Consider the following 51737-nt stretch of genomic DNA (forward strand, 5'->3'; position numbering starts at 1 on the left):
CGCCTAGTTTCAGGAAGGGGAATCATTTACTTCCCATCCCGGGGCGTTTTCCCACCTCTGTGGAGGGCCAGGCCAGGGACGAGCAGTAATGCAGGCCCCGGGAGGCCTGGGGGACGAGCACGGTCCAACCCCATTCATGAGGAATTAAAAGATCAGACAAATCAAAGCCTTAATTCCAAGGTTAACTAAGACAGCTCCGCTTTAACGCCTCCAACTTAACGGTGCTGCAGCAGGGGAGATGCAGAAACCGTGGCCCAGGGATGGACGCTGGGTTTTGCCTGGGACGTTGCCAGTGTTCCCGGGTTTGGAGCTTTTTACTTTTGCTTTCCGCCATCGTTTTGACCTGGACGGAAGGCAATAAGCCGAGCTTTGCTCGCTGAGCTAAGTGGGACGTAGCACCCCAGCCAATGAATGAGGTACCTTCCAGGGCTTCCCAAACCAGTCCTGGGACCCCACAGCCAGTCTGGTTTGGGATTTCTTTAATGAATATGCAGGCAATAGATCTGAGTGCATATCTCCCTCCTGCAGACTAAGGACATCTTAAACCCAGCCCTCCAGGACTGGAAGGGAATACCACGGAGCTATAGCAGAGCGGAGACAGGGGAGGTGCATTGACACAGCTGTGGGTATGGGGGAGGGGCAGGAGTGAGGGGCATTGGCAGAGCTGTGGGTATCATGGGGGAGGGGCAGGGCTGGAGTGAGGTGCATTGGTAGAGCTGTGAGTATCGTGGGGGAGGGGCAGGAGTGAGGGGCATTGGCAGAGCTGTGGGTATCATGGGGGAGGTGCAGGGCAAGAGTGAGGTGCATTGGCAGAGCTGTGGGTATGGGGGAGGGGCAGGAGTGAGGTGCATTGGCAGAGCTGTGGGTATGGGGGAGGGGGCAGGAGTGAGGTGCATTGGCAGAGCTGTGGGTATGGGGGAGGGGCAGGAGTGAGGTGCATTGGCAGAGCTGTGGGTATCATGGGGGAGGGGCAGGGCAGGAGTGAGGTGCATTGGCAGAGCTGTGGGTATCATGGGGGAGGGGCAGGGCAGGAGTGAGGTGCATTGGCAGAGCTGTGGGTATCGTGGGGGAGGGGCAGGGCAGGAGTGAGGTGCATTGGCAGAGCTGTGAGTATCGTGGGGGAGGTGCAGGGCAGGAGTGAGGTGCATTGGCAGAGCTGTGGGTATCATGGGGGAGGGGCAGGGCAGGAGTGAGGTGCATTGGCAGAGCTGTGGGTATCATGGGGGAGGGGCAGGGCAGGAGTGAGGTGCATTGGCAGAGCTGTGGGTATCATGGGGGAGGGGCAGGGCAGGAGTGAGGTGCATTGGCAGAGCTGTGGGTATCATGGGGGAGGGGCAGGGCAGGAGTGAGGTGCATTGGCAGAGCTGTGAGTATCGTGGGGGAGGTGCAGGGCAGGAGTGAGGTGCATTGGCAGAGCTGTGGGTATCATGGGGGAGGTGCAGGGCAGGAGTGAGGTGCATTGGCAGAGCTGTGGGTATCATGGGGGGCAGGAGTGAGGTGCATTGGCAGAGCTGTGGGTATGGGGGAGGTGCAGGGCAGGAGTGAGGTGCATTGGCAGAGCTGTGGGTATCATGGGGGAGGTGCAGGGCAGGAGTGAGGTGCATTGGCAGAGCTGTGGGTATCATGGGGGAGGTGCAGGGCAGGAGTGAGGTGCATTGGCAGAGCTGTGGGTATCATGGGGGAGGTGCAGGGCAGGAGTGAGGTGCATGGGGGGGGTCAGTATATGTGAGTGGGGGCATCGTGGTACTCTAATAAGAGGTGTAAGCAGTCACACAGGCAGATGTGGGGTATTAATGTATAAATGTGCTGTTTCCTGTGCGTGGTCTGAAGTGGCTTTCGTTGATAAACGTCAGGAAGTTCTGTGTCTCGGGCACGCTCCGTCCTTAGATTTCCTTGCAAATGTTGTATTGGACATAAAAATGAGAACTAAGCATTTTATGAGCCAGCACAGCTTCTGGCGTTTGCGGACTTGTGTCTGACTCCTCGGAGAGAGTCGTTAACGTTGCTGCTTCTAATTGAGATCTGACTTGAGTGCTAGATGCTGACGTTTTCCTCCTGTCTGAGTGGTTTTCTCTACATTTTTGTCCTTCATTCTGAAGGCTGATATCCCCCGTCTCCTCTGGGTTACTGCCACACAGACGCCTGGGTGGGACCCGAGGGTGGGGGGCTGCTGTCGCTTGGAGATCTTATTTTTGGATCACATGAGGTTGTTTCTGTTTTCAGGGCTTTTTGACTGTCTCGTTTTTCTAAATGCAAATAACTTTCAGCTTTTTTTAGCTTAAAAATGTGCACAATCTTGGAGCCCAGGACTCCCTGTTCATTCCAGGGGAGTGTCTGCAGACTCTGCTCTCCTCTGAGAGGATGCATGCAGGCCTGCCCAGCACCGCCACCCTCTGTCGCTGGGTGCTTGGATCAGATTAACTTCCAGCATGTAGCGGGGTGATGGGTGGATGAACACCCAGGGAGGACGAGAGCGAGCTAGGATTGCTTAGGGGAGCTGCAAATCATGCGAGTCTTGGCGTCCTTGACTGCATTTGAGAGGGTACGGATCAGCTGCTGTGAACCAAAAGCTGCTATGAATGGCCCCGTTTTCAGTTGCTTCCTGCAGGCGAGGTCGCCCTGTTCTCCTGATGTAGGGCTGAGCTACCACAGCTTTCTCCTGGTGCTGGAGAGCTGCAGGCCCGGCATGAGGGTGTGCGAGCCGTGCATTTGCCTGGAGTGGCACACCCGGGGAGGCGGCAGGCCGTTTCTCATGTGCTTGCGGGGCTCCCAACCCTGCGAGCAGGACGAAAACAGCAGCTCTGACCCCTATGTTTGATCCACCTGCAGGGATCCCCACCCCCGCGGGTAGGGAGAAGAATTCCTGTTATACTCGCTGGGCTCCCAGCCCCGCAAGCCAAGAAGACTGCGGCATCGGCAACACGGGTTTATGACTTAATTATGGGGGGGGGGAGCCAAGCCTTGGCCCCCGTGGGAAGAAAATAGTGGCAGCAGCTGAAATGAAGAGGTGCTGGCGGGGATTGCACATCCTGCAGGCAGAAAGACAGCGGTAAGACGGGCCCACGGGGTTCCTACACCCAGCGGACACGACAGAAAGAAAGAAAGAAGAGACCCGGCAGCTGCAGGGAGAGAATGACATGAGGGGAGAGAAGGAATACAAAGGGGCTGAGAAGGAAGGAAGGAAGGAAAGAGAATTGAGTGAGTGGAAAGGGGAACGAGGGATTGTGTGAGTGAGAATGAACGTGTGTGAAAAACTGTGAGAGAGAGTGGACAAAGTGTGTGTAGCCCCCATTCTCCCACTTCTCCAGGCCAATTTCAGAGTAACTGGAAATCAAAAATTCCCTGGTATGAAAAGCTGGGGCCTTTTTTTTTTTTTTTATTTAATCCTTTAGTTTTAATTATTGATGTGTCATGTGTCTGCTATTTTTACATCTTTTATTGTTTTTTGGAAACTTTGAACATTTTAATATGAATTTAATTTTAGAATGACATTCTGTTTGGTCAGCTGTCTTGAAATGTTTATTTTTGTATTTGTATGGTTTTACTGTTATGATTTTATATTTCCCGATTTTATTGTTTGTATGAGGAATGGTGATGTTTGTTTGTTTTTTCCATTGTTGCACTGCATACAGAGTCTGGCTATTAGCAATTTTCCGCTCAGCATTTGCCTGCACATTTCTATTTATACTTCATGGTCTGCCTGTGTCCTGCTGTTGTATACTTTCTGTGCGGGGATCGATCTCAGCCTGTCCTGTAATGGTATTTCAGAGCCTGGTGTGATATTTGCAATGTTGCATTTTGATGGGGAGGATTTTCACGGTTTGAGTGCTGGCAGTTCGTGCAGTTCTGGTGTTGGAGGTTTATGATGCTGTGATTGTAGTTCAGTTTATTCATGGCTTTTTGAGGGCTAAGCCCAAACCAGTGCACTTTACAGTAGATCTGATTCCCTATGGGCTCCAAACTCTTTTTTTTTTTTTTTTGCAGGGTTTTCTCACTGGCATCACAGCATTGCAAGCAAATATTATCGTTGTAAGAGATTTTTACATCTGAAGCCTGTACTTGGAATGTCCTTTTTATGTGAGATCTGTTCATGCATAATTTTAACTGTGCATGGTGAGAGCTGGGGGAAGGTTCGCCAGGTACCTAATCCCCTTGCACTGACCCTGAGAGAGCGCCGTGCACAGACCCTCGCCGTGCACCATCTCCCACTTCCCCAGGGTGCGAATACTGGGGCAGGGAGGGAAGCAGATGGCAGGGTCTGAGGAGTGGGGCAGGATTGCAGGCTTCTTAGAAATATCACGCACACTCTTATCTGCCAGACCTCTGGGAAGTCTGTCCGCGTCCCCAGACTCCTTACCTTCTCAGGGATTTGCCCTGTGCCGTGCCTCAGGGGCGGGAGGCCACCCCTGTGTCTGGGTGGGTGGGTGTTTGCATGCCTGTGAGAGCCCGTGTGTGTCACACACAGGACGGAGCTGGGCTTTATTTGATGAATGAATCGGGGGCGGGAGGCCACCCCTGTGTCTGGGTGGGTGGGTGTTTGCATGCCTGTGAGAGCCCGTGTGTGTCACACACAGGACGGAGCTGGGCTTTATTTGAATGAATAGGGTGCGGGTGCAGCACGGTCGTGTTTGCACAGGGCAGCTGGCACTGACCCTGTTGCTTGGGGGCTGGCGCTGCTAGGCAGGCTTGTGGTGGTGAGGGCAAGGGCAGGAGGGGGGAGTCAGTTGCTGAGGTAGGGTAGTGATTAGGGCTGGATTTTGAACATAATGCAGCAGGGCACTTGGAGCCAGGGTAGGGTTGTTAGCAGCGGTGGCTGAAGGCAATCTGCTGCCTGAGGCGAAGGATGAGATGGCGTGCCCCCCCTCTCTCTGGCACCCTCACACGTGGTCTCTCACACCCCTGCCAGGCTTGCTGTCTCTCACACACAAGCTGTCTCTCACGTGGTCTCTCACACCCCTGCCAGGCTTGCAGTCTCTCTCACACACACAAGCTGTCTCTCACGTGGTCTCTCACACCCCTGCCAGGCTTGCAGTCTCTCTCACACACACACAAGCTGCCTCTCACGTGGTCTCTCACACCCCTGCCAGGCTTGCAATCTCTCACACACACACAAGCTGTGTCTCATGTGGTCTCTCACACCCCTGCCAGGCTTGCAATCTCTCACACACACACAAGCTGCCTCACACATGGTCTCTCACACCCCTGCCAGGCTTGCAATCTCTCACACGCACACAAGCTGCCTCACACATGGTCTCTCACACCCCTGCCAGGCTTGCAATCTCTCACACACACACAAGCTGCCTCACACATGGTCTCTCACACCCCTGCCAGGCTTGCAATCTCTCACACGCACACAAGCTGCCTCACACATGGTCTCTCACACCCCCTGCCAGGCTTGCAATCTCTCACACGCACACAAGCTGCCTCACACATGGTCTCTCACACCCCCTGCCAGGCTTGCAATCTCTCACACGCACACAAGCTGCCTCACACATGGTCTCTCACACCCCCTGCCAGGCTTGCAATCTCTCACACACACACAAGCTGTCTCTCATGTGGTCTCTCACACCCCCTGCCAGGCTTGCAATCTCTCACACACACACAAGCTGTCTCTCATGTGGTCTCTCACACCCCTGCCAGGCTTGCAATCTCTCACACACACACAAGCTGCCTCTCATGTGGTCTCTCACACCCCTGCCAGGCTTGCAGTCTCTCTCACACACACACAAGCTGCCTCTCACGTAGGGCCTCTGTGTTCTTCAGCTGCCGCTGGCCCGAGCTGAGGCAGCCATGGCAGGGGCAGGTAGGGTGAGGCAGATGCCCCTGTCAGAACGCTGTTGGGGCATTTTTGTGCCGCCTGAAGCAGCCGCCTCACCCTGCCTCATTACAGAACCGCCCCTGGTTCTTAGGGTAACCCCTGGGTGGGATAAATCTCAGATACTGGACGCAAAGGCACAAATCAAAGTTTTGACCCCCCACAGATAGCTTACGCTTCTAGTGATCTAGGGCTGCCCGGGGGGGGCGTTTGTGCTGCATTGTGAGACCTGCAGATCTCTAGAGTGACCACAGTAATCCCCGGAAGCCGAGAGGTTTCCTACCTCTTACTGATGGTTGATCCGTTGGGTGATTACAGCCCTTTCATGTAAAATTCAATTGCATGCATTTTGGAAACATTTAAAAATAAACTTGTGGGGAAAAGAATAAAATAAAATAAATGTTGTGAGCTTGCTCCTTAGTAGCAGTGCCCAGACTTCCACCTCCTTCCCGTCCAGTCAGACTGGAGAAAGTGTGACACCTCTCCCACGCTTCTCAGTCCCGAATCCCCGGTGATCTCCTGCCTCTTCCATGCTCCTCGGGGCTCTCGTCCCAGGCAGGGACGCATCTCGCTCCTCTTTCCCGACGTTTCACCTGGGATCACGCTGGAAAGTCTTGGAGAGAGGATCTTCACTCACTGCCTGATTGTGTCTTTACATCCTAAACGTGGCGCTGGAGGACGCGGCCTGGCCACTCGTGGGCTGCACGTATTGACCGGGCTTGGCTTGTTCTGGGCTGCCTGCCTTCTGCAAGGCCTGGGAATGATGGAGGAGTGGTGTTGGGAGTAATCCCGGCGCCTCCCCATTTATATCATTGGTGGGTAATCCGGACTTTCTCTCGGGGTCACTACCTGGCAGAAGAAGGGTTTGCATTGCTTGGTACATTAGCTCATTCAGACTTAGGCTGCGAGAGCCATGCTCGATCCCAGCAAACAAACTCGTGCACATCTTAAAGCTCAACACTACTGACCGTGCTCTGTGCGGACGAGGAGACCTTTCCTGAATTTAACAGAATTAGACTACGGATCTTGCTAATCAGAAGACGGCTTGCGTCCACTCGTTTGTCAAAATGACTCTCCCATTAGGGAGCAGCGCTGGCTCTCGCACTGGAAGACTCTGCCGTGTATGGATCTCTTACCGGCACGTTTGAGAGAAATCCACTTTAAACTTTGACATGGTGTCTGTCTCGCTGGTGTAATGGGTGTTTAAAAGGGGACGGTGGGTTTCTGATCCCAGCTGTTCATGGAGTGTCGTAAGTTACAATTGGAGACATGTTTATCTATTTTTGGAAAGATTGATAGCTAGAACCATTAAGTGCTGTGGTAAGATGCTGTATTTACACCTCTCTTTGTTATATTTGTTTCCCAGTGGTGGTAAAAAGCTTGTGTGTGCGTGTGGTGTGTGTGTAGTTATTTTGTCTTTCTGGCACAGTGATCTGCCTACCTTTCAATCATGCCCAGCAGAAATGGCTGAACGCTTCTCACCCACACATCAAGAAGAGATGCAGAAAATGTACGCACAGTCCATATATTGAAAACAATTATAATATGAATTTTATTCAGTAAGGCAACCTCGCTGCTTCTTAATCACAAGAAAGTTTTCAAACGGGTCCCTGACACGGACCCCGTGTTTCGCCAAAAGGCTGCGTCAGGACGGATGGTTGCAATGTATATTCCAAAGATAACAAGGACTAGCTCCATTTTTGTTTGTGGATTTAAACTTTTTTTCATCTCCAACTTTTTTGTGACAGAGCTACCTGTCTTATTAACTTGTGACTATGGAAACAGTAGCTGGAGTACTACTTTTAGCACAGGATACCATTTGGTTCTGATAGCTTTGAATGCTGGTTGCTTTCAAACATATATTCTTCCTTTTTCACCTGCTAAACCAGTCCATTACAGTAACGAAATGTCCCACTTCTCAGCTGTGCAAGATGGGAGGGTGCACTCCCCTTGATGACTTTATTTATAGTCATAAAAGGGGAGTGGATGTGGCCCCTTGCCGGTAGTCTCTGTCTCCTGCACCTGCAGACAAATGCAGACAGACTTCACTTCCCTCCCAGTCAATGTGTTGCCCTGGCCTGGTAGAGCCATCATCAGGCCCTAGGAACGGATTTCACCAGTGGAGTTACCTCCTGGGATGGAGCCTGGTGGAAGGCCTCCTAGGTGAGGATCCCTCCCTCCCTGGAATTGCAAAGGAGACAAAGTTAAGAAAAGCAGAAACTCACAGCTCTCCTCATTGAAACAAGCCGGATGAGTTTCCCCCCAGCGGTGGAGACTACTGGGAGAACAGTGCTTGTAGCTGTGCACAGAGGCTATAGCAGTGCCAGAGGTGGTTATCATGGGGTGCGGTTTTTTGTTTGTTTTTAATTAAAACAAAACAAAAAAAGCTGATCCATGGCTGCAGATGTTTGATCTGTGGTTCAGTACATGAAGAGGTTCGGCCAAGCCTTCCCTGCTGTCTAGGGCGGGGGCGAAGGAAGGGATCCAGCCTGGGAGAGGGAGGGTGAGTGCTCCCAGCAGTACCCTGCGTGTTCACCGGCCTGTGCAAGAATGATTGTTGCACCGGTGCTTGGAAACGTCACTGGCTGCCAGTTTAAATCATGGGTGCAGTTTGTCTATTAGTGTTAGTCCATTCCAGTTCTTCTTACACTCAAAAATCCAAGCTGACGCTACGACCCTTCTGCTTATTATGCTCGGTTGGACAGAGCCGGCTTTAAGCCTGTGAACTGCAGAGGAGCAGGTGCGGGGCCTCTTCATGCTCTGCCAGCCCATGAATCCTCTGCTGAAGAAGTGCTGCTTTTTAGAAAGCCGTTGCAGGCTGTCTGTATTTTAGCAAAGCGTTTGAGTGATGTGCCAGTCTTATTGATTATGTCTCCATGTTTTAGTAATGGTGAGCTTGCATGTATATTTGCTTGTTGAGTTCATGTAATGTGCATTGAATTCAGTGTTGGTAGTAGTGGAATAGAAGCTTTCTAAATAAATGGGGTATGCCAGTAAAAGTTTGCAAAGCAGCGTTGACGACGTCCCTGCTCCGAGCTTCAGGCAGTACTGGGCAGGGGGCGCTAAGTGGCTGGGGTCATCCAGTGTTTCCGGGCTTTCTGCGTCCTATAGAAGCCTGGATCTAGTTCCCCGGTCGGGGGGGCTAAATCCTCACTGGTGTCTTCTGTCACTGATTGGCTGGCGAGTCGGTGCTCCGGGCACCCCCAGGCTCTTCCGAGGAGGAGGAGGAGGGTCCCCCACTGAGTCATAAGGCAGGAGGAACCGACACCCCTCACTCAGTGTTAAGGGGGCCGGGTTCCAAAGCAGATGACCCCCCTGCAGGGTGAGCCTGTCTTAGGGGATCAGAAACCCTTGCACCTGATCTTGGCTGGAGGGGATGCCCCATTAGGGGTGCATAGAGGGGGTGGTGTAGTTTAGAAAACCATAGCGGCCTCATTTTATTTCCTCCTGTTGCCTTTTTTATTTTCTCTCACGAGAAAAAGGTTAAGTTACCCTTACGATATCTCCTTTTTAGTTTTGCTCGCTGCCCTTCTTTGCTTAGCTTATCCCATCCAGTTAATGACTCCTCAAACTATTCCTGCTCTTCCCCTAGTTTTTCTGAAATCCAGGACTCTCGCCTTTTGATCAACCTGTGCTCTAATACTGAATCGCACCATCTGGGGATTGCAGGAGCTTCCCCTACTGGAAATCAGAAACCATCACCGTTTGTAAGCACTAAGACCATTATCGCCCCCTTGCGTGTCAGTTTTGTTAGACAGAACATTTGACCTGAAATCCAGAATCTCTCTGCTTCTAGATGACGCTGCAACATCCTTTCCTAGCAGTTTCGTGGATACCTTCCATTAAATCTCTATCCATTTCTTATCTCTGCATCTGAGATTCACACCAACATAAATGGATTTTCATTCCCTCTTTCCAGAGTAAACCATGGTGCAACACCTTCCCTTGTAAGCCCTGTACTTTTGTTTTAATATTTTTTTTATATAGCACCTGTACTGCCTCCAGCTCTTAATCTGTTAGCTTGAGGGCCTACACAGTCAGTAAAACCTTATTCCTAGCTTCAAGCACCAGAGAAAACTCACTCCTTGAATACCAAGCATTTATTTGAATGATGACCAGTTCAGTACTTACGGAATGAGAAGGCATCGAGAACAGCCACACGAACAGAGACTGTCATGCCTGTGATAAGCTCAGTAGTTCAAAGGAAGCTGAGATATAAAAGTTGTGTAGCATGAATGGTGAGAAGCAGTGCCTCTTCAGAGCTTGAGGCAGGGTTCAGGAGGAGCTGCTAGTCTGCAGGGAACCCAGTTCCAACTGAAGGAAATTTAAAGGAAGCAAACTGTCCCAGGCATGCCTGAAGGTAAGGGAGCAATAACAGCAGGCAAGAGAACTAGAAAGAGAAAGCAAAACAGGAATGATGTAATAAGGAGCTCAGAATCATTCAAAAGATAACCAGTTAGGAGGGAGACCTCTACAACATGAGGAGAATGTCAGTAAGATAGCAGAAAGCATTTGACAAAAGTCCCTCATGAGAGACTTCTTAGGAAATAAAAAAGTCACGGGATAAGGGGCAGTGTCCTGTTATTGATTGGGAGCTGGTTAAAAATAGAAAACAGAGTAGGGCTGAATGATATTATTTTCAATAGAGAAAGGTGGAGTGCCCCAGGGATCTGTTCTGGATCACTGCTTTTTAACACATTTATAAATGACTTGGAAATGGGAACAGTGAGTGAGGTGATCAAACTTTGCCCTTGACATGCAGTTTCACAACTTTGAATAATTTTAAGAGGACCTTGTAAGAGTGACAGAATGGGCAGGCAAATGGCAGCCGACATTTAATGTGGACAAGTGCAAAGTGATGCACTTAGGGAAGAGTAACCCAAATTATAGCTACACAATGCAAGGATTCACATTAGGAGTCACCACTCAGGAAAAGGATCTGGGTGTCATCTTGGATAATACATTGAAATCTTCTGCTCAGTGTGCAGCAGCAGCAGCCAAGAAAGCAAACAGCATGCTGGGGATTATTAGGAAAGGAATGGAGAATAAAACAGAGAATATCATAATGTCTCTGTATCACTCCATGGTGCATCCTCATCTTGTGTTCATATATCATACACACACAGAATGCTGGGGATTATTAGGAAGGGAATGGAGAATAAAACAGAGAATATCATTATGTCTCTGTATCACTCCATGGTGCATCCTCATCTTGTGTTCATATATCATACACAAACAGAATGCTGGGGATTATTAGGAAAGGAATGGAGAATAAAACAGAGAATATCATAATGTCTCTGTATCACTCCATGGTGCATCCTCATCTTGTGTTCATATATCATACACAAACAGAATGCTGGGGATTATTAGGAAAGGAATGGAGAATAAAACAGAGAATATCATAATGTCTCTGTATCACTCCATGGTGCATCCTCATCTTGTGTTCATATATCATACACAAACAGAATGCTGGGGATTATTAGGAAAGGAATGGAGAATAAAACAGAGAATATCCTAATGCTTCTGTATCACTCCATGGTGCATCCTCATCTTGTGTTCATATATCATACACAAACAGAATGCTGGGGATTATTAGGAAGGGAATGGCGAATAAAATGGAGAATGTCATAATGTCTCTGTATCACTCCATGGTGCGACCTCATCTTGTGTTCATATATCATACACAAACAGAATGCTGGGGATTATTAGGAAAGGAATGGAGAATAAAACAGAGAATATCATCATGTCTTTGTATCACTCCATGGTGCATCCTCATCTTGTGTTCATATATCATACACAAACAGAATGCTGGGGATTATTAGGAAAGGAATGGAGAATAAAACAGAGAATATCATAATGTCTCTGTATCACTCCATGGTGCATCCTCATCTTGTGTTCATATATCATACACAAACAGAATGCTGGGGATTATTAGGAAAGGAATGGAGAATAAAACAGAGAATATCATAATGTCTCTGTATCACTCCATGCTGCATCCTCATCTTGTGTTCATATATGATACACAAACAGAATGCTGGGGATTATTAGGAAAGGAATGGAGAATAAAACAGAGAATATCATAATGTCTCTGTATCACTCCATGGTGCGACCTCATCTTGTGTTCATATATCGTACACAAACAGAATGCTGGGGATTATTAGGAAAGGAATGGAGAATAAAACAGAGAATATCATAATGCCTCTGTATCACTCCATGGTGCATCCTCATCTTGTGTTCATATATCATACACAAACAGAATGCTGGGGATTATTAGGAAAGGAATGGAGAATAAAACAGAGAATATCATCATGTCTTTGTATCACTCCATGGTGCATCCTCATCTTGTGTTCATATATCATACACAAACAGAATGCTGGGGATTATTAGGAAAGGAATGGAGAATAAAACAGAGAATATCATAATGTCTCTGTGTCACTCCATGGTGCATCCTCATCTTGTGTTCATATATCATACACAAACAGAATGCTGGGGATTATTAGGAAAGGAATGGAGAATAAAACAGAGAATATCATAATGCCTCTGTATCACTCCATGGTGCATCCTCATCTTGTGTTCATATATCATACACAAACAGAATGCTGGGGATTATTAGGAAAGGAATGGAGAATAAAACAGAGAATATCATAATGCCTCTGTATCACTCCATGGTGCAAGCTCATCTTGTGTTCATATATCATACACAAACAGAATGCTGGGGATTATTAGGAAAGGAATGGAGAATAAAACAGAGAATATCATAATGTCTCTGTATCACTCCATGGTGCATCCTCATCTTGTGTTCATATATCATACACAAACAGAATGCTGGGGATTATTAGGAAAGGAATGGAGAATAAAACAGAGAATATCATAATGCCTCTGTATCACTCCATGGTGCATCCTCATCTTGTGTTCATATATCATACACAAACAGAATGCTGGGGATTATTAGGAAAGGAATGGAGAATAAAACAGAGAATATCATAATGCCTCTGTATCACTCCATGGTGCAAGCTCATCTTGTGTTCATATATCATACACAAACAGAATGCTGGGGATTATTAGGAAAGGAATGGAGAATAAAACAGAGAATATCATAATGTCTCTGTATCACTCCATGGTGCATCCTCATCTTGTGTTCATATATCATACACAAACAGAATGCTGGGGATTATTAGGAAAGGAATGGAGAATAAAACAGAGAATATCATAATGCCTCTGTATCACTCCATGGTGCATCCTCATCTTGTGTTCATATATCATACACAAACAGAATGCACGGGATTATTAGGAAAGGAATGGAGAATATTATTTTATTATTATTTAGTGTTTTTTTATACCGGCATTCACGATAGGCATCGCATCATGCCGGTTTACATTTAACAGGGGGTGAAAAAAACAGTACAATATAAGAATGTTAACATGTGTGGAGGTTAAATCTTACAGTTACAATAAAACAGGGAAGTACACAACTGGGAGCAGGAATGAGATAGGAGATTAACAGAGAGCAATTATTTACAATGTAATAGAAAATTGATTATAGTGTTATGGTACAGTCAGAGGGTAGATTGGCGGTAAGTAAGGTTCAGCTGTGGTCTGGGAAGGCTTTCTTAAATAACCATGTTTTGAGCCTTTTCCTGAAAGTTAGTAGGCAGGGTTCCTGTCGCAGGTCCGATGGGACGGAGTTCCATAAAGGTGGTCCGGCTGTGGAGAAGGCCCGGTCTCTGAGGGATTTATGTTAAGTTTTTGAGTGTGGTACATGAAGTGATTCTTTATATGACTCTCTGATGGGTCTGGAGGAGGTGTGTTTTCTGAAAGGGATTTGTAGGTTCAGCGGAGCGAGGTGATGGATGGCTTTGTAAATGGTAGTAATGGACTTGTAAATGATTCTGTAGTGAATTGGCAGCCAATGTAAGTCTTTGAGGATTGGGGAGATGTGGTCTCTTCTCCTTGAGTTGGTCAGAATTCTGGCTGCTGTGTTCTGCACCATCTGCAGAGGTTTGGTGTGAGATGCGGGGAGACCTAATAAGATCGTTACAATAATCTAATTTAGAGAAGATTATTGCTTGCAGAACTGTTCTGTAGTCATGAAAGTGGAAAAGTGGTTTTATTCTTTTTAGTACATGTAATTTGTGGAAGCAATCCCTAGTTGTTTGGTTGATGAAAGATTTTAGGTTTAGACTATTATCAATGATAGCTCCTAAATCCCTTAGATGAGAAATTTGCAGGTGGGCTGGTGGATTTGTGGAGATGTTAGTGTTTTCCGGGGATATGAGAAGGAGTTTGCTTTTTGAAGAATTTAGTATTAAGTTTAGACTGGAGAGGAGGCCGTTGATTTCTAGACGGCAATTGTCCCAAAATTCTAGAGTTTTTGTGATGGACTCTTTAAGGGGGATCACGATCTGGACATCGTCAGCATATAAGAAGTGTTTCAGGTTCAGTTTGGTCAGCAGTTGGCAGAGAGGGAGAAGGTAGATGTTAAAAAGCGTGGGTGAGAGTGAAGATCCCTGAGGAACCCCTAGTGAGGAAGGATAGGAGAGAGATTCTTTGTTGTGAATTTTGACCTTGTAGCCTCTGTTCCCAAGGAATGTTTTGAACCAGGCCAGTGCTGTACCTGTGATGCCGATGTTGGCCAGCTGATTTAGGAGGGTGGCGTGATTTACAGTATCGAATGCTGACGAGAGGTCCAGGAGGATTAATAAGAAGGTGTGGCCTTTGTCTAGGCCGGAGAGGAGGTAGTCTGTTAGGGAGATGAGTAGTGATTCGGTACGTAATGCTTTACAGAATCCAAATTGATTAGGGAACAGAATTTGGTGGTCTTCAATGTAGTCTGATAATTGAGCGTTAACTAATTTTTCCATGACTTTGGTTATGAATGGGAGGTTGGAGATAGGCCGGAAACTGTTGAGATCTTTAGGGTTCAGGTTCGGTTTCTTTATAAGAGGTTTAATGGAGGCCATATTAAGGTCGTCTGGGTATGTTTCCTGGGATAGGGAACAATTTATGATGTCAGCCAGAGCTTTAGAAATCGAATCAGGGATTAGCAGAAACAGTTTGGACGGGATTTGGTCAAATGGGTGTGAGGATGGTTTCATTTTCTTAAGAACTGTTTGGATCTCTGAAGTAGTGAAAAGGCAATATAACAGAGAATATCCTAATGCCTCTGTATCCCTCCATGGTGCAACCTCATCTTGAGTATTGTGTGCAGTTCTGGTCACCGCATCTCAAGAAAGAGACAGCAGAATTAGAAAAGGTACAGAGAAGGGTGACAAAGGGGATGGAACAATTCCCCTATGGAGAAAGACTAAAGAGGTTAGGACTCTTCAGCTTGGAGAAGAAAAGACGGAGGGGGGATATGATAGAGCAGGGCTCCTCAACTTTTTTTTGGCCGGGACACGCCTGACATGCGTGACACACTGAACATGTGACCGTCACGGGGCTAAACGTAAGCATGCACTCTGCATCCTCAGGAGCCCCCTCAACCCCCAGCAATGAGTGCAGAGCAGATCTAGGGCATTACCCTGTACAACTCACCATACAAAAAAAGATATTCTGGTTCTGATGAGATCTCAGTAAAAGCAAAACAAACTCCCTTTACTACCAGGCACAACAGCCTTCCTTATGAAAAGAGAGTAACTTACCACTAATGCATGTCCTATTGAGAAAACACAACAAATAAGGCTGGTACCAATGCCTACTGCTAGTAACACACCTCACCTCGGTCACACACCCTTCACCAAGCACAGAAAGACCACAGACGGGGGCGGACTGGCCTATCGGCCGGTCACCCCAATCACGTGATAGCTTTAAGTGCTGCTTTTGTATTTTCCCCGCGGCACCAGCCCCGGTTTCATGGGCGTATTCGCCGCACTTCTCCCGCGCCCCGTCGTCACCGAGGCCCCGCCGCCTCCATTCGCGCCTGCCCTGCTTGCGTTTTTGCCCCTGCCTCCCAGCTCCCACAGCTTTCCCCTGCGGCGGGCTCCTTTCATTCTCAAGCCGCAGCAAAAATACGGATAAAAACAAACAGCTTCAGGGGTCGCGTGGCTGAGCAGCCCTCGGGCCACCCCCCTCCCTCTAAAGCAGCGCTTCTCCACCACTCTCCCACTGCTCTTCCCTCACCGAGCGAGAGGGAGGATCTTCCACTGCTGCCGTTGCCGCCCGGGCTATCAGCACGTCCACGCCAGGATGGGAACGGCAGCAGGGTCACTGGAAGCTGGCAACTGCGGCGGGGCCTTTTCTTCTTCCCGCACCTGCCCCCACCCTGACCCGGAACAGGAAGTGATGTACAGTGGGGTGCGCGGGAAGAAGAGAGCCATGCTGCATGGAAAAGTAGCGGCGGCAGCATCTGCCCCCGAGCTGTAGCCTGGGCCCGAAGCAAAATGAGAAGCAGCTATAAATCGGCACAGGAGACAGCAGAATTAGCCTCCCACGGCCGATGGGATTCTTCTTTCTTGGTCTGCAGGGGCTGGAGGAGGAGGAGGCTGCTGCAGCTACCATTTGTGCTCGGGGGGGGGGGGGGGGGAGGAAGTGAGAGAGAGAGCCAGCCAACCTGTGTGTAAGTGAGAGAATGTATGTGTGATTGAGAGTGTGCGTGTGTAACTGTGTCTGAGAGCCTGTGTGTAAATGAGAGCATTTGATTGAGATCATCTATGTAAGTGTGTGAGAGAGTGTGTGTGATTGAAAGAAACTGGTCAGAGAGGTGATGTGTGTGTGTATATAGGAGAGACAATGGAAGTGACTGGTCAGGGAGATGACTGGAGTGTGTGTGTGAGAAAGTGATTATGGGAATGAGAAGTCTGTGCATGTGGAGAGAGCTAGCATAGGAGTGAGAAACCTTGGGTGTGTGTGAGACACAGCATGGGAGTGAGAAGCCTCTATATGTAAGATAGAACATGGAAGTGAGAAGCCTGTGTGTGTGCATGAGAGAGATTGATCGGGAAGGTGACTGGTGTGTGTGTAAGAGAAAAACTGGTCAGGAGATGATTGGTGTGTGAAAGACAGAGAGACTGGTCATGGGGGTGTAACTGGTATGTGTGTGTGTGAGAGACAGAGAGACTGGTCGTGGGCCCTAAGGAAGAGGACCCTGAGTACAGAGCTTCAGCCACTACTGCTTCTGCTGTGTGCTATGGCCTGCATGGAAGAGGAGTAGGAGAGCTGCTGGAGGGGGTAAGTAAAGGTGGCTCTTTAAGTTTGTTTTTCTTGATTGACTGCCATTTTAATTATTTAATATTATGTGATGTGTCTGCTGTTTTGAAATATTTTATTGGTGTTTGGAGAATTTTTAATAGTTTTTATGAGTTTTTAATTGTTGGATGTTATTCTGTTCATTGCTGTTTAGAAACATTTATTCTGCTTATTAGTATAGTTATACAATTATTTGTGTGTGGGGATCTATAGCTGCTTGCTAGTTCTGTTTTCCTAATTGGAGGTGTATTGGTGTTTAGGGCCTGATTTAATATTTGTAGTGTTGCCTTTTCATAGGTAGGGTTGTTACTGTTTGAGTGTATTCCATAATACAGGTGTAACTGTGTGCGGATTAGTTTATGTGCATTACTACAGATCCTGGGAGTATGTTAGGTCGGGTCTGTGTATGTGACAGTGGTGAGGTATTTTACTGTATCGGTCTTATTTGTTGTATTTTCTCAAGAGGACATGCATTGGTGGTAAACTGCTGTCTTTTCATAAGTAGAGCTATTGAGCCTGGAAGTAGAAGGAGTTTGAGTTACTGTTACTGAGATGTCACCAGAACCAGAATATCTTTTTTGTAGGGTGAGTTGTATGGGGAATGTCATAATTCGGCTTTACATCCATAATTATGGATCAGGGGGGTTCCTGTGGATACAAACTGTACTTTTTACATTTAACCCCATGACTATCATGGGTCTGTGTGTTAAGCATGTGAGAACCATCTGTCAGGTGTGTCCCGACAGAAAAAAGGTTGAGAAGCACTGCTCCAAAGCCCACTCAGATTCTCCTCTTGGGCCCTGCCTGGATTTTCCCTGACCACCAATTTTTTTACTTATTCACAGACAGAGGGGGAGAAAAGCAAACATAAGTGAGCATGACTGAATGTATGAGGCAGTGAGGGTGTATATGTCAGCATGTGTGAGCGTTAAGAGTGCAAGTGTGTCAGTGAGCATGTATGCAAGGGAGAGAATGACAGCATGTGTGAGTGTGCATAAGTCTGAGCATGTGTATGAGCGTGACTGGACGGATGAGTCAGAGTTTGTGTGCCACTGAACATGTGAGTGTGACAGGGCGAGTGTGTCAGTGAGCATGTGTGTGAAGGAGAGTGAATGAGTCAGCATGTGTGTGAAAGCATGCATAAGGCCTTGAGTGAGAGCATGTGTGTCAGCACAAGCAAGCACATCAGTGAGAGAGGGAGACTGTGTGTATGCATGAGTGAGCATATGAGGGTGATGTGTGCTAGAGAACAACTAATTCATGACCATCTCGAGGTGACTGGAATTAAAAGTTTTCAGGTATGAAGAACCGGGGATTGTTTTCTATCCTTATTAGTTTTAATTATTGAATATTACTTGATGTCTGCTGTTTTTGAAATATTTTATTGGTGTTTGGTAAGTTTTCAAAAATTTGTAATGAGTTAAATTACTGGAGGGTTCTATTCATCAGCAGTTTTGAAATATATATTTTTAGTATGATTTTCCTATTGTGATGTTTTATAGTTCTTGATTTTATTGTTTGTTTTATGAGGAATGATGGTATTTTCTGTTTTCCACTGCTGCATTACATACAGTCTAACTTGTTGTGATTTCCAGTTCAGTTTGTGCATTTCTGTGTATATTTTATGGTCCCTTTATTCTGTATTTGGTGACTCACCAAATTGTATGTGTAATGGGTACCCATGGGCCAGTATGGAGAAAAATCCCCCGGGCCACTATTTTCCCACAATCTGCCCCTGACCACGAATTACAATTATGGAGACAAACGAATAAAACCCTTTTATTTATCTTTTATTTAGCCATTGTTATTTGTTTCAATGTACTCTGCCCCCGAGGCGACAGTTTTAGTTCCTTGTAAACCGGTGTGAAATGTATTTTATACAGGAACGTTGGTAGATAAAAAATCAAAAATAAATAAAAAAGCTGCTCTGCATGCAGTGCAAACCTGGAGAAATGGTAAGAGAAATATAGCACCTAACATAATAATGCGCACAAACTTAACCTGCACAAAGTTACACCTGCATTATGGCACACACTCAACAGTGAGAACACTACCTATGACAAGACAACACTACAAATATTACACCAGGCCCTAAACACCAGTGCATCTCCTATTAGGAAAGCAGAACAAGCCTAGCTGCTATAGATCCCCACTCAGAAATAATTGTCAAGCTTTACTAACAAATGTTACAAAACAGCTGATGAACAGAATATCATCCAACAATTAAAAACTCCATTTCCATCCTCTCAGATTTGTTGACATTCTATTTTTAGCCCTGGAAAAAACCCTAAATTCCCTCTGATACTTTAATACTCCATCCAGTGACTCTTGGGGTGAGCACAGAAAACCAGATCATCATCCGCCAAGGTGGCTATTTTGAATTCTTGGGTGTCTGTTCTGAACTCCTCTACCAAGTTATCTTTTCAATCTTCCTTACTAAATAATCCATCAAATGTAGAGAAGAGGTGAAAGTGGGTAACTTCTACCTTGTTTCCCTGGTGAAGTGGGAAATCTTCCGACATTTGACCATTAGCTAATATAGTGGATCTTGGTCTCTAAAAACATCTCTTTACTATATCAATTATTTCTCCATAAAACCCATATCTTTCTAATATGGAAACTAAATATGGCCACGAGACCCTGTCAAAGGCCTTCTCCAAATCTAACTCCACCACCGTTACAGGATATTCTTTTCTTACTTTTTTCCATTGCAATTATTTTCTCATGTTTATACTGATCGGATGCCCCTTCACAAAACCTACTTGAGTAGAAATAATTGTAGGGAACATTATACGTAATCTGTCTGCTGATATTTTTAGCATACAACTTTGCATCATAATTCAGAAAGGGAATAGGTGTACAGGATGCAGGATTGGTCAGGGTTTTTCCAATACAGTAACTTACACCCTTGTGAACTCCTCCAGAAATTCAGATTTCCTCTGGGCAGCTAAGAAAAAATTAAGTAAAGCCCCAGAAACCTGGCCCCAAACACTTTATAAAAGTCTGTGTTTAGGCCATCAGGACCTGGTGCTTTATAACTTTCTAGCACTAATTATATTTAGTAATTTCTTGAATCATGGGTTTATTAATTTGTTCCAGTTTATCTGTTGTTTTTGGGATATCCAGATTTTTAAAGAAGTCCTCCTCTTGTCAGGCCCCCTCTTCTATCTTCTGTATATAATTTTTCATAAAATTTCCAGAAAATAGCACAAATATTTTTACTTTGCATTGTCCTTTTAATTTTTCTATAAACGTCTTACCTCTGCTGAGCTTCACCATATTTGCTAATAGTTTCCCCACCTTATTACAGATTCTAAATAATTTCTGCACCTCATGGTGCATTGATCTTTATCTTTTTTTTGTTTCAGTCCCAGAAAAGTCCTGTACTCTTCTCTAAACTTCTCTGTTCTGAGTCAATTGTTTTTTTTGTTTTTGCTTCCCCCAATTGTTCTAATTCTATTTTCCTAGGCAATTCCTTAGATCTAGTAATCTCTTCTCTCATCACCTCTTGACTCGTTCTGGTTTATCTTTTCTGACATTGTTTCAAATTCCTTCCCTTTTATTTTGCAAAAAAACATTTTAATTCTACATCCTCCACTAACTTGACTTGGGAACCTTCAAAATCTCGGCCCCAGCACATCAGCCGACAATTTGCCCGCTAGCTAAGTCAGCTCTACCTGATATCCATCAGCTGCTCCAGTTTTTCCCGTTATTATGGCGTTCCCCTAAGATTATTTGGAAGTTTCATCATGTTTAGCCCTATGTTTCTATTGTATTTTAGTATATTTATACTGTATCCGCCCCACGGCGACAGTTCAGTTTCTATGTAAACCGGTGCGATATGTATCCTATACAGGAACATCGGTATATAAAAGTTAAATAAATAAATTTAAAATCAATCCAAATCATCACATGGCCTGATATTTCAGTTGGGCCAATTTCTGCCTTCAGTATTCTTGAGAGAGAATCAGAATACGGTCGATCCTAGACATGGTCAAGTGCGCCCTAGATAAATGCGTGTGGTTTAGTGTTCGCCAAATTATCTAAGAGGATTAATTCTTTATGTAGAAACGTAATCCCTTTTGTTCTTTCCCCCGTCATCTATTGTCGGGATCGATTGCTCCAATAGATCATTATGAACACATTTGAAATCTTCAAGAAAATCGGAGTTCCCCCTCATAACCGGCAATAAGTGACTCACTAAATCTGTCGAAGAATGTCTCTATTCATTTGGTCCATATACATTATACTGTCCTCTCTTTACCTTGAATTTTGCCAGCTAAGATTAAAAATCTTCCTGATGGATCTTTTACTTGCCTTATTAACTGGATTGGTTACCAGACCTTCCTCCCACCCAGTTTCTATTAAAACGTTTTTGCTTTCCCCTTCGGATAAGTCTGTTTTGTATCCCTGCTATGATTACTTTGTCTGTGTAGAGCAGCCACTTGTTTTCCTTTTTAATTGGGGACACAAGGCCATCTACGCTCCAGGATGCGCACTGAATATTATCTGTCAAGCTTAGCAGACACCCAACGGTCCCCAGTCTGCAAACCCCAGCTCTTTCTGGTCTTTCTCTATTACCCCTTTCACTCCTATTCTTCTCCCTTTTTCCTAAGAAACATCACTGCATTGTCATCCCTCCCCCTTTCCTCTTTTTTTTTGTTATCTTTTATTAGGATGAAAGGAATAACAAACGGGCAAAAATGTACCCCCAAGCAGTTGACACACAAGTTAGGATACATCCATTATTTTCTGTGTAACAGCTGAATGTTTTCCCGAAGATCCAAGTTTCACATTATTGTAGAAACTGCCTCCCAGTACTCCCATAGCATGCACACACACACCAGGGTGTCCAAGACCGCAGGAGTAAGAGCTATATAACCGTTATAGAGAATTACGTAAAGCAATTCGAGTTTTCGGGTGGGAAATAGAATTTTTCCGTAAAAGTTCCATATGTGCCGTTTGTTGCATGGAGCTTTTCCACGCATGTGGGGTGGGTATCGGGTCTGAATTTCATGTCAATAGAACTTGTTTTTTTGCCAGAACCAGGGCAATGCAGACATATTTCAAACTCCCTCTAGGGAGTACTTCATTTTCCTTTAGCAGGTGTAGATAAAACAGTGTCCCTGACCAAGGAATCGCACATCCCAGGACTCTCTCCAACAGTCCTTTAACTTGTGACCAAAAATGTCCCAATTTTGTACATCCAGCAAACATATGACAAAGATTTCCCACTTGTGTACCACATTGGAGACAGAGATCAGAAGACCATAGGTGCCTAGATGCTCCCCTTGCTAGCAAGAGAAATGCTTGGTGTAAGAGCTTAAACTGAGTCTCACAGAGGGCAATTGCCTCCCCACTCCTGAGAAGGCTCTTTTCAAAATGTCCTCAGTTATGGACTCCCCCAGGTCTTCCTGCCACTTGAGTGGTAGATAAAGTGGCTTTCAGCTGAAACATCCATACCTTGATTTTGTTGAAATGTGGCAGGGTGTCGAAGGAAAGAATCCTCCTCATCAGATAATGTTAGGCTCGAGTCTCCCTTGGTTATGTGAAAACAGTAATGTTGAGCCTGGAGAGAGGCAAAAAACTGTACTGAGGGGATCTCCCATCGTGTTTGCAGCTGCTGAAACGAATAGTTAGAGCTGTCCTCATCCACCCATTGCTGGAGCAAGCGGACTCTCTTGGAGGCCACTGTTTAGAAACGCTTCCACCTTGGCCCGGGAGAAAGTTGCTATTTCCCACCAGAGACAAAAAGGGGGAAACTTGACGGCTGTGATGGATAGACTTCCGCCACCACTTCCATGCCTTGCTATGAGCCCTCATCCAAAAGGAGGTCGAAATCAGAGTATCAACTTTAAAGCTCAGCATATGGATAATGCTGAGCGGGGAAAGCAGTGTGGTCCATTCTCCAAGCAGATCCTCAGGGCCAAACTTGTTATGACCTGAGGATAACAAGTTACCTACCCTGTTCATTTTGCTCTAATATTTTCAGTGTAGTGTACATGTTGAATTGTTTTACCTAGTAATGGAGTATCATGACAGACTGCTAAGGGTAAGTTTCCAGGGTTTTACAGGTGGAATTTATACCTTAAGGGCAATTACCCTACAATTAAGAACATAAGAAATTGCCATGCTGGGTCAGACCAAGGGTCCATCAAGCCCAGCATCCTGTTTCCAACAGAGGCCAAACCAGGCCACAAGAACCTGGCAACTACCCAAACACTAAGAAGATCCCATGCTACTGATGCAATTAATAGCAGTGACTATTCCCTAAGTCAACTTGATTAATAGCAGTTAATGGACTTCTCCTCCAAGAAATTATCCAAACCTTTTTTGAACCCAGCTACACTAACTGCACTAACCACGTCCTCTGGCAACAAATCCCAGAGCTTTATTGTGCGTTGAGTGAAAAAGAATTTTCTCCGATTAGTCTTAAATGTGCTACTTGCTAACTTCATGGAATGCCCCCTAGTCCTTCTATTATTCGAAAGTGAACATAACCGAGTCACATCTACTCGTTCAAGACCTCTCATGATCTTAAACACCTCTATCATATCCCCCCTCAGTCGTCTCTTCTCCAAGCTGAACAGCCCCAATCTCTTCAGCCTTTCCTCATAGGGGAGCTGTTCCATCCCCTTTATCATTTTGGTTGCCCTTCTCTGTATCTTCCCTGTACGTACCAAGGATCAGTCCAGACTGCTGGGTTATGCCTCCCCTCCAGCAGATGGAGTCAGAGAAAAGCTGAAAAGGCACCCCCTAGATATACCGGGGTGCCACCTGCCATCCCTCAGTATTTTCTCTGACTCTAGCAGATTGAGAGGCATAACCTGCGGTCCTGATCTCTCGGTTTTCTACATTACTTATCCAGGTTTTGTTTATTTCAATTAACCCTGACTAGATCAATTAGGTTGTTCCTTCCTTCCTTTGCTGTCTAGTTTAATAAAAAAAAAAAAAGGAAATATTTTTGGATTAAGGGAGGTTGGTTTTCGCGCAGTGAGGTGACAAACTTCAGGGCAGGCTTGTAGGGCACTGCCCTCTCACTATTTACCCGGAGCTAGGATAGTCCCCAGGGGACAGGGGGAGAGATTACCGGTGGGCCGGTCACCCTCCCCCCACATGTATCATATTCCAGAGGATTCCTCTGAAGGGGGCTTGTAAGCTTTGTTTATTTAAAAAAAACAAAACAAAACCAAAAAAACAAAGAAGCGGCCGCGTAAGTCCTGCTGGTGGCAGGCAGTGAGCCTTTTCATTTCAGCCCCGGCCTGCCATTAATCGGTCCCGGGACTCCGGAGGGGGTGGCTGGCTCTCCCGGCGTGTTCCTGTAACTAGTGGCGCTTTTTTGTGGCAGTTTGTCTTCCCGCGTCGGCCCTCCGACGTTCTTCTCTATGTGTTCCCAGCGTGGCCGTTAGTGGGGAAGGTTCTTCGGAGAATAGAACTCCATCGCGGTCCGGTCATTCTCGTGGCCCCGACGGCCGTGGTTCGCGGACCTGGTGAATCTCTCGGTGGACGGACCTCTTCGCCTCTATCATCTACCCCATCTTCTGCGGCAGGGTCCCGTATTTTCCGACCAGGCGGATCGCTTCTGTCTAGCGGCATGGCTTTTGAACAGAGACGTTTAAGACGCAGAGGTTATAAAGATGAAGTTATTGCCACCCTTCTCAGGGCCCGCAAACAATCCACTTCCCGTACTTATGTGAGGGTCTGGAAGGTTTTTGAAAATGTCTGTAAGAGTTGGGTGTTTCGGCTCGCTCACCTTCTGTTGCGGTTTTACTTTCTTTTCTTCAGCGTGGTCTCTCCAAGGGTCTTTCGATTGGCTCTCTCCATATTCAGGTTTCAGCTCTTGGTTCTCTCCTGGGCACCATTGAAGGTCGGCCGGTCGCCTCTCCTTCGGATGTCGTTTGTTCTCTCAGAGTCGCTAAGCATTTAAAGCCGCCTGTCCGGTCTATTTGTCCTTCGTGGAATTTGAATTTGGTGCTTCGAGCTCTTTGCATGGCTCCGTTTGAGCCTCTTCGTCGGGCCACTCTCAAGGACTTGACTTTCAAGACTGTTTTCCTGGTTGCTATCTGTTCAGCCAGGAGAGTGTCTGAGCTTCAAGCTCTATCTTGTAGACCCTTTCTTGCATTTTTCGGACTCAGGCATTTCTCTAAAGACCGTACCTTCTTTCTTACCTAAGGATGCACCAAGCTAGAAGTTTTTAGTAACCTACATAAGCATATTAATGTTAAAATCAAACTGCCTAATTTGTTCTCAACAATCAGGTTTAACTTACACACCTAGTTTATTATTTTACATTGTTACCGTACTATGATGGCACACGAGTAATTTGTAATCTATACCACCCATATTTCTCTTTATCGTGCCCTTCTGTAAACCGTTGTGATGGTATTTAACTTAACGACGGTATAGAAACATTTTTAAATAAATAAAATAAATCTCTTCATATTAACCAGTCTGAACTCCCCGCTTTCTCACCAGAGGATCTCGTGGCGTCTGGTAATAGTGATCTTCGTCTCTATGTCAAACGAGTCTTACTGCATTATCTTGAGGTCACTAATGATTTTTGGGTTTCCGGCCACCTTTTTGTCCTGTGGAGTGGACCCAACAGGGGTAAGCAAGCTTCTAAGGCTACGATTGCTCGCTGGCTGAAGGAGGCGATTTCTTCAGCCTACATTTATTTATTTATTTATTTATTTATTTATTTATTTATTTATAACTCTTCTATACCGAAGTTCAAATAACAGAGTTAATTATCACTCCGGTTTACATTGCAACCATAAAAACAGTGACAAAGTTGTCTTACATAGAACAGGGGGAGAGAAAAACTTGGATACAGCTTAAGCATGGGGAGTAACGTGTCAAAACTGGTAAGAACTGATAAGAGTTGGCTTTTTGGGGTAACAAGGTATTCCGAGGGAGGGGGTAGGAATGAGGGATTGTAAGGGGGTTGGAAGGGGTCCACTTGCACGTTTGCTATGCCTGGCAGGTAGGTGGCTCGAAGTGTGACCCATATCAGGGACTTCTCCTTGCAAAGAACCAAGGAAACTGAGCCTCCTTCTTTATTCAAGTAAAGCATGGCGACTTGATCGTCCATTTGGATCATTATTGTTTTCCCTGTTAGGAAGGGTGTGAACACTACCCATGCGTTGTGAACTGTCCTGAGCTCTGGTAGGTTGATTTGGTAAGCAAATTCTTGCATCGACCACTGTCCTTGAATTTGATACTGAAATAGATGCACTCCCCAACCGTGGGTGGAGGCATCGGGGGTAAGAATTAGCTGATGAGGGAGTGGTCTCAATGGTGCTCCTTCTGTTAATACTTTTGGCTTGAGCCACCACGCTATGCCCTGTTTCATGGAGTTTGTGAGCATTATTCTGGTAGAGAATAATGCTGTTGCATTTGCAAGGGCCGACCAGTTCCTGAAGGCCTTAAGGCTCATTCCTTACGTTCTCAAGCGACTTCTTGGGCGGAGTCTCAATCAGTGTTGCCGCAGGAAATAAGTAGGGCGGCTACATGGAAATCTCTTCATACTTTTGCTCGTCCAACTGCCTCGATGTTCAGGCTCCAGCCTTTGGTTCCTCTGGTCGCCAGGTGCTTCGAGCGGGACTGTCTGGGTCCCACCCTCTATAGGGAAGCTTTGGGACATCCCATGGTTTGGACTGATCCGGGTACGTACAGGGAAAGGAAAATTAGTTCTTACCTGAATTTTCGTTCCTGTAGTACCACGGATCAGTCCAGACACCTGCCCGTTCTTATTCTGGCCGCTCGAATTTGTTCTTGTTAATGTTTTGGTTTTTTCTCTATTTTTGTCTCCTGCATCATTTTTTTTTCTGGAATTTACTGTTAGGCACCGGAAGCATCTTTGCGATGATCAGGGGTAGTTATACAAGAGCGTTTAGTCACACAGTTCATTCAATTGTTTTGTTTTTAATTTACTATTTATCCTGGTACTTGCTTGATCTTGTATTTTCTGCTTTGACAATGGTTATACTGAGGGCTCCAGGGTGGGTTCCGTCCTTATATGGGCAGCCTCAGAACTCTGGTCTGTCTCCACCTGCTGGAGACAAACACTGAGGGTTCCTGGGTGGGTTCCGTCCTTATATGGGCAGCCTCAGAACTCTGGTCTGTCTCCACCTGCTGGAGACAGACAAATACTGAGGGTTCCTGGGTGGGTTCCGTCCTTATATGGGCAGCCTCAGAACTCTGGTCTGTCTCCACCTGCTGGAACGGGGGCTTAACCCATGGTCTGGACTGATCCGTGGTACTACAGGAACGAAACTTAACAGGTAAGAACTAATTTTCCTTTATAGTAAGGCTGGTGTGCTGTATAATTTTTAAATGTCTTTCTAGCAGGTTTTCATGTTATTTCCCAGAGTGGCTGGCAGGGAAGGGATTCTGAAGTGCTGTTACTCAGGAGATATCAGAATTTTAATATATTTTTGTTTGGTAAGTTGAAAGGGAAAACTTCCTAATCCTGCTCTGTATAAACTCCAGAAGAGGTCAGGACTTTGAGGTTGACAGTGAAATGCATGAGTCTGTGTATCAAAAACTGTTTGTGAATATGCATATAAGTCCCAGATTTCTCACTGATGCAGTAAGCAAAAATTAAAATTTTTGTGGGAAAAAACCTTAAATATTTCACAAGCAGTTACTAAAATAAAAATATTTTTGTCCTGCATCATTTTCAACATAAAATATCTAGGTTTTTTTTTGGTTTTTTTTAGTGTAGCTGTTAAATGCAGTGTGCAATGTGTCACGCACACGTGAGCATCATCTGTCAGGTGTGTCATGATGGAGAAAAGGGTTGAGAACCCCTGCTCCAGTCTTCCTAATGGAAGCGCCGGCGCTGATTCTTTCTTTCCTGTGTGTTTTCATGAATTGTCTTCTTCTCCTTCCCCCACCATTCTAGAGTTTCCAATAGCTTTTTCTTCTCTTACAGGATGGCAGATGCCCAGACCAGCAAGTTCCTGACTTATATGGATTATTTCTTGAGGTTCATTGATGCTGATCTGTCTCAGGAATATGGTAGGATCACTAGCTGACCAGGAGGTAAAAGGGATGCTGAGCCATAGCAGAGAAACTGAATGAGTTCTTTGTTTTAGCCTTTATTAAGGAGGATGTTGGGGATATACTGACGCCATTAACTATCTTTTGAAAGTGGGGATTCAGAGGAACTGAAGCAAATAATTGTGAAAGTTTGAATATGTAATACAGCAAACTAAAGACTAACAAATCACCAGGACTGGACGGCATTCGCCCCAGAGTTCTAAGAACTGAAATATGAAAATGCAAACATCATTAAATTCTGGCACTGTCTGAAGGCTGAAAGGTGGGCCAATGTAATCCCAATTTTTAAAAAGGGGTCGGGGTAATCTGGGAAACTATAGACCAGGGAGATATTAACAATAGTTTAATGGTGAAGAGCCAACATTGTTAAAGCAAACCTTCCTTTTTCTGAATTAATCTATTTAGAATTTTTTGAAGATGTGAAAGGAAAAAAAAATATTGCCTAAAGATGAGCCTAGTCTATATTATAGTGAATCTGAATTTTCAGAATGTGTTTGACATAGTCCCTTATGAGAGGCTCAAAAGGAAATTAAAAAAATTATTCGAGAGGCGGTAGTGTAATTGGTTAAGGAAGGATACTCGAGTAAGACTCAATGACAATTTTCCCAATAGGAAGAAGTTGAGTGCCTCTGGGATTTGTACTGGGACCAGTGCTGTTTAACATTTTACATAAAGACTTGGGCTGAATGTTTTTCCAGTCACTACAGGCTTCTGTCCGATTTGCTCTGTGGTTCCAGTCTCTGGCCTACAATGGTTAGGAACGCCCTGTGCTGCCAGACTAAAGATCTGTTCCAATCCCATCCCTGCCACAAGGAGATGGGTTCCACACTTGGCTCGGGCTCGTGCTTCTGGAATTGATAGCTCTAGTAACACCGTGGCCCCTGAGAGCAGGGAGAGCTCAGAGCTCCTGCTTGTAGTGGGAAACCGAGGCACTGCTGTTTCCTATATTCAGTAGAGATGAGCTTCATTTTTTTTCTACCGGGTCGTTTTTTGAGTCTGACGCTTCGGGGTAAAGTTTGTTTTTTTTCCTCTGTTAGTTTTTTGGAAAAACGAACAAAAAACAAAACTGGCCCAAAAAAACGACACAGGAAAACGAAGCTCAAAAAATCCCACCCCAAGCATTAAAATTTACTATAATTCATTAAATACAACCCCCCCACCATCCCGATCCCTCCCCAAGACTTACTAACATCCCTGGTGGTCCAGCGGGAGGGATTTCTCCCTCCGTGCCGTCGGGATGTCCGGCCTGCCTCACATCAAAATGGCGCCGATGGCCTTTGCCCTTACTATGTCACATAGCCCCTGTCACATGGTAGGAGCACAAGATGGCGCCGATGGCCATGTGACAGGGGCTGACCAATGGCACCGCTAGCCCCTGTGACATAGTAAGGGCAAAGGCTATCGGCGCCATTTTGATGTGAGGCAGCCCGACAGCACAGAGGGGCAAATCGCTCGTGGGACCCCGCTGGACCACCAGGATCGGGATAGTGGGGGGGGCGGGGGTTGTATTACATTAAATTTTAATGCTTGGGGTGGTTTTTTATTTAAAAAAAAATAAAATGTGCCCCTCCCCCCGTACAAACCCGAAAAACTAATTTTCCTCGTAGTTCGGGGAAAATCAGTTTCGGGGTTCAGGGCCCCCGACCCACGATGAATTAGGCAATTTAATTGAAATTGCCTAATTTGTGATAAATGAAGCACATCTGTAATATTCGGTGCTCTGGAGGGTCCCTGCCAGGCTGACTTGGATGAGTGCCCCGCGGTCCTGGGCGAGGGGGGAGGGGGATGGAGGGGACGGACAGGGCCCTCTGACTCATTCTGTGCCGCTCCCCTCCTCAGAGTCGCTCTGCATCGCTCGCAGCCTGGAAGAGTGCCCCGCAGTCCTGGGCGAGGGGGGAGGGGGATGGAGGGGATGGACAGGGCCCTCTGACTCATTCTGTGCCGCTCCCCTCCTCAGAGTCGCTCTGCATCGCTCGCAGCCTGGAAGAGTGCCCCGTGGTCCTGGGGGAGGGGGGAGTGGGATGGAGGGGACGGACAGGGCCCTCTGACTCATTCTGTGCCGCTCCCCTCCTCAGAGTCGCTCTGCATCGCTCGCAGCCTGGAAGAGTGCCCCGCGGTCCTGGGGGAGGGGGGAGGGGGGCGGAGGGGACGGACAGGGCCCTCTGACTCATTCTGTGCCGCTCCCCTCCTCAGAGTCGCTCTGCATCGCTCGCAGCCTGGAAGAGTGTCCCGCAGTCCTGGGGGAGGGGGACGGAGGGGACGGACAGGGCCCTCTGACTCATTCTGTGCCGCTCCCCTCCTCAGAGTCGCTCTGCATCGCTCGCAGCCTGGAAGAGTGCCCCGCGGTCCTGGGGGAGGGGGATGGAGGGGACGGACAGGGCCCTCTGACTCATTCTGTGCCGCTCCCCTCCTCAGAGTCGCTCTGCATCGCTCGCAGCCTGGAAGAGTGCCCCCGCAGTCCTGGGGGAGGGGGACGGAGGGGACGGACAGGGCCCTCTGACTCATTCTGTGCCGCTCCCCTCCTCAGAGTCGCTCTGCATCGCTCGCAGCCTGGAAGAGTGCCCCGCGGTCCTGGGGGAGGGGGGAAGGGGGCGGAGGGGACGGACAGGGCCCTCTGACTCATTCTGTGCCGCTCCCCTCCTCAGAGTCGCTCTGCATCGCTCGCAGCCTGGAAGAGTGTCCCGCAGTCCTGGGGGAGGGGGACGGAGGGGACGGACAGGGCCCTCTGACTCATTCTGTGCCGCTCCCCTCCTCAGAGTCGCTCTGCATCGCTCGCAGCCTGGAAGAGTGCCCCGCAGTCCTGGGGGAGGGGGACGGAGGGGACGGACAGGGCCCTCTGACTCATTCTGTGCCGCTCCCCTCCTCAGTCGCTCTGCATCGCTCGCAGCCTGGAAGAGTGCCCCGCGGTCCTGGGGGAGGGGGGAAGGGGGCGGAGGGGACGGACAGGGCCCTCTGACTCATTCTGTGCCGCTCCCCTCCTCAGAGTCGCTCTGCATCGCTCGCAGCCTGGAAGAGTGTCCCGCAGTCCTGGGGGAGGGGGACGGAGGGGACGGACAGGGCCCTCTGACTCATTCTGTGCCGCTCCCCTCCTCAGAGTCGCTCTGCATCGCTCGCAGCCTGGAAGAGTGCCCCGCAGTCCTGGGGGAGGGGGACGGAGGGGACGGACAGGGCCCTCTGACTCATTCTGTGCCGCTCCCCTCCTCAGTCGCTCTGCATTGCTCGCAGCCTGGAAGAGTGTCCCGCAGTCCTGGGGGAGGGGGGAGGTGGACGGAGGGGACGGACAGGGCCCTCTGACTCATTCTGTGCCGCTCCCCTCCTCAGAGTCGCTCTGCATCGCTCGCAGCCTGGAAGAGTGCCCCGCGGTCCTGGGGGAGGGGGATGGAGGGGACGGACAGGGCCCTCTGACTCATTCTGTGCCGCTCCCCTCCTCAGAGTCGCTCTGCATCGCTCGCAGCCTGGAAGAGTGCCCCGCAGTCCTGGGGGAGGGGGGAGGGGGACGGAGGGGACGGACAGGGCCCTCTGACTCATTCTGTGCCGCTCCCCTCCTCAGAGTCGCTCTGCATCGCTCGCAGCCTGGAAGAGTGCCCCGCAGTCCTGGGGGAGGGGGGAGGGGGACGGAGGGGACGGACAGGGCCCTCTGACTCATTCTGTGCCGCTCCCCTCCTCAGAGTCGCTCTGCATCGCTCGCAGCCTGGAAGAGTGCCCCGCGGTCCTGGGCGAGGGGGGAGGGGGACGGAGGGGACGGACAGGGCCCTCTGACTCATTCTGTGCCGCTCCCCTCCTCAGAGTCGCTCTGCATCGCTCGCAGCCTGGAAGAGTGTCGTGGCAGGTGGCAGCGGGTGGAGCTGGAGCTGCGGCAGGTGCGGGAGGCACTGCTGAAGTGCGAGATCGACAGGTCTGCGCTGCAGGTGAAGCTCAAGCACGCCCGCAACCAGGTGGATGTGGAGATGCGGAAGCGGCACCGGGCCGAGACGCAGGCGGAGAAGATGGTGAGGGAGGAATAATGGCCCAGCACGTTAACGTTGCAGCTTTTACAGTGAGGGCCTTCATGTCATGGGCTGTCACTACTTAGGAGAGGCTCTCCATGAACTGAAAGCTCTTTCCTATCTATTCACATGAATCCTCAAAGGTGGGTGGGTGTGTAAAATGTACTAGAAGGGAACCTGCCTTGCCTCTTCCCCTCTACAATAAACGGATAATAACAGAAGCAGGACTAGAGAGCGGGGGTGGAGGGGATGCCATGGCAGACACCCCTCTGAAGCTGTGCTGACACGTGGCCTGAAAAAGGCTCTCGGGCCTCCTTGTCTGGTTGTCTGGGCTCGGGCAGGGAGGGCGTTGCTGGCTGTGATAGGCAAACAGCGATGGCCGAAATTCCATGAGGTTCCTGGTCTCTCAATGCCCCTGTGGGGAAGGCCAGGGATTCTCCTTGCAGGTCTGTATCTGCCCCCAGTAGTAATGCACTCGGGTCTTGAGAGAGGGGTTTCTTGCAGATGACAAACGTGTAACGTATATCACACAGTATAGTGAATCATCTTCTACCCTGAACTCACTCATTGGGGAGAAAGTCAAATCATGGAATCACAATATTGTCTCAAGTCTACCTTTCAGGTCTTTGGCATTGGGAAATAGCCGTTCAACCCCTGGGTGGGATAAAAGGAGCCCCTATCTGCAACCCCTTCCCCTCTGTGGGGGCAGAAGGCTCGTCTGCATTGAGCAAGGTGCACAGCACTGATGAGCAGTCTACAGCAGCAAAACTCACACTGGGAAGTAACGCGGCTTCCAACTGCTTTACTGATGGTTGATTAAACAGAATGAAGATTCATGAAGCACTTGGACGTGAAATAAAATGATAAATAATGATGATGAAGCCAGAATGATACCTTTGTGACCTCCCTCTTCTAGAAGAGTCGTTGATTTTATGGAGGCCAATTCCTTAACAATTGATCTCCTCTTCCATTCGGTGCTCCCACAATAATCCAGTGGCAGCACGGAGAGGAGAGGATCAGCTTGCGGGTGGCTGGAAAGAATCAGGAAGTACTGCCTAGGGAGAATTATGGGGGTCGGCACCGTCTCGTCCTCCGCCTCAGGCAGCAGATTGCTGAAATCAAAGACATCTTCTTAGCTGGAGACGCAATTCCCAGAGTCTGGAGTCTCCTGGCGCACTCGCCGTGCCGCGGTGGCTTCTGCCGGGAGGAGCTGCTGGAGAGTGCAGCGGAGCAATCCCCTTCCAGTTCTTGAGGCCTGCGAGCAGGACTGATACAAAACATGTTCCTGCGATTGATTTCCCTGCACTAACTCTGGTTTATGGGCAGGCTGCCAGATAGCACAGTAACGTAGTACTGACGGCAGAAAAAGAGCAGAGGTCCACCGGCTTTCCTAGCACAGCACCTGCAGGTCACCCCCAAGCCTTGCGTATTAGCAAAGCCCAACATTTTTACTGGGCCAGAGGCCTTCCTGAAAACTCAGAGGGCGCTGCTTGACCTGCTTTGCTTTTGGACTTGGCTGTAGAAGGCGTCCTCTGTGCTTTCTCCCTTATGTCTGCCTACGGTAAAAGTCGGTGCTTGCTCTGGATGTCTTCTGAATCCAATTCCTTCCCCCACCCAGGCCATCAAAGCAGACAGCGATGTCTGTGACCAGCGGTTACGGCAAAAGCATCACGGCTCATCGGTTCAGGGTGCTAACTGCCCCGTGCTCCCCTGTTACGGGTGCTAACTGCCCCGCGCACCCCTGTTGCGGGTGCTAACTGCCCCGTGCTCCCCTGTTACGGGTGCTAACTGCCCCGCGCACCCCTGTTACGGGTGCTAACTGCCCCGCGCACCCCTGTTACGGGGGCCAACTGCCCCGCGCACCCCTGTTACGGGGGCCAACTGCCCCGCGCTCCCCTGTTACGGGGGCCAACTGCCCCGCGCACCCCCTGTTACGGGTGCTAACTGCCCCGCGCACCCCTGTTGCGGGTGCCAAATGCCCCCTGTACCCTTTTCTTTGTTTCCAACCTTCAGTGTTTAGGGATCTCCTGTGTTTATCCCATGCCCCTTTGTTCACCACCTCCACCGGACGGGAATGCTAGGCAAGCATCCAGCACACTTTCTGTGCAGAAATGTCCAAAATCATCCCCCTGGTTCTACGGTGTCCTTTCCAATGGAAAAGATTCAAAGTACATGCGTCATTTAAAGCTTTCTGGTACCTGAAGCTCTGTATCCCATCTCCCCTGCACCTCCTCTCCTCCAGGATGTACATATTCAGGTCCTATCTCCCCTGCACCTCATCTCCTCCAGGATGTACATATTCAGGTCCCATCTCCCCTGCACCTCCTCTCCTCCAGGATGTACATATTCAGGTCCCATCTCCCCTGCACCTCCTCTCCTCCAGGATGTACATATTCAGGTCCTATCTCCCCTGCACCTCCTCTCCTCCAGGATGTACATATTCAGGTCCTATCTCCCCTGCACCTCCTCTCCTCCAGGATGTACATATTCAGGTCCCATCTCCCCTGCACCTCCTCTCCTCCAGGGTGTACATATTCAGGTCCCATCTCCCCTGCACCTCCTCTCCTCCAGGATGTACATATTCAGTTCCTATCTCCCCTGCACCTCCTCTCCTCCAGGATGTACATATTCAGGTCCTATCTCCCCTGCACCTCCTCTCCTCCAGGATGTACATATTCAGGTCCCATCTCCCCTGCTCCTCCTCTCCTCCAGGATGTACATATTCAGGTCCTGTCTACCCTGCTCCTCCTCTCCTCCAGGATGTACATATTCAGGTCCTATCTCCCCTGCACCTCCTCTCCTCCAGGGTGTACATATTCAGGTCCTGTCTACCCTGCTCCTCCTCTCCTCCAGGGTGTACATATTCAGGTCCTGTCTACCCTGCTCCTCCTCTCCTCCAGAGTGTACATATTCAGGTCCTATCTCCCCTGCATCTACTCTCCTCCAGGATGTCCATATTCAGGTCCTATCTCCCCTGCACCTCCTCTCCTCCAGGGTGTACATATTCAGGTCCTATCTCCCCTGCACCTCCTCTCCTCCAGGGTGTACATATTCAGGTCCTATCTCCCCTGCACCTCCTCTCCTCCAGGATGTACATATTCAGGTCCTTCAGCCTCTCCTCATAAGTCTTCCAATACAGACCCCATGCCATTCTGATCAGTCTCCTTTGAACTGCCTTTATCTTGTTTCCGTTGTGAGATACGGGCTCCAGTACTGAGCACACTACTCCAGGTGAGGCCTCACCAAGGCCCTGTACAAGGGGATTATCACTTCCCTTTTCTTGCTCGATATTCCTCTCTCTGTGCAGCCCAGCATTCTTCTGCCTTTAGCTATCGCCTTGTCACATTGCTTCATCTCTCTCTCAGTCCATGCACATACTTTCGCCACATTCAACTCTCTTGGATTACTGCACCCCAGATGCAGGATTCTGCAATTCTTGGCTTTTGAATCCCAGTTATCAAATCCTCTGCAATCTTCAAGCTTTCTTAAATCACTTTTCATGTTCTCTACTCTTTCAGGTGTGTCCACTCTGCAGATCTTAGTATCATCCACAAATAGACAATGTTACCTTCTATCCCTTCCACAAAGATATTGAACAGAACTGGTCCCAACACCAATCCAGTGGAATTCCACTTAACAGTTCTCTCTTTAGATGCTGTATCCTGTCAAGTTAGCCAGTCTGCAATCCATGCCACTACGTTGGCACCCACTCCCACGCTTCAGACTGTATCAAAAGCTTTACTAAAATCAAACTAAATCACATTGAGCAATCTTCCCTGATCCATTTCTCTAGTCACCCAATCAAAAATCAATCAGATTTGTCTGATAGGACTTTCCACTGGTGAATCCATGCTGCCTTGGGTCCAGCAACCCTTCCGGGTTGTAGATAAGTTCACAATCCTTTACTTCAGTAGAGTCTCCATTAATTTTCCCATCGAGGCTAACCAGCCTGCAGTTTCTACCTTTCTCTCTTGTGAAGCGGGACCACCACCGCTCTTCTCCAATCACTCGGCACCACTCCTCTTTCCAGGGATCTATTGAACAGGTCACGCAGCGGAGCCGCCAGCACATCTCTGAGCTCCCTCAATATCCTGGGATGAACCTCATCAGGCCCCATGGCTTTGTCCACTTTCGGTTTCCCCAGCTCTTCCCATACATTCTCTTCTGTAAATGGAGTTTCTTCTACTCCACCCTCATCCACAGTCTTGTTAACCAGCGAGGGTCCTTCTCCAGGGTCCTCTTTAGTGAGCACCTAACTGAAGTATTTATTTATATTTCTTCATCTCTCTCCACACACTTTTCCTCATGTTCTCCTCCTTTCAGTTTGACTATACCACTTCAGACCTTTCTCCTTTCTCTGATATATCTGAAGGTGTTTTACCTCTTTGGCAATCCTTTCTTCCACCTGACCTTTTGCTTTCTTTATTTCGTTTGTCATTTCCCTCTGTTTCACCAGATATTCTTCCCTGTGCTCCTTTTTTTGGGATCCTTTATATTTCTTGAACACTGTTTTTTGCCTTTCTCTTCAGCCAGATCGGTTTCTTGTTCCTCTTTCTCTTGCTTACTTTTCTAATGTATGGATTTGTTGCCTTTCTAATTGCTCCTTTTAATTTGGCCAACTGTTCCAGTTCTTCCTACAGGTAAATCCCAATTTTGACAAAGTCCGAATCTCTGAAATTCAAAACTCGGGTCTTAGTGTGACCCCTCTGTATTGTATTTGCGATTATCAAACCATACTGTGTGATCCCTGGTGCTCAGGTGGGCACCCACCTGAACTTTACAGACGTGATCCCAATTAGTGAGCACTAGGTCGAGTACAACTCCCTCCCTCATGGGTTCATTTGTTTAAGCAGAGCTCCTTGAAGGGCATCCACCATCTCCTAGATCTCACAGAAGGGATTCTCCAGCCTACCCATGGCAGATTAAAATCTCCAACGAGCAACGCTTCTCCCTTCTTCTGCCTCACATTTTGGATGTCTTCGATCAGATCTCTGCCTAGTTCTTCTTCTGTTTTTGAGTCTGAGGCTGTAGACCACACCAGTAAAAATGGAAGCACCATCTTGGTTTTTTGACTATCCATAATGCTTCTTCTCTACTTCATACCGTGTAGGTCAGTTGCTTGGATATTGTGTTTGGCACAGAGAGCTACTTCTCCCCCTTTTCTGTCATCTGACCCTCCTTATCAATTTGTAGCCCGGGCTGGCCGTATGCCAATCATGAGACTCTGTAAACCAGGTCTCTGTAACAGCAACAATGTTCACATCTGATTCCACCATTAAGACCTGAAGGTCAGGGATTTTATTGCCCAGACTATGAGCATTTGGGTCACAGCTTTCCAACGTTTCTCATTTATTTATTTATTTATTTATTTATTTAGGGTTTTTATATACCGACTTTCTTGATATATATATATATCAAATCAAGTCGGTTTCCGTTTAACACAACTGTCGCCGGGGGGGGGTTACATTAAACAATAAACATAGTATTGAACGGAGAACGTGTAGCATTACATTTAACAATCAATAAGGTCGTTACATTAAATAGTAAACATAGTATTGAACAGAGAAAGTGTAGAGTTACTTTAAAACAAGCAATAAGGTCCTGATGTTCCTGGGGGTATTAAGTTAGCGGTGGACTTTATATTGCGCTATTTTGTTCTTTGTCCTGTGTCGAAGTGATCCTGCAATTCCGGGAATGCTTGCCGGAAGAGCCATGTTTTAAGGTTTTTCTTGAATGTTAGATGGCAAGTTTCGAGTCGAAGATCTGGCGGAAGTGAGTTCCAAAGGGTCCTTAGGACTGACGCTCTTCCTAGTCATCTTTTCTGCTATGTTGGTCTGATTTTGTTTCTCCTCCCAATTCCTGTCTTGCTTGGAGGTGACATGGCCATCTCCTCCCACCCCTGCTCCCTACTTTCAGTGCCTGATGACGTATGCTCTGAATTTCTCACTTGGCATCCTCGTTCCAGCCAAGGACAAACGTTAGCCCACGCTTACCATATAATCTGATACTGCTGCATACGTGGCCCCAGCCTCCATTGTAGCCAAAACCACTTGCTTTAGACCATGCTGTGAGCCAGACATCGAATTCATCCTTATGGCTCGGCCTTTCCTGCCCTTTTCCATGAACAGGCAATGGTCTTGGCCATGTGTCTAATCTTCACTCCTAGGCTTTGGAAATCTTTGTCTAGCAAGGTCACTGGCCCCCAGATGGATGATAACACGGACAGTGGAGTCCTCACTTTCTTCTGTAATTGTTTTGGCTCCGGTTGTTGTTTTCTTCTAGCTGAGGATCCCCATCAAAATTATTTTCCAAATGTTGTTTCTCTAATGACAGAAGCAGCTTTCTTTTATGACCTTTGAGAACGTTTTAAGGCTTTCTGGGTGCAGTGTGTGACCTCATCCCTCTTGGACATCACCTCGTTTCCCATTGCTGGAGCCTCTTTGTTTTCCAATGCAGAAGAGGATTTATGTAAGGCTAACGACTCTCTCTCCATCACAGGACCCCACTGCAATCCGTTTATTCTTGGGTTTCTGAATCCTAGATGTCGGCTTCTCTGTGGGAATGGGGCTGGATATTCGGGATATTGCACAGTTGGGGAAAGTGGGTGTCATACAGTCGCCTGTCTCTTTCTTTCTAGCACAGTAAACCATTTGTTCTTGGGTTTTTGAATCCGGTGTGGGAGCTGGGGAGATATTCTGGATGCTTCCAGGGTTTCTGAAACCTGCACTTTCAGATGAGTCGGCTGCTTTTTCATTGCAGACGGCGGAAAGCAAACTGAACATCCCTTAAGTCTCCAAAAGAGGACAGGCCTTGAGACATAAGCAGCGCGACTGTTACACTGAATGAGACATTCTGCTAATACCGACTAATGCGCAAGCTGTTAAATTGGCACTTAAATCTTAATTACTTAACCTAAGTCCTTGGATGAACTGTTTAAGAAGAAATCCCGGTGCGGGAGGTAACCATTCTTGTAGATCCCAGCCTTTTACATTAACAAACACAGGCTAGGGATATCAGCAACTTGGGGAAAGAGAGAGATTTCAAAGCGTGCGACGGAGGGCAATAAATAAATCTCAGCAAGAGGGCAGTCCCGTATCATGGCCTGTGGGAGCTGGGGTGTGGCCCCCAGGACCTTTCTGCTGGCTACTTACTTATTAGCAGCCTGGAGATCTGCTCTAATTAGAAAAACTTATTTTTGTGTGGGACAGTGGGGAGATGAGCCTGGAAGCACTGGAGTCCTGAGCTGGGAGGTGTTTCAGGACTCTATGGCAGAGTCTTCCAGGTAACTTGTGCGAGCAGAGTGACGTGAAGGATGTTAGGAAATGCAGCAAAGCTTGGAATGTGTCTTTATAACTTCAGGTACGTTTCTGCCTGTATTTATATCGTTACCCGCTCTGGATAACTTTTGTAAGAAGTAACGGGCCACGAAATCTTGTTGCAGGAGCGTCAGATGCAGCTCATTGGCGACCTGCTGATGTCCGACGGTCTGGCTAGCAGATTCCTGAACGAGTCCCTGCTGGCGGCTCTTAGTGATGGTCCCTTCAGCTGCAATAATGTGAATGCCAAGCACAGGTATGTGATCCACGGGGGGTGGCACTGGTGCCTTCAAAGTGGGGAGGAGGCTGGAGCTGAAGCTGCTCATATGGGATAGGGGGTGGGATATTCTAAGAGGGTGGATGAGGAACTGGGCATGGAGTGCCCTGAAGAGGGGAGGAGAAATGGGGTTTGGGGGTGGGCATAGATGGAGCTCAGCACCAGTGATCAGCAGATGATGTGGCTCAATTTTTGCAAACAAAGATGCAGAGAAGACGCACGCAGACCCGAGGTCTGAATTTCAAAAATACAAACTTTGTCAAAATGGGGAGATACTGGGAGGAAGAACTGGAAGGCTGGGGGAAGAGTGGGCCAACTTAAAAGGAGCAATTACAACTGTTAGAAAAGTAAAGAAGAGGAAAAAGAAACTGATCTGATTCTCAAAGGAGGTGGCAGATAAAACTAAAAGCAAAAAGAACAGCGTTCAGGAAGTAAAAAGGATCCCAAAGGGAGGAACACAGGGAAGAATATCTGGTGAAAGTGAGGGAGATGAAGAGAGAATTTATAGTAACATAGTAATGACGGCAGAAAGACCAAAACGGGCCATCCAGTCTGCCCAGCAAGCTTCCCAAGGTAGCAACTGCCGCTCCGTGCAGGTTACCCCCATGTTTCTCTTAAGGGCAGTAACTGCCACTCCATGCAGTTTACCCCCATGTTTCTGTTAAGGGTAGTAACTGCCGCTCCGTGCAGGTTACCCCCATGTTTCTCTTAAGGGCAGTAACTGCCGCTCTGTGCAGGTCACCCCCATGTTTCTGTTAAGGGTAGTAACTGCCGCTCCGTGCAGGTTACCCCCATGTTTCTCTTAAGGGCAGTAACTGCCGCTCTGTGCAGGTCACCCCCATGTTTCTGTTAAGGGTAGTAACTGCCGCTCCGTGCAGGTTACCCCCATGTTTCTGTTAAGGGTAGTAACTGCTGCTCCATGCAGGTCACCCCCATGTTTCTCTTAAGGGCAGTAACTGCCACTCCATGCAGTTTACCCCCATGTTTCTGTTAAGGGTAGTAACTGCCGCTCCGTGCAGGTTACCCCCATGTTTCTCTTAAGGGCAGTAACTGCCACTCCATGCAGTTTACCCCCATGTTTCTCTTAAGGGCAGTAACTGCCGCTCCATGCAGGTTACCCCACGTTTCTGTTAAGGGCAGTAACTGCTGCTCCGTGCAGGTTACCCCCATGTTTCTGTTAAGGGCAGTAACTGCTGCTCCGTGCAGGTTACCCCCATGTTTCTGTTAAGGGTAGTAACTGCAGCTCCGTGCAGGTTACCCCCATGTTTCTGTTAAGGGCAGTAACTGCTGCTCCGTGCAGGTTACCCCCATGTCTCTGTTAAGGGTAGTAACAGCCGCTCCGTGCAGGTTACCCCCATGTTTCTGTTAAGGGTAGTAACAGCCGCTCCGTGCAGGTTACCCCCATGTTTCTGTTAAGGGCAGTAACTGCTGCTCCGTGCAGGTTACCCCCATGTTTCTGTTAAGGGTAGTAACTGCCGCTCCGTGCAGGTTACCCCCATGTTTCTGTTAAGGGCAGTAACTGCCGCTCTGTGCAGGTTACCCCCATGTCTCTGTTAAGGGTAGTAACTGTCACTAGGCTACTTTAGCGTTTTTATTTATTCCCATCCTCCAGCCTTTAGGGATCCTCAGTCCCACGCCCCTTTGAAATCCTTCACAGTTCTGGTCTTCACCACTTCCTCCGGAAGGGCATTCCAGGCATCCACCACCCTCTCCGTGAAGAAATATTTCCTGACATTGGTTCTGAGTCTTCCTCCCTGGAGTTTTAAATCGTGACCCCTGGTTCTACTAAATTGTTTCCAATGGAAAAGGTTTGTTGACAACCATGGATCATTAAAATCTTTCAAGTATCTGAAGGTCTGTATCATATCCCCCTGCTCCTCCTTTCCTCCAGGGTGTACATATTCAGGTTCTTAAACCTCTCATAAGTCATTCGCTGAAGACCCTCCACCTTCCTGGTCGCCCTTCTCTGGACCGCCTCCATCTTGTCTCTGTCCCTTCGGAGATTCGGTCTCCAGAACTGAGCACAGTACTCCAGGTGAGGCCTCACCAAGGACCTGTACAAGGGGGATAATCACTTCCCTTTTCTTACTCGATATTCCTCTCTCTATGCAGCCTAGCTGTCAGGCAGAAGAAAGAATTGCCAAAGAGGTAAAGCGAGGAGACAAAACATTTTTCAGATACATCAGAGAAAGCAGGAAGGCCTGAAGTTGTTGTATAGTGAAACTGAATGGTGAGAAGGAGCAAGGTGTGGAGAGTAACAAAGAAATGGCAGAAATATTAAACAAATACTTCAGTTTGGTGTTCACTAATGAAGACCCTGGAGAAGGACCATTGCTGGTTAACAAGACTGTAGATGTAACTCTGTTTTACAGAGGAGAATGTATGGGAAGAGCTGGGGAAACTGAAAGTGGACAAAGCCATGGGGCCTGATGAGGTTCATCCCAGGATACTGAGGGAGCTCAGAGATGAGCTGGCGGGTCCCGCTGTGTGACCTGTTCAATAGATCCCTGGAAACGAGAGTGGTGCCGAGTGATTGGAGAAGAGCGGTGGTGGTCCCGCTTCACAAGAGTGGGAGCAGAGAGGAGGCTGGTAACTACAGGCCGGTTATTTTCCCACCACCAAGGTGAGACTTAACAGACTCTGCTGAAGCAAAGGATAGAGAACTATCTACAATCTGGTGGGAGCTGGATCCGAGGTAGCATGGATTCATCAGAGGAAGGTCCTGTCGGACAAATCTGATTTATTTTGATTGGGTGACTAGAGAATTGGATCAAAGAAGAGTGCTAGATGTGATCTACTTGGATTTCAGCAACTCTTTGTTTTTGGTTCGGTCCCGCATAGGAGACTTGTGCATAAAATGAGAAGCTTGGGAATGAGCACTAAGGTTATGGTGTGGATTACAAACTGGTTGACTGATAGGAGACAGAATATAATGGTAAATGGAACCTGCTCTGAAGAGAGAGCGGTGTTAAGTGGAGTGCCTCGGGGATCAGTGTTGGGACTGATTGTGTTCATCATCTTTGAGAGCGACATTGCAGAAGGGATAAAGATAAAATTTGCCTATTTGTAGATTATACTAAGATCTGTAACAGAATGGACACGCCTGAAGGAATAGAGAGAATGAAAAATGATTTCAGAAAACTGGAAGACTGGCCGATGTGGTGGCTGGGATTCAGTGCCAGGATCGCAGAGTCATGCACCTGGCTGCGGCAATCCAAAAGAGCCGGATGTGATGGGGGTGAAAGACCGAAGTGCACAGATGAAGAGGGACTTGGGGTGATGGTGTCTGGAGATCTGAGGATGGTGAAACAATGCGACAAGGCGATAGCAAAAGCCAGAAGAATGCTGGGCTGCATAGAGAGAGGAATATCGAGTAAGAAACAGGAGTTACTGCCCTTACTCCAGGTGAGGCCTCAGCAAGGACCTGTGCACTGGTCATTTCCGGAGACGGCATCTGAAGGGGCATGGAGGCGGTCCAGAGAAGAAAAACCAAAATGGTGAGGGGTAGCATCAGAAGACTTGAGGAGAGGCTGAAGGATCTGAATATGTAAATCCTGGAAGAAAGGAGGTGCAGGGGAGATAGGATACAGACCTTTCAGGTATCTGCAGGTCTGTAATGTTGCACAGTCATCAAGCATTTTCCATTGGACAGAAATCAGTAAAACTAGGGGTCATGAAATGAAACTCCAGGGAGGACGACTCAGAACCAAGGTCAGGAAATATTTCTTCATGGAGAGGGTGGTGGATGCTTGGAACGCCCCTCCCGAGGAGGTGGTGAACATGAAAACAGTGAAAGAGTTCAAAGGGGCATGGGATAAACACTGAGGATCCCTAAAGATTAGAGGATGGGAATGAAGAAACGAGTGCTGGTGTGGCAGTTACTGCTCTTAACCTATAAGCCCTTGATACTGTTAATGTAAATCCATCATTGATCTCTGCTTCAACAGCAACAGGGAATTGGATTCAGTCAGTAACCGAGGGCCCTGACTCTTACAATTTGGGAACTAAGCATGGGGGTAACCTGCACGGTGTGGCAGATACTTTCACAAGCTTGCTGGGCAGACGGGGTGGAGGCAGGCAGAGAGGGCGATGGGGAGTCCTGAGGAGAGAGACAGACAGACAGACATGGGGATAGGGTGACCTGAGGAGAGGCCGCCTTAGTGGAGCAGCAGAACCTGGGGTGGGATTGGGGGGGAGGGGTGTGTGTATGGGGGGTGTGTGTGTGTGTGTGTTGGAGCTTGTCCTGAATGACGGGGGTGCCGAGAGTTAGCATTATTTATTTATTTATTTATTCTTGGTGCTGAGCTTGCAATGCGCATTGGTTTCTATGCTGATGAGCAGGGGACTACAAACCAGTCAGTCTTTTTTTTTTTTTTTTTTCAGGATTGCCACACTGAATATTCATGAGATTAATTTGCATGCACAACCTTTCCAAATATAACTCCTACATATTTATTGTGGAAACCCTGAGAACTCTCTGCATAGTGCTGTTCTGCTTTACAAGTGGTAGAAGTGCCTGCTGTATTTAGGTTTAATAAAACATCCCTTTCTCTCCCCCCGCCCCCCTCGCATTGGGGTGAGTGGATCCTGGGATCTCCCCTTCCTACTCTTGTTCCGCAGGTTGTCCACTATCGACGAGTCTTGCACATCCTTCACCTCCCACTCGGACATCAGCTATGACCAAACTGAAGATCTGGTGAGGATCCTGTGGGGAAGGGGCTAGTTGGAGGGACACTGGGATGGGATGGAGGAGCACAAGATGGTTTTTAATGGGTGGGAGGGTAGAATGAGACATTCTCTCTTTGACAGTTCCTGCCTCAGCCTGGGGTTTCTCTGAGGACTGGGAATATTTTGAGAAATGTGCTTTTAGGAATCCTTTGAGTAGAGGGTCCCTGAATATTACAGGATGTCTCGACTTCTAACGCCACAAAATTGTCTTCAGCAGATCAGATGTCTCCTACCAGCAAAACCATTTTTCCATCCCATCACCCTCTGTCTGAATTCTGTTCTGGTTTTCACCAATTCTGCTGGTGGCTCTTTCAGGTATCCACCTCCCTCACGCTCCTCTGAGCCTCTCTGTCATAGCTTGACCCTTGTCCATGAATTTCTTTTATCTATGGAAAATTCCTCCTTGTACCACCTTTTTTTCTTTCCATACCCTCCTGTCCCTTCTTGCTTCCAGGAAATACGTTGAGTGTCTTAAATCTCTTGGTAGTGCTTGTGTTGCAGGCCCTCTATCGTTGTAGTGACTCTTCTCCAATCTCTGTTTCCATCCTCTTGGTGCCCTGAGCACAGTTCTCACTGTTGACCTCTACAAGGAGAGTACTGCCTCCTTCCTACTTCTTATGCACCTGGGCATGCCGTTTCACGTTCTTCTATTACTCTTCCACACACCCCTCCCACCTTCAGCAGCTGCGGAGTACTCTCTTCAGCTCTGCAATCCAGGTTCTGCTGTAGTGGGATGGGCTATCCTGAAGACCTAGGGGGATCCGACTCTCTCTTGAAAAAACAGTCCACACAGTGTTTAGTTCCAAAACACAAAGTAAAGATTGCGGAAGAAAAAGCAGATTGGTCCAGCAGTACAAAATAGGTAAAATGGCTTGCAAAGTTCTAACAGTCCAGAAAGCACAAGAAAACGACTGCTTGGGTCATGGATCCCAGGATCCACACAAGATTATCTTATCAACTCACTTGGCAGGAATTTAGGAACCTCTCCTAAGTCTCTCCAAATAGTGCTTCTACATTAAAACCCCCTGAAGCCAGGAAAGTCCACTTCTCGCGCTCAAAGTTGGTAGCACACTACTAGGCTGGTGACCCAGTCTCTTGGAGGACCTCCTCTATCCCTTAGACCTTGGAATAGGGAACCCTGCTGAGTCTGAAGGCAGCTGGCTCCCTTGTGTAATCCACTCCAACCTTCAGATGAAAGAGAAAAACCATCCTCCCTGCCCCCTTTCCAGGATCCTTGGAGAGTAACAAAATCATGGCGGACTCTCAGCTCCCCCCACCCCCCCAGTGTCTCATGGAGTCATCTTTATTAACTCTTAAACTCTAACCTACCCTTTAGGGGATGGACCCTTACTATCGGCCAACCTTCTGCTACTCGTCCTGAGTCTCCCACTGCTGGAAGCTTCCACATTCTAAACAATTAATAAGGCCTGGACAGCCTTCAAGTCATATGAAATGATTGCTCCTAAGGTCCTTTCCTGTTTTGGGCCTGCTTATTCTCGGAGGACAAACAGGATGGTAGACCTCACACATGGGTGACATCATCAGATGGAGCCCCGATGCGGAAAACTTATCCTAGTTTCTAGAACTGACTAGGCACACGGAGTATGGCCTATACCATGCATCCTTGTGGGGCCCCTCTTCACTCTCTTTTTCTGCAGAGCTGTAAGCCTCGCGGTCTGAGTGAGCTCACTTTGGCTGTTTCTGGCCTAATGGAAAACTCTTTTCATTGTGGCTTTCAGTATAATTTTGTCACCAGGACCCTCTCGGTGCCTCTCCGTAGTGTCCTAGTCAGGGTTTTCAGTGTTTCTGGTAAGTTTCCTTTCGCATTTCCCCCCCCATGGCAGCGGTACCTCAATGCCCACAGTCATTGTTTAGTGTCTACGGCCCCTTTTTCTCTTGTTCCATCATGGCCACGTCTGGTTTCGGTCTATGCCTCCAGTAACAGAAGACAATGTTCATTACGGATCCCCATGAAGGATGTCCTCCGCCTGGGGGCATCGCATGACGTCCGGAGTTGTCTATTTGTATACCCAAATGACCCTGAAGGGACACTTGCTTCGTCTAGACAAGATGGATCAGCTTTTCAGGTTGAGGGAAGTCCGAGTCATAGGCATGTGCACCAATGGACACCACACCATTGACATCGGCAAGACAATCTGTTCCATTGGTGGATAGAGGCACCAGAGACATTGTTCTCCTCCAGGCCAAGGAAGATGGGTTCATAGTCTTCGGCCTTGATATCAGGGGAAGCCTAAGAAGCACTGGTACTGGTCCCCGGGGATACACTGGCTTATGCCACAATGACATCGTGGCAAGGAGGACTCATCCTTTTATTGGTGCTGGGCATCCGCAATGGTCTCTACTGGTGCCTTACCGTCAGCCGACTTCCTGCTCGTTACAAACTTTTTTTTTTTTTAAACTTTAAAGTTAACAAAACAAGAAACAGAGCTTCCCTCCCAGAGCTGAAGAGAGCTGTCCAGCTCAACACAGCTGCTGAAATACAGGGAGAGAAACCTCTGAGCAAAAGGAAAAGGCTGCAAGCCGCAGGGCCGGCCTCGTGAGTGGAGGGATTTACCCCCCACGGTACAACTTGGACCTCGACCGGTCCACCTCAATCGAGCAGAGAATGGTTCCTAAAGGAACCAATCCCCTGGGAGGAAGGCTCACCTGAAAAGAAAAAGCAGCAAGGGTAAAAAGAAAAGCCCTGCAGGTTAATGCACCCTATGCCATCTGCTGGAGACAGAGAAATACTGAGCTACTGCAGGTGGCACCAGGGCTCATCAAGCAGTGTCAGCGAGGCTTTTCTCTGTCTCCATCTGCTGGAGAGAGAGAAATACTGAGCTACTGCAGGTGGCACCAGTGTCAGCGAGGCTTTGTCTCCATCTGCTGGCAGGGATGAATTTTAACCCAGGAGTTCTGGACTGATCCAGGTACGTACAGGGAACTGTCCATGTCACTTCCTTGGCATGTTTACACATTCGCAGAGCCCAGTGGACCTTGAGATCACAGTGGCGCTAGGCCACTCAGAGCCTCCAAGATTGCATTTGAGTCATCCATTCTGGGACTCTGTCCTGGCAGAATCTGGAACAGGGGATCCCTTTTTGGAGTCTCCCTACTCAAATTGTCCTAAACCATGGATGCATCTACCCTGGAATGGGGAGCTCGTGTAGATGGGCTCCATACCCAGGATCTGCATTCCACTCAGGAACATTCTTGTCAAATCAACTTCTTGGAGTTTCGGATGATCCGGTACACACTATGGGCTTTCAGAGATCAGATGTTCAACAAAGTGGTACTGATTCAGCCAGCCAGGTAGCCATGTAGTATGTCATCAAACATTCAAGCACGGGATCATTCCTCCCTGTGTCAGGAAGTGGTCCAGATCTGGGTGTAGTCCTGGCCATGGGATGGTGACCAGGGCCATGTACCTGGCCGGGACATAGAACGTGGTACTGAACAAGCACTGCACAGTTTGGACTGCAAGCCTTAGCCTTCTGTCTGGAACAGACAGAAGCCCATAGACAGCCAACCCAACATTTCATTTCTTTTGATGAAGAATAGGTTGAGCATTGCCTAGCAGATTGCAACACCTTCTGTTATGCCCAGGACTGCGTCTTGAGGGTCATGTCCAGGCTCATTCTGTCAGAGCCATGGCAGTGTTTGTGCCAGACTTACAAGCAGTTCCTGTGGAGGAGATCTGCAAGGTGCAACATGGACTGCTTATCAAATATTCACATCTCGTTACTGGCTGTTGTTGACAGGAGGTTTGGCCAGTCTGTCCTTCGGAATCTGTGTGAGGTGTAGAACCAACTCTCCCAACCTAGGGCCCATTGTTTGGGTTCAGGCTGTCTCCCCCTCTGGTGGTGCTGTGCCCGTTGGCACCTGGTTGGTGTCTGTTTGGTCCCCTTTTGTGTTAGGGAGCAGCCTGTAGCTAGGGATTCACCCATGTATGAGGGCTACCATCTTGCTTGTCCTTGGAGAAACAGGAGTTGCTTACCTGTAACGGGAAATCTGAGGACAGCAGGATGTTAGTCCTCATGAAATCTTCCCGCCACCCCGGTGAGTTGGGTTTCTCCTATTTTTTATTGTTAATCATAACTCTGTTACGATACCGAAGATCCCTGTGTGGACGTGTGGTATAGGACATGTTGGGCATGCTCAGTGGGCCTAGTCACATTATAGAAACTTTGATGTAAGTCTTCCACTTTGGGGCTCCATCTAATGTTGCTGATGTGTAAGGACTGAGAACACCTGTTATAGGTAAGCAGCTCCGCTTTGCTCCATGGTAATATCCTTCCACTGGGTGCTTGAGCCAGGAATGGATAGAGCTCACTCAGTGCAAGTCGCTCTCATGGTCTCTGGATCCGGCACCACCCTTACTGAACGGGCGGGTGCTCTTCCTGTCGCTGACTTTTCCATGAATGCTGTGTGCGAGCAGAGACTTTTTTTAGTTTTGTGCAAGCGTTTACTAATTCAGATTGCCTGGGCACCTAAATGTTGGTGTCTGCCTCCTACTGTTGAGCCTCACCCGTAAGGAGCGGCTGCTGTAGTGACTAGCCTGGGGCTGGCAGGATCTGTAGCCTCTTGGGGCTGCTCCCTGCTAGCGATGAGGAGTCTGGAAGGGGAGAAGAGAAAAATCCAAAAATGACACGAGGGGGATAAAAGCCAAGAACAAAGAAAACGAAATACAAAATACAAACCAAGCAAGACTAAAACCAGGCCCACAAGATGACGACTAAGAATCATTTTTTTCACTCTGGCTTAACTTTATTTATTTATATATATATATATATATATATATATATATATATATATTTTTTTTTTTTTTTTTTTTTAAATATTATTGTTGGTGCTGAAGTTTGCAAAATATTTTTCCTTCCCTCGGTGCAGGTAGTTTGAAGAAAGCCCTCCTGGGGCGTCTAAGTAGTTGCAGTGCAGGGACGAGGACAATTCTGAGGGTGGCAGAGGTAAGAGAGAGAAGCATCCGGGAGGATGAAGCCGCGTGGGGGACCTGCTGAAGCCGTGAGAGATGGGGAAGGAGGAGCTGGAGCGTGGGGGACCTGCTGAAGCCGTGAGAGATGGGAAGGAGGAGCTGGAGCGTGGGGGACCTGCTTAAGCCGTGAGAGAGAGGGAAGGAGGAGCTGGAGCGTGGGGGACCTGCTTAAGCCATGAGAGATAGGGAAGGAGGAGCTGGAGCGTGGGGGGACCTGCTGAAGCCGTGAGAGAGAGGGAAGGAGGAGCTGGAGCGTGGGGGGACCTGCTGAAGCCATGAGAGAGAGGGAAGGAGGAGCTGGAGCGTGGGGGACCTGCTGAAGCCGTGAGAGAGAGGGAAGGAGGAGCTGGAGCGTGGGGGACCTGCTGAAGCCGTGAGAGAGAGGGAAGGAGGAGCTGGAGCGTGGGGGACCTGCTGAAGCCGTGAGAGAGAGGGAAGGAGGGGCTGGAGCGTGGGGGACCTGCTGAAGCCGTGAGAGAGAGGGAAGGAGGAGCTGGAGCGTGGGGGACCTGCTGAAGCCGTGAGAGACGGGGAAGGAGGAGCTGGAGCGTGGGGGACCTGCTGAAGCCGTGAGAGACGGGGAAGGAGGAGCTGGAGCGTGGGGGACCTGCTGAAGCCGTGAGAGACGGGGAAGGAGGAGCTGGAGCGTGGGGGACCTGCTGAAGCCGTGAGAGATGGGGAAGGAGGAGCTGGAGCGTGGGGGACCTGCTGAAGCCGTGAGAGATGGGGAAGGAGGAGCTGGAGCGTGGGGGACCTGCTGAAGCCGTGAGAGATGGGGAAGGAGGAGCTGGAGCGTGGGGGACCTGCTGAAGCCATGAGAGAGAGGGAAGGAGGAGCTGGAGCGTGGGGGACCTGCTGAAGCCGTGAGAGATGGGGAAGGAGGAGCTGGAGCGTGGGGGGACCTCCTGAAGCAGTGAGAGAGAGGGAAGGAGGAGCTGGAGCGTGAGATGACAACCAGCAGAGCCTCCACCCTGACTGTGGCTTCCCCCGAGCTGAAGAACTGCTCTGCACCCCGTGCAGCGAGGGCGGCAGGAGGGCAGCAGGGCTTGGGGTCGCACGGCATCCATTTGCCAAATAGACAGAAGTGTGCTCTCTGCCAGGTGCTATAATCGGAGCCATTAGTGAGTGTAAGAAGTGCTGAAGACTTCTGATGTAACCCGTCCATGTCTGGAAAGACGATGGCGCCAGGTCCCGCGCACGCCCCGGCAGGAGGAGATGGGCAGGGACGGGGACGGGGAGGACGGAGCTGCTCTCTAGGAGCTGTGGAGCCCGGGATGAAGGCTGCTGAGCAGAGATGGGAGTTCACCTGTGGAAGGGGAGCAGCTTGCAGATTTGGTTTGCTTTTTCTCCACCTTTAACTACCTCTCCCTATACATGGGTGGGAGTAAACTTTTAAAGAAACGAGGAGGGCTTTCAACTTAGGATATTTGGAGAGAGATGAACAGAGACCCAAGTTAAAAGCACTCGGATAAGTGAATCTTGCCTTGAGCTACAAAGGAAAGGAGGTAAAAACATTTAAAAACAAAACAGCCCTGCTTTGGAAAGAGGTGAGGGGGACAGGAGGCTCCTGGCAATGATGCAAGGGCCGATCCCGCAGCCACTACAGGACTAGGACAAAGGCGGGATCCGCAGAGGTAAAGTGGCTACTGGGCTACCCCAGGGCTTGCAGCTGGGCCTGGCTCTCCTCAGTATCTTGGTGGCTTTAGAGACTTGGGAAAATGTCGTCTGCCTGCCGACGATAGAAAAATAAAACTAAGGGGGAGCCCACACGCAGGGAGGAACGAGGGCCGGGGGTAGATCCCTCCTCCCTCGGCTGCTCTTACATTGCTGATAATTGATTAATATTTAATTGAAAAGAAAAACCACAATCTAATTAAATCCAATTTAAATGCTAATTTCTGACACTTTGAGTGCTGCTGGCAAAGGGAGCAAAGCCTCCGCCTCCGCTGTCCACACAGACCTGGCAGTGCAGCGCGGCCTCTGCTTAACATTGCTAAATGCGCCGGAGATTAATCTGCGGCTCGGAGGGGAGGGAAGGGGGGAGGAGTGGGGCGAGGAAGGCCCGGACTCTGGGAGCTGCCAGGTAGGACGGGAGAGACTCCAGGACTTCAGCACCCAAGTGTGCACGAACCTTGGAGACCTTCAGGGAGCTTGCACATATATAATAATATATATACATATACATATATAATATATACATATATAATAATGCAAAGAAGAGAGGTCACACTGACAGCTTACAGGAGGCACAGACTGGGAACAGCAAGAGAAAGGGTGGTGCATGAGATGAAACAGTCTCCCAGACAAGAGAATTCTCTTACCATTTGATTCCACAAAAACCAAGGATAAGCACAGAGGATCCTTAGCTGTGGGG

General features: G+C 48.2%; 1 protein-coding gene across 1 annotated transcript; it reads left to right on the plus strand.

The window, feature by feature from the left end:
- Window positions 1-269: 269 nt before the first annotated feature.
- LOC115081388 (rac GTPase-activating protein 1-like) lies at window positions 270-44338 on the plus strand (the record flags this gene model as incomplete). Its single annotated transcript, XM_029585842.1, has 5 exons — window positions 270-416; window positions 27936-28021; window positions 31850-32052; window positions 39491-39621; window positions 44263-44338. Coding segments are annotated over exons 1-5 (501 nt in total), but the record flags the coding sequence as incomplete, so codon positions are not given.
- Window positions 44339-51737: the final 7399 nt, after the last annotated feature.

This window comes from Rhinatrema bivittatum, unplaced genomic scaffold, assembly GCF_901001135.1.
Source record: "Rhinatrema bivittatum unplaced genomic scaffold, aRhiBiv1.1, whole genome shotgun sequence".
Taxonomy (NCBI): domain Eukaryota; kingdom Metazoa; phylum Chordata; class Amphibia; order Gymnophiona; family Rhinatrematidae; genus Rhinatrema; species Rhinatrema bivittatum.